Source organism: Rattus rattus, chromosome 11, assembly GCF_011064425.1.
Source record: "Rattus rattus isolate New Zealand chromosome 11, Rrattus_CSIRO_v1, whole genome shotgun sequence".
Lineage (NCBI taxonomy): Eukaryota > Metazoa > Chordata > Mammalia > Rodentia > Muridae > Rattus > Rattus rattus.
In genome coordinates, this window is record NC_046164.1 from 73,233,603 (window position 1) to 73,302,263 (window position 68,661).

The following is a 68,661-nucleotide window of genomic DNA, read 5'->3' on the forward strand; positions in this document are numbered from 1 at the left end:
ACCAAGCACCGTATACACAAAATTAACAATAAGTAAGTGAAAATGTTAAAGTTCCCTAGGACGAGAGGCTCAATGGTCAGAGAAGGGGTTTTAGCAGACACATTTTATGTTCCAATGAGCCCACAATCTGGATGCTCACATCCTAGACACAAAAGGACACACGTGAGGACCTGGGCCTTCCATGGGCCTCTGTGGACTCAACTGTTCCAGCTGTCTTTGTTTTGCTGCTGGGAACAGAACCATGGGCCTTGAGCATGTGGGCAAGGGTCATCCCACAGAGCTACACCTCAGGGTTACTGTGGTTTTGTTCTGTTTGCTGCATATGCGATCTCAGTGTGGAGTTTAGGCTGGCCTTGAACTTACAATCCTCCTAGATGACAGTGTTGTGGCCCCACATCGGCTTTCTCTGATAACAAAAACGAAATCTGTGTGTGCACCACACATAAATGTGGTATTTACCTGAATCAATAGGTCATATATGGACATCAGAGATTGGTGTAAGGATGTTCCCTAATGTTTCTGCTTTTTTTTTTTTTTTTTTTTTTTTTTTTTTAAAAAGGATGTATGGGGCTGGAGAGATAGTTCAGAGGTTAAGAGCACTGACTGCTCTTCCGGAGGTTACTGAGTTCAAATCCCAACAACCACATGGTGGCTCACAACCATCGGTAATGGGATCTGATGCCCTCTTCTGGTGTGTCTGAAGACAGCAACGGTGTACTTGAAGACATAAATTAAATAATAATTCCTTTGAAGATTTATTTATTATATGAAGTACACTGCAGATGTCTTCAGACACACCAGAAGAGGGCATCAGATCTCTTTACAGATGGTTGTGAGCCACCATGTGGTTGCTGGGAATTGAACTCAGGACCTCTGGAAGAGCAGTCGGTGCTCTTAAACGCCGAGCCATCTCTCCAGCCCATAGTAATTCCTTTTTTAAAAAAAGAATAAGGTCTTATTTGTGGGGAGTGGGTGGTAGTGCCACCATTAATCCTAGCACTTAAGAGGCAGAGGCAGGCTGATCTCTGTGAGTTTGAGGTCAGCCTGGTCTACAGAGTGAGTTCCAGGACAGCAAGGCTGCATGATAAAACCTTGTATCCAAAAAAAAAAAAAATAGATTTTTATCTTTATTTTTAAAGTTATGTGTATATGTGCATGGGAGTACGGGTGCCTGCAGAGGCCTCTGGAGTCGGAGTTACAGGCAGTTGTGAGCCACTGACATAAGTGCCAGGAAATGAACTTGAGTGGCTGCCAAAATGTTCCTATTCCTTAGCCGTCTCTCCAGACCCTCCGCCCTCTCATTTCTTTAGATTTATTTATTTTTATGTCTATTGTGCTCTCTCTGTCTGTCTGTCTGAGCAATTGATGCCCTTGGAGGTTGGAAGAGGGTGTTCTACCCTCTGGAATTGGAGCTATGTAAGCCAGCTTGTGGTTACTGAGGCTGAACCTGGATTCTTCACAGGAGCAGCAAATACCTTAACCACTGAGCCATCCCCCCACTGAGCCATCTCCCCACTGAGCCATCTCCCCAGCTCCATCCACTTTCTTTTTCCGGACACTGCAATCTCGTATTGAATCTGACACTCACCATTTGCCTAGGCTGCTTGGCCAACGTGTATCCGAGATCTATCTGTGCCTCCCAGGACTGGGGTCACAGGCTGCTACCATGTAGAGACTCGAACTCAGGGGCTTTTACTTGTGCATCAAGCACTTTACCCACAGAGCCATTTGCTAACTACTGTCCCGGATTGTTGTTTTCTGAGACAAGGCTTCCCTGCGTGGCCCTGGCTGTCCTAGATCTCACTCTGTAGACCAGACTGACCTTGAACACAGAGATTAACCTGCCCCTGCCTCCTGAGTGCTGGAATTAAAAGCCTGTGTCACGTTTGTGAGTCCACTGTCGCTGTCTTCAGACACCAGAAGAGGGCATCAGATCCCATTACAGATGGTTGTGAGCCACCATGTGGTTGCTGGGATTTGAGCTCAGGACCTCTGGAAGAGCAGTCAGTGCTCTTAACCGCTGAGCTGTCTCTCCAACCCTCCACCCCGTTTTAATTTTTAAAATGACTTTGTGAGTACAGATGTTTCACCTGGTAGCATGTCCAGGGCCCCGCGGAGGTGAAAGAGAGAATGGATTCCCGGGCCATGTCTCCGCCCCGCCCCCGCATCCCAACTTTAACCTGATTTATCTTCTCTTCAGTGAGAGGTGAAGGAAGACCTTGCAGGTGAAAGGAATTGACCTCTGCCCTTCTCTTACTTGCCTTCTTAGGCCAAGCCACGGTTTTCTCTCTGCACACTGTGTTGTTGGAGCTCACTTCCCTAAGATGGGATTTCCTGGGGAAATTATAGGCTAGTATGTCCTAGGCAGGTTTGTAAACTGTAAACAGTGCCTCCTTCTCCCCCTCCTTCCCTCCCTCCCCTCATACCTTACCTTCTCCTTTTTTCTTTTCTTTTTTCCTTCCCTCCCTCCCTCCCTCCCTCCCTCCCTCCCTCCTTCCCTCCCTCCCTCTCACCCTTATTGTTTTTTCTTTTCTATCTCTCTCTTCTCTTAGTCTCTGTTCCCAATCGTCTTCCGGTTGTCCACACCAGGCCTGTCAGGGCAGTCCACAGAACCCCTTGCAGCACTAAGAAAAAGGTCACAGTCCACAGTGGATCAAGAGGCCCTCAGCACAAGCAACAAAGCTTGCTTCCTGGAGTGTCCCCAAGGGCAGGGCTTGCCCAGGGAGGGCCGAAGGTCCCACAGCAGGTGGGGCCCTGAAGCCTGGGGCTGATTGCAGATCAGAAGGGCCAGGTAGCTCCCCGGGTTATGAGGTGGGGGCTGGGACAGGGGCAGCTATAGGCCTGAGGCTCTTGGGACAGGGACAGAGGATGGTGGCTGTGCACACAGCCCGTGGCAGGTCTGAGTCAAAACACCTAAGGTCGACCCCAGCTGGTCATGAGGAGAGCTGCCCAGTCATTGCCTTATGCTGGCTTGGGTCACCCAGACAGGCTAGGCGCGGCCCAGTCAGCTGTGACTCAGGCCATAGTGGCTTTGCCACGCAGCCCAGGGGCATCAAGTACAGGGACGCCCCCTCCCCACACCCAACCCTGCTTCTCCTACCAGCAACTCAGCAACACCTTTCCCACCCCGGGGTCGGGCTCCATCTCTGGTGTGGGCTCTCTACCTCTCTGGTCCTCAGCTTGGGGGTGGGGTGGAAGTGGGGGGAGCCTCAGGCCACCAGCTTCAGACGGAAGTCAGGTGGGGGGCAGGGTGAGGAGCCAACGCCAGAGAAGTCTCAGCAGGAGAGGGAAGCAGAGGGGCCCAACAACGATGGTGTTGCCCTGAAGACTGGACAACTGTGCAAGCTGCGAGACCACGGTAGGATTCCCTTGAGGGGTGGTATGGAGGGGCACCGCTGCTCCCCACACTTATCTCCAGGAGGGTAGATGGTCCAGCAATTGCTCCCCTGGGCATTAGGGGCACCTGCTGGCCCACACAACCCTCCAGGATTTGGTCTCCTTATCTGTAATGAATGCGTTGTAAGACAGGGTTGGAAGACTCTCTTGGAGGATGTCCAGGCTAAGCTGGCGAGACCAGCTGTGAAAGTGCCCTGTGGGTTAAAGTTCACAGGATGGGTAAAGGACAGTGGAGAGAGCACATGGGTTCAGACCTTGCATTTTACCATCGTGGTAGGGTCAGCCTGATTCCACAGGTAGTCTTGATTCCTGGATTCCCAAGGGACTTCAGATTCCCTTCTTTATTTTCAGATCAGTGAGTTTTGAGCCTGCAGAGGTCTCTCTCGTTTACCCTCCAATAGATGCAGCGTCTGAGGACGGTCCCTGTCCATGACGGCTGTAGCAGTCTACAGGGGCCTTCATGGGTGTCCTGGGGAACTTGATCAGCCAAGGTCATTACTCGTCTGCCTTTGACCTTGAGCCAGATCAGAGCTTGGCTGGTCTTCGAACCTGGGCATCCGAGCTCCAGGACAGTGACAAAGAGAGAGGAAAACAAAAATCAAGTCTGTGTAGAGCCCTGCATTGGGGGCTTGGCATCCAAAATTAAGAGAGGCTGGCTTTACCTCGAACTTGTCACTGTTTCTCCAAACCCGGTGGGGGCTGCTAAAAAGATGGGAGATTGTTCCCAGGATCCTGTCCATGTCATGCCGTGCCGGGACAGGACGGAGTAAGGGGTGCCTGTGACCAGTCTGTACAACCAGGTGTCCCTGGGCTGAATTTGGTTCATGCTGTGTGAGTTTAGGCAGTTCATCTTCCTTCTCTGGGTCACCATGCCCCCCCTGAAAAATGGATAGCCTGTAAGAAGTGTCGGGGCAAGGTGGGAGCAGGGAGCAGGTAGCTGGACCAGGAAAAGGCCACTACCCGCTACCCCCAGAACCGTGGTAAGGCTGTGCCTCACTGACCACTACATGTGGTTCTGGCACCCCCTTGTGGCCAATCTTTTGAGCTACATCCTGCCGATGTTAAGGCAAAGCTTCTCTGGAAGCCCTCAAGAGGAGCTTTCTTCCCCTGTGTTGGCGGATGGCCTCTGCCCACCCCCATTCTGAACCTCAGGCACCCACTCACTTCCTCAAATCCACCAACACAGCTCCACCCTCCTACTGGTACCGGCTGCGCCGGCGAGCCGGCGAGCCGACTGTACCTGCTACTTCTGGACAGCAGGGGGCGCTGCTGACCAGGGCTTGGAGCTGCTAAGCGTTTACAGGGCAAAGAACCCTAAGCTCGGTTTTCCAGGTTACTGAGGGAGCCCATCCACACCCCCAAAGTCAATGACTGGATCTAGTCAAGGCAATGGGATTTCAAGGAGTAAGTCCCTTCTGAATCCTCACAAGCAAAGTCGTTTTGAACCTTGGCAGCCCAGGACAAGCATCAGGACATATGATTACTGACTTGTTGTGTGGCTTTGGGAAAGTGGCATCCCCTCTCTGGGTCTTACCTTTGAAGCTGTATCGGATAAAGGTGTCCGTAATAAAGGTGTATCTGTGGCTTTGCCAACTTATGATTGACGGCGCTGTTACCACTTTTGCACACATTGTAATTGAGGTTTAAGTGATGAAGCCACCTGCCTCCGGTGGTAGGGCTTGTAAGTGACAGAGCTAAAACCGAATCTGAGGGAGGTCTGACCGACTCCAGGGTCCATGGCCCCTCTGTTCCAGCTAACAGTCACACCCTGCTTGGAAAGATAGACAAGGAGTCTGTGTCTGGTGGGGGTGGGGTGCTAAGGTGAGTGTTAAAGAAAACCATCTTCCCTCTAAGACGGTCTTCACCTATCAGCCTGCAGGTTCAAGTCTTCGCAGGGGAGATGCCACAGCTGAGGGACTCACAGAACCCACTGTGAGAAGTGCCAGGCACAGGTCTCACCTGGAAAGACAGGGAACGGAAGCAGGATGCAGGGGTGCGGTAGGGTGAGGCCAGTTGGGCAGGAGATCAGAGCGGATTTTTGTCATGGAGCCCTGTGGCTGATAAGCGCTGGCCACCTGGCCTACCTAGGCAGAAGGGGGTGCTCCCCTGGGATGACTGGCCCCAGAGCCCCTGACAGATCTTACTGCCCTGAGCATCTCCTAGCTGCCCCAACTACCCATTAGATTTCCTGGGCCTATTTCGGTGAGGGTGGACTGGGGTAGGGACACAGAACTTTGCACCCTTTGTGACCCTGAACAATTCAACTCCCAAGTTCAGTTTCCAAGTGTGTCAAAGGAGAAATGGGAGTGGGGCTGGAGGATGTCTTTTCTGCATGCTCTTTCCGGAGTGGGAGGGGTCCTGAGGCTGGTGGGTATGCCGACTTGTGACCTGGAAGGCCTGCAGAGGCTCCAGGGTATAGGACTGGTGTGAGAGTAGAGCCAAGCTGTGCTTCCTGACAGGGTAGCCAGTCTTGGCTGTGTCCCACTGTCCCAGCAACTCAAACTGCTTCTGTCCCTGAGGAGTCCAAAACTTATTCTTTTCTTCCCAGAAAGTAGACAGTTCGCCCTGAGGAGTCTTTCTCCCAGCCTCATCTCACGATGGGACCCTTCCTCCATTCTCACTCAGGATGGGACCCTTCATTCTTTTCTCTTCTCTCCCTCACATCTCCCCTTCCTAACATCCTTGGCGGGGGAGAGATCTTTTTTCAAGTCTTCCTGGCACCAAGCATTGAGACAGGGCTTGGGCCACCTCCCCAGTGTCACCTCTTGGTCCAGTTAGGTGGCCCTAGTGAGTTTGACTAGAAGAGGGGACAGAGATGAGGCCAGGCCCTACCTCTGCGGCCAACTTCCAGCTTCCTGTGTGTCTGTCCACTGTTGCTTCCTGTTCTGTTTATTGCCTCCAAGTTCAGGAAACCGATGAGTGCCCCCCACCCCCACCCCTTACACACACACCCGTGGTTATTTAATAGCAGCTGTGCTACAGTCAGTCAGTCTCTCTCTCTCTCTCTCTCTCTCTCTCTCTCTCTCTCTCTCTCTCTCTCTCTGTCTCAGAAAATCCAGTGGGGGAAAGGAAGCTGACAGCTCGGCTCTGACATCAGCATTGTCCCTGTGCCAAAAATCCAGGGGTGGCCGGGGGGTGGGAGGGGTAGGGCGGGAAGGAACCAGCTGCCGGTGGCCCCTCATGACACGAGGCTGCCCTATGATTCCCAGGGACAGGGGCCAGACAGTGAGAGGCAGAAACACACATGGGCGCATACATGCACAGGGTCATGTCTGTCTACTACCCAGACCCACACAGGCTCACACAGGCATGGACACATGCGTGCACACTCACATGTGTATGCCGATGCATGCACGAATGGGTACACACACACACACACACACACACACACACACACACACACACACACACGGGGTGGGGGGAGGACTTGGGAAGTTGAGCTCTGTCTTAGTCACACACACACACAAACACCCTAATCAAATACATACACTTGCACAACAGGGCCAGACACTGATGAACACAGACTCAACACTGACACCGTGCATGCACACAAGCTCACGGAGACTCAGACACAGACTCCAGGAAGCTTCTCACTCACAAGGATTCTGTAGAGCGCCCTCTTCTGGAAGCAGCTGGGCCCCTGGGCCTAGGCCACCCTGAAGGAGCCCAGCCACTTCCTCCTCCTGTGGTGTGTTATGAAGGGCTCTTGATGCCTAAGAGGAAAGGCTTGGTAGTTGTGACTGTCCCCAGCCTCACCTAGGTAAGGCAGGGAGCCCTGAGGGTCTGAGGCTGAGGAAAGAAGTGGTTCTGGAAAAGCTGGGCTCTGCAAGGGACTTCATCACAGCTTGGCCTGATGCCAGGCCTCCACCCTCACACCGTGCCTCTGGCCTGTCCATACCTGGGCCTACAATGCACCTCTGGCCCATTCCTGAGCTGGCTTCAGTGGAAGGCACAGTAGAATTCAGGTACCCTGTGCTGCGAGCTGCTGAACAGCCGTCCTAGGGCAAGTCACATAGACCTTGTGGGCCAGGCCTACATTTATGGGGACACCTATGGACAACTGGGAAGAGTGCTTCAGGGAGCATGCTCGCCCTTGCTGTGGCAATGTCAGCGTACTTTGAAAGTACCTTATAACTCATGAGGCGCTAGAGGCCGGTGTGAAAGCGTTGCCACCTCTGCGTCCTGGACATTCAGGGGGAAGAGGGCCAAAGTATAAGTGCTTATTCAACAGGGACACAAAATGCTGGACCAGGGGGAGAGCAGCCTAGCCTACAGATAGAGGATGGGAGGGCAGCGTCAGGGGTGGGACCGGCCACCCACCGTGCCACACCCTGGCCTCCAGCCCTGCTGAGGGTCAGCTCTGTGGGCTGCTATTTCCTTTGCTGTTGCTGTCAGAACTGGGGGGGGGGGGGATGCAGCCACTCTGATTCACCTCCAGAAGTTTGATTCTTGACGCAGAACTAGTCAGGAAGCGTCGAGTGATGCTGGGGCCGTTGGCTGTTGGCCAGACCGCTTCTGGCTTTTCTTTGGCTCTGAGCGGGTGTCACTGGTGCCTGCCAGAGATCTGATGGGGTGAGGGTAAGAAGCAGCAGATTCCAGGACCGAGATAGGAGGGCTTACTGATGCTCTCTCCAAGGCTGACCACACATGTCCACTCCCAAGGACCGAGAGACCCAGAAGCCAGCCCAACCCTAACCAGCAGAGTACGCTGAGTCCTCAGGCCTGGTCCAAGCTCCCTGCTCCCCATTGGCCTGAGTCGACTGAGTATCTATCCTGAATCATCCTTGTTTTCAGAGGGGAAACTGAGGCTCAGAGAGGAGCCATCCCCCAGAGTCACACAGGTGGTGTATGGCTTGTGTGGGATTCAGAGCTCACAGTCTTTCTGGCCGAACAGCTCATCCCATCCTCTCTCTGGGAACACGGTTCACCTGGTTCCAAAAGTAACGTATCAACTTAAGGATATCAGCTCCATAGTGAACCAGAGTCGGGGCTGTAGGTCTAAGGACGCCCTCATTTTTCAACGTGGACAATGGAGGTGCCTCTGCCTTTTGGGACATGTTATTGGCTACCAAGTCCTTGCCAGGAACATTCTCAAGTTTCTCCTATTTCCTTTGACACCTGTCGCCAGACCGGGCCTTGAGAAGCACCCTCCAGCCCCCCCAGCTTCCTCTCAGAATTCACCTCACAATTTCGTGCTCACCTTCCAGGTGAGATCACCAAAGCCCAGCTGAGGCTCTGTGTTTTGAAGAACTGAGATCTTGGAGGATGCAGGGAGAATGGGGCTGGCCTGGCTGTGGGGCAGCTCCGCATCTGGGTCATTGGTCTTGGGGAATTCCCAGTGCCCGGAGAGCTGCTTACTTACCTGCTGAGTAACCACTGCCCACACAGGATGCCTGGCTGACAGTACACCTCCCCAAACCCTGCAAGCAGCCAGGGCTCTGCGGTCCTTTCTCCTGAGACTGAGAGCCCCAGGGCCCAGGAAAGAGACAGCAAGCAGGCAAGGGGCTAGCCCCCACCCCCGCGCGTCGTCCCCCCCCCCCACTCCATCCCCCGGGGACTCTGCAGGGGGCAGCCGGTGATTCAAATTCCTCTGAGTTGAGCTTTTCAGATGGAGTCTGGGGTTGAATCAGCTCCTGGGCTGGTAAGGGCCAGCCAGCAACTGTCTTCAGCTCAAGCCTTGATTGGGGGTGGCTGGGGGGGGATGCGGGGGGGGGATGCCGGAGGGGGGGACAGCAGATTGCAATACCAGTTCTTGATATCCTGTTTAAGGTATTTTTTCTGAGGTACCCCTGAAGCTGGGAGCTGTGGGGTGAGGAATCCCCCCTTTCCTGTCTGTCTTGCCTTTAGCCCTGGAGTGTGCTCATTTCTTCATCTTTAGATAGGACAAAGATCTCTGTTTCACAGAGGAGTCTTTAGAGTCCACACTGACACAGGAGGCTTGCTGGACCCCAGGTCCTCCCAACCAATCCAGTGTGTGTGTGTGTGTGTGTGTGTGTGTGTGTGTGTGTGTGTGTGTGTGTGTGTGTGTGTGTGTGTGTGTGTGTGTGTGTGTGTGTTACCATTCTCACTTAGCAGTGAAGACCCCGAGGGTGAGAGGGTCCACTTCCCAAAAGCCACACAGTTTGTACCTCACGGAGCCAAATCTCCAGCTTGCTTCTAAATGAGGTCAAAGTCCACACACACTTCAAACCACCAGAGTTCCTCCTACCTTTGCCCAGACTGCTTTCAAGGTGTAAAACACTTAACAAAATTAGATAGCATCTGTGCTGAGGGCTCCCTCTTGACCAGCGCTGTCTGGAGCAGACCCCTTCCAAGTCCTCAGAGACTGAGCAATGTGTTTCTACTTAAAAAAAAAAAAAAAAAAAGAATGGGCACCAAGGCCGAGTGAACGGGTCAGGCCTGCAGCAGGTTGAGGGACTCTTCCTGCTGAAAGTCATTTTTGCCTCATAGACGGTCTCTTGCGAGCCAGAGGACAGGGCTCTGCTGTTAACTCTTTGTGCATGTCTTTACCTGCTTAACCCCTTAAGTTTCACACACGAAAAGCAGGTAGCTATGAGATCCTGGGAGAGAGTCGTAACTGTTGAGTGAAAGTCAGTGGGAACATCAAGGATAACTGGCCATATGTGTCACAGTGGATGGGAAAGAGAGCTCTGAGGGGCTTTGGGAAGGCCCAGACTAGCTTAGACTTCCAGGCCAGTCTATAAACTCACTTCCTGGAGAGAAGACACCACCATCTGGACACTGCACCTGGGTCAGACATGGCAGCCCTATCCCTACGGAGGGATTCTCCCTGTGGAAGCTGGCTGTCCCCCTCATCCTGAAGCCTGTCAAACCCGAGCAGGCCCAGAGTGCAGGAGCTGGACAGGCTGCAGATGAAATCACAACTGGAAGGGGCTGGGCTGGGGCTGCCACTCCAGGGTGGGGCCCAGGGTCACAACCCTGGGAACAGGCAGCCAAGAAGGGAGGATGCCTTCGGTGAGGGAGCAGAGGGGAAACACACATACAGCAGCACAGAGAGGGAGGGACGGAGGGACGGATGCAAACTCCAGCTGAAGCCAGCCACGTTGCAGGCAGCTTGAAGACAGAGGCTCGGCTCTGCACGGAGACCTTTCCTGGCGTCTCCTCAGAGGCCTATCACAGGTGGTGCTCAGACATGGACTGGAGCAGGAGGCAGGGCCTGGGGCACCGAGGGGCCCAGAGCACTGGGGGAGCGTGGACTAAGTCAGGTACTGTGAGAAGGGAAACTGAGGCACAAATGAGTCAGCTAGGACACTGAAATTAAAAGATCCCAGTGTCAGTGTCTTCTGGAACCTGTCCCTACTTCCTGTTTCCTGTAGGGTGGAGCTGAGATTAAATGGCTATTGAGTGGGGCCTGTAGGACCCATGTGGGGTCTAGTGATCCAGCAAGCAGGGCAAGGCCCGGAAGTTCTCCGGAGGGGTGCAGAGGAGAGCCAGGCCCAGGAATAGAGCAGTTAGGGCTGAGGTCGCAGTGACTGGAACATTCAGTTAGCCTTGGGGACAGGAGATGGATAAAGAGGACCATGATGGCTTTTTGGGCTGATAGATTTGGGGCCCATGCTAAGGAAGGCAGGCAGAGTCATTTTTGGAAGACATGATAGTGGATGAGGGCTCCTTTAGAGCTTGTGTGCTCTGAGTAGTTCCGGTGGGGTGGCACTGGGATGTGTGGAGTGTGTAGTCGCATGCTAACCTATGTGTACAGGGATGGTAAACCCCGGATGGGGTCACCGGTGAAGAGACAAGGTGTTTGGGGTGCAGGGAGAAAGTAAGGACGCCAGCCTGGTCTCTAAGTTCCCCTCCCTGCCGGGAAGTACCAGCCAGAAGGGGTGGTTTTTAATCACCTCAATATGCAAGGATCTGCCAAAAGACCACAAAGAACAAGAATCTGGAGGAGGCAGGGTGTATGTGTGGTGGGGCGGGGGTGGGGTGAGCCCAACAGCAGGCACAAGGCATCCTGGTAGGAGATCTGGGTAGGTCTTGAATGAGGCGGGAGCTGGGGATGTGGGTGAGCAAAGGGGCTTGAGTGGCCAGGCAATACTTTGGAAAACGGAGGGTCCCACTTGGGTCTGGCGCCAGGTCAGATGGAAAGGTTGGGATAGGGTCCCCAGGGCAATGACATCTCCAGGTCTGGAAGGAGCCGGTGGCTCAGGGGATAACATGGCCCTAGGTGGGTATGTTTGGTTGGTGCTCTCTCACCGCCCGCTTCTCTGTACTACCTCATATTTAGCAGGGAGACCCTGATCTCATTTCAGCCTGTCCTCTTCCCCACTGTCCCTCAAAGAGTCTCTAATCTACTAGCGAGGACCCACCCTGGGGATCCTGCCTTAGACCGCAAAAGCACCTGTTAGCAGTCACCTTCGTACTCCGAGGCCAAGCACTAAGGGGCTTCCAAAGAGTGTCAGCCATTCCGTTTCTCCGGCTGTTACTTAGCACCCCGGGGAAGTGGGAGTCCCATTTTGCCCAGTTTCCCTGGACCATTGCTTTAGGGGTCCGTTGAACGTAGTTAGGCTGCAGTTCCTGTCCAGATAGTTCCCAAAGAGATACAACCTCATACTCTTTCCAGGTTCCAACCCAGGTACCAGTCCATAGAAGGGACGCGCTGATGGCTGTAAGGGGGCGAGGTCCTCCGGCCCGCCGGCAGCAAACCCCTTTGTCATCTCTTTGCCCACTGGCAATGGGCAGACTGAAGAATGGCCACCCCTGAGGTGGCTTCCAGCGTCCTCGTTCTGCTCCACTTTATGACTGTCTAAAGTTCAAAGGGGCCCTAGCCCCACTTCTTGGAAACTGCTTCTCAGTGGAACTCCTCTTGCTGCCCCACAAAGCCCCCCTACCAGGGGGCACAAAGGCAGCCTCTAGTCTGTTGCCACCCTCCCAAACTCAGATAAAACTGGGAAGTCCGAAGGGCACAGGCTGAGGACCCCTCTGAACCCCCCTGAGACCCTTTCCCCACCAGACCCATCTGCAAACAACGCCCAGTGCAAACCACTCAGGAAAACCACAGGGCGTTTTTTTTGTTGAAGACTTCATTATAATTTTATCAATCAAATTCTTAGAAGAAGGAAAAAGTCTGCCCTCCCCACCCTCCCCCCCTCACTCTTCCCCCCTCCCCCTTCACTCTCACTTTCTTCCATTCATAATTTCCTATGATGCACCTCAAACAACTTCCTGGACCGGGGATCCCGGCTAAATATAGCTGTTTCTCTGTCTTACAACACAGGCTCCAGTATATAAATCAGGCAAATTCCCCATTTGAGCATGAACTTCTGAAAACGGCCTGCATCTAAGGTCTCCTCCAAGGCCCTCTGGAGTCCAGCCCATAATGAAGGTCTTGGCCACAGGTAAATCCATGCGCCGGGCGCCGATTACGAGTCCCCGCTGCGGGTGCGCTGGCAGCCTGGGGCGCTGGGCGAGCACTCGCGGGACACCCGCCCGCCGCGCCACTCGGACACTTGGGGCGCCCGCGCAGTCCGGGCCCGCCGGAGGCGCTGGGTGGCGACCGGGAGCGAGCGCCGCACATGGTCCGGTCACCGCGCACCCAGCCCGCCGGGGCCAGCAGGTTGGCGGTGAGGGACCCAGCCGGCACAGTCTCGCTCCACCGCCTCCTTTCCTCGCCCCACTGCTCTCCCGCGCTGCTCTTACTTCTCCGCTGTCGCCTAGATTCACCCTCCCTCTTTCTTTTTCTTTCTTTCCGCTTTCTCTTTTCCAACTGCGTCCCGGGCTGCTCCCTGGGAGGGGCGCAGGCGGCTGAGCAGCTTGCAAACTCCGGCCAGGACCGGCGCAGGTGCGGCTTCCGTCTGCTAGTGCCTGGAAAGCTGTGATTGGCGCGATGTGAGATGCAGGTATGGGTACCCCCGCAGCCATCCCGGGGCCCTAGTAGTGTTTGGGGGTGCCGAGATCAATAGAGGACTCCAGGGGAATGAACTTAAGGCTCTAGGGTCTTTGAGACCCAGTATGGGGAGTTCAGGTGGGAGGTCTCCAGCCTCCCTTAAGAGTCGAGTTCAGCCTCATATCACTTTCTGGTGTCTTTAGCCCGGTGTTGGAAAGGCTGGGCTCGGGTGAAGGGGCCGGTGTAGCTGAAAGTGAAGGAGGAGCAGGCGCCCCGGGGGAGGGGTGATCCTGGACAGGCCCGGACAGCTCCCGGCTCTCCTGACACCTTTCGCTTTCCTCTTTCGTGTCCGCCTGCGACCTTTTCCCTCGGTCTTTTTCCTGGTTGCACCATTTCCTCTCATTCCAATGTATGTGGACTTGGGGGGGGAACTGTGGCGAGCAGGGTGGGGGTGGGGGTGGTGAAAGATGATTTGGTTGGGGAGTGGGCACCTGCAGAACAAACAGGTGGAAAGTTCTCCACAGGGGACTAGCCTCATTGAGGGAGATGGGATAAGAGGCAATTGTCTTAGGAAGCCAGAGTCTAGTGGCAGTTTTAAGAGAGGGTCAAAAGAAACCCCAGCTCCCGGCCTGTACGGTCTGCAAGCTCAGAGTTCTAGGCTGCCCTGGGCCAATGAACACTGAGTTAAGAATCTGGTCCATCCTGGGAGGGGGAAGACAGGGTTAACTTCCGTTCTCCTCTGCTGGACCTAATACCATCCGCCTAGGGTACCAGGGCTAGATGGTTGAGTGGCTCCCTGGGCCTAGCTTTCGGATGGTTCAAATAGCTCCTATCTTGATACCTTGCTTCTCTACTCAATCCAGTGGCATAGATGGGGAAACGGGCCAACGACAGGGAAAGAGAAAGCAGGGAGAACTGGGCCAAGAGACCTGGAGCCCGAGAGCCAGGGAACCTCAGTAGAGAGGGAGACTAAAGGCAGATGGATGGTGAGCGGGGGTGGGGTGGGCCTCGCTGAGGTGCACCTCCCCCACCTGCCATGCAGTGTCCCTTGAGCCTCAGCCAGGCTTACAGCCTTTCCAACTCATCCTTCGCGTCTCTTCCTAGGGATTGTGCCCCTACTGCTCGTTCTGCACTGGAAACACGGGGCAGGGAGCCCCCTTCCCATCACCCCTGTAAATGCCACCTGCGCCATACGCCACCCGTGTCACGGCAACCTCATGAACCAGATCAAGAACCAACTGGTTCAACTCAACGGCAGTGCCAATGCCCTCTTCATTTCCTATGTAAGTTACTTCCCTGAGGTACTGAGGAAGGGGGGAGCTTCCCGGTCTGGAGGAGAGCCCTGCAGAGCTGGAAGAGCTCTGTGGAAACCCATGGTTTCCTGCCCACACCCTAGCCTAGGCTCAGAGACTGGCGGGTACTCTTCCAAGGTCACCAGCGAGTTGGGGGGAAGAGCTGGGGTGAGAGGTAAGGACTGTCTGGTCGCCTGGTTCAGGGTGCCTGAGAAGAGGCTATACAGTGAATTGGCAAGGAGATGTCATTGAAAACAGTGGGGGGGCCCAGGAAGAGGCTGGGGTGACTGAAAGTGCAAGTGAATGTGGTGTTCTGGCTGAGGTGACACCTGTGACATGCCACATTTCCTCTATCCACTTATGTCACAGTGACCTTGGTGAGGGAGTTCACATTTCTGATCGTTGCTGACTAATGATTCTAGTTGCCTACGGGGCAATAAGTCGAGTCCCCGTGTCACAGGTGGGGAAACAGAAGTGCAGCTTGCCCGGAGGGTTGGTGGCAGGCTGGAACACTCACCCTGACTCCCACATCACCTCTCCTCTGTTCTGCAGTACACAGCTCAAGGGGAGCCGTTTCCCAACAATGTGGATAAGCTATGTGCGCCCAACATGACGGATTTCCCACCTTTCCATGCCAATGGGACAGAGAAGACCAAGTTGGTCGAGCTGTATCGGATGGTCGCGTACCTGGGAGCCTCCCTGACCAACATCACCTGGGATCAGAAAAACCTCAACCCCACTGCCGTGAGCCTCCAGATCAAGCTCAATGCGACTACAGACGTCATGAGGGGGCTCCTTAGCAACGTGCTTTGCCGTCTGTGCAACAAGTACCATGTGGGCCATGTGGATGTGCCGTGTGTCCCTGACAACTCTAGCAAAGAAGCCTTCCAAAGGAAGAAGTTGGGCTGCCAGCTCCTGGGGACATACAAGCAAGTCATTAGTGCGGTGGTCCAGGCCTTCTAGATAGGAGGTCTTGAGTATACTGTGGACTGAGGGGTCTCAGGGGCAGGATCCAGTTGCGGGGAGGGGGGCTCAAAATGTGCTGGGGGTTTACAATGCAAAGGGGGCTGCTGGCAGACCCCAGGGATTTCCAGCTACTCACTGCACTCTGGGCTGGGCCGTGATGGAGTCTGTCGAAGTTGAAACTTCATTCGGCAGAGCCTCCATCCAGCCCAGCACCAGCTAGCGATGGCAATGAGGGTGTCGGACTGAGAGATTTCCGTCCCACTCACTCACTCAGCCCCTTGTTCACTGGCTGGGTGAACAAGCTGCACAAGGTGTCTACAGCAGACAGCAAAGGGCTGGGAGGTCATTTGCTGTCCCTCAGAAAGACTTTGGAAGGTTTGGTTGAGATGTGGTAGGGCCAAGGGGACTGGGATCCAGAAGGACTCCTTTAATTTTGAAGTTTTGTGGATGGAAGATAGAGGGTACCCTGGGATGGAATGTGTCTTCTCTTGAGTTGGATGAGAGAGTTCAGGCTTTAGGGGTTGTCAGATGGAAGATTCTAGAAGGCCACTAGTGTTCAGGCTCTTATGGAAGCATAGAGGCCCTCTTGGGGTCACCAAAGCCTGATAGACCCAATTATCTTCTTTGCCGTTTCCCCCACAGCCTGGCATGACTGGGGTCTGCCAGCTGGACCTAGAGGTGGCGTGGGTGCAGGTGGGAAGAGGCAGGTTGCAAAGGCAGGTCCCCAGAGTCCTCCCAGGAAGGATCTCTTAACTGTCCAGGAGCCAGAGAGGGAGCAAGGCGGCCATTGTTGGGGCAGTAGCAGATTGCAGATTTCATCTGCTTCTCAACCCCTGAGAACAGGTGATCTCGAGCAGACAGACAGGTAGCATAAAGTGGAATGTCATGTCTGAGACCCTGGAGGTCACAAAGGTACTTGAAGGGGACCAGAGGGCTGTCTAGGGTCCCTGGAGCATGGAGAAGCAGAACTTGAGGTCAGGGTCTCAGGGAAGATGAGACCCAGAGCGCTGTGTCTGACCCAGCGCGGTTTTCTATTTATTACTATGTCCTATTTATGTTAACTTATTGGTGCTTTAAATGGCAAAGTTAATTCCCCGAAATAGTAAGAGGCTCCACACTCCGGAGCTGGGGCCACGTCTCACCATCTAGTGGGGCCTGGTCTGGAAGCAGATGATTGTTACAGGTACAGCTCATGGGTCAAATCAGAGAGCTGGCTAGCTCCCCTGTCTCCCACTGTGACTCACTTTTAGGAGTCAGGGTCCCCCAGAAAGAGCTGAGCCACTTTGTCTGTCTCTGTCTCTTTTTCTCCTCTCTCTCTCTCTCTCCCCCCCTCCCTCTGGTCTCCAAGGGGGCGGAGCAGTTTCTTGTTGTTTTGTCCCACTGAGCTCTCTGGCACCCCCTGGATTCCTGCTCTGCGGTGCGCCATTCATAATGGAGTGAATGGCTCTGGAACCTTGGGCAAAGCTGATTCCTTCTTCCTCAAATTGCAGCTGAGGAGTGCTGAGAGATCCTGACCCGGCACCCAGCGTGCTTCCATCCAGCATGGGAGCTCCTCGGGTGGCCTGAACACCCACAGAGGGTGAATACAGGCGGTTGGAGCAGTGCAGGCCCTGAATTGGGGCTGAACGGCTGCCCAGTGCTCCAGAGAAGGGGAGATCAAGGCCCGAGACGCCTGGGACGCGGACCAGGAAGCTGTGGTCCTTGCTTCATCGCTGCCTTCCCACTCCCGCCCATGTCTGGGCTCCCAGGCAGGGAATCCGATCTGATCTCTCCTTTGTGCTGGGGCCAGGCAAGCAGAGGAACGCCCTCGATCTGGGAGCAGGGTAGGGAGGAAGGCAGCCAAGCTGGGGCAGTGGCTGTCTACAGAGCCTCTGAATAGGGCGGTCCTTAGCAGTTAGGCTGCGGGATTCTGCTTCATGCAATTTTGCACCTTTTTCTGTCATTCTCTAAGCACTTTACCTGGACGGCAGGTGGACAGGCCCTGGAGCTCTGGGTTAGGAAAGGCCCGGAACCCTAGACTATGGTGGTGGTGGTGGGGGGGCACACGTGTCAGCGACAAAGTTGCTCCACCATTCTCCTGCTGCTGCTGCATCAGGCTCAGCTCAGGACCGGGCTGCCCTTCTCCAAGCTGAGAGGTAACTTGTCTAGAAGCCAAAATGATGCCACAGCCTGGGGCCTGCTGGGTTTTGTCGTCACTTCACATCCATATGGACATGGACTCTCTGGGCTCCGCCCACCTGGCAGCTTTGAAGGCTCAGGGACCGATGGACTCTCTCTGTGCACAGCCCCTCCCCCAACCCCTCCCACCCTGGCTACCCGGGGCAACCACCTGCCTGCATCTTCCTCCAACAGTTCAGAGCCACGTTGCACAGCATTCCAGAACCATTGAGCCTTTTGGGGCAGGCAGTTGTTCACCTTGATGTCTTTCACCTGTCAGCATTGACTCCCACCAAGCATGATGGGTAGTGTGTCTGGACCAGAGAAGAAGGGCTGGGGCATTCTGCAGTTTAAACAGAGAGAAGAATAGGGGCCTTTATTTATTATTCAAAACCCCGAACCTGGAAGCACTGTTAGTTTGCTGGTCCGTCTCCTCTCCGCTCTTGTCTGTGTCTGTGTTCTCGATCCTGACTCAAGCAATCCCGCTCTGTTTTGCTGACTCCGGAGCAGACATAGCTTGTGGGCCAGGACCCCGGAGCCTTGGGTGGCAGTGGCTTCAGAAGTGAAATGATCTGGCTGTCTGCATTCGAATGACTCCCCACCTAGCCTAGCCTCCTTTTGCACTGCTGGTTCAGCCCACTGGGCCTCTGTCCTTTCCTCTGGAAGGGACTTGGCCTTGGGTGACAAATTCCTCTTTGATGAATGTACCCTGTGGGAATGTTTCATACTGACAGATTATTTTTATTTATTCAATGTCGTATTTAAGATATTTATTTTTTATACTGAAGGAGCACCCTTTTTTAAGAGAAATAAATGAAATAATAAAGAACCCATTCTTGTCGACCCTTCTGGAGTGCGTTGATGTGGAGAGGGCCTGTTGGGACTGTTGGGAGGTGGGAAGATGAGGTTTCCTCCATTGGTCCAGTAGGGGTGGGAGGGCAGGATTTGGGCCCAGGAATAGCAGAGGGAGTGGCGTTCGGGATATGAGGTGCCACTAAGCGAGGAGACAGATGACTTCCATGAGCACCGGTGTGTCATTTCACTAAACACAACAGCCCAACCAATCTGTTCCCGTTTGGCTGAGGAGGGAACTGAAGCGCATCCAGAATCATCAGAAATGTTGAGGTCACCCCTCCCAATGAGAGGTGCAGCTAGTCCCCAGCCCAATGGGCGTGAGCCTTCTCAGCTCCAAGCCCTCATGTTCTCTTTGCGTGGGGCTTCAGGGATTTGGAAATGCCAGCCCTCTGGGGCTCTGTCACCCAGGATGGGTCTATCGGAACATAGCCAGCATTGGTCCAAAGGACAAGGTAAAGGGGACAGCTCCTATCAGAATCACACGAGACACTGTGCCCTAAATGGACTGACTAATCAGCCAGGGCAGCATTTCTGCAAGACTTTTGGGGGTACAAAAGCTCCCAGTGAGCACTTCCTCCCATAAAGAGATGCTGGTCTCCACAGCCACCTTTCTCCTCTACTCCTTGGGGGACAGTGAGGGTCCAACTGGTAGACACGGATGTGTCTGGTAGGTCCTCTAAATATCTCCTGGGGTTTGAGTCTTGGGCTCCCCTGGGAGATTCATTATGAAAGCAGGGCAGGGTTTCTGCATTACGAATTGGTGCGCATATGTGCATCTTGGTTGTTGCCTGGAGACAATGGCTAACCCTTCTGAGAAGATGTCACTGATGGACAAGCTTCACCGGGATCAGGGAGTCCAGGGCAGGAGGTTACAAACTTCCAGAGCCATCGGGCGTCTTCAGCCAGCACCCCATCTCCTCGGCGCCAGGATAGGACTGACTGACTGCCTCCCACTCCCCCAGTACTGCTTCCCATGTCCTTCACTGGGAGCTGATTAGGAATGTGGACTCTCAGTGTCTTGCCTCGGTGATGAGAGGCTGCAGCTTCAGAAACAAGCCAGACTCCCTGGGCATCTTTGGGCACGTGAAGTGAGAGGAAGGTCACCCTGACTGGCCCTTTCTGACATCACCCACCAACCCAGCAAGGTGGCCTAGGCCTGGCAGCCAACAGCAAGGAAGGTTCTGGATCATCCCCTTGCTGGAAGCCCAGGTGTCCTTTCCTCCTGAAGGCAGATGTGCAGTGCCGCACCCAAACGGGCTGTTATCCATCCTTAATCCTTATCTACATTGACGAGGTTTAGAAGCACACTCAGGAGCTGCAGGGGTGTGGACCTGCGGCAGCCTCTGGGGTTGCTTTCTCACCCAGGGCTTTGGTTCTTGGGTGGAATCCACCACCTGCCTGCCCTCTGGGAGAGGCCCTGACCCAGCCTGGTAGAACAATGGACTATTAAGGGCTATTGGGTCACTCTGAGAGTACTGTGACAAACGCCTTGTGATAGGAAGAAGCAGTGCTGGGAAAGGCCGGCTGGGGTCCCTGCCTCTCTCTATGACCCTCTATCTCTGTGAGAACCTGTGAGAGCAATCAGAGATGAGAGCTGCCCTCTCTACCTAAAGTGCTGCCTGAGGGAGCAGAGGGACAGAAGGACAGAGCTGTCATGTGAATTGCCTATCTCTCCGGACCTAGCCTGTTTAGCCAAAGATGGCAGGGACAGGAAGCAGGGTGAACGTCACAGCCCAGCTGCCTGCTTGGCGGTGAGAGTCTCACGGCTCCCTGATGGATGTAGAAGGAAAAGTTCTGCTAGCTCTGAGTGCAAAGCCAGAGCCAGGCTGCTGGGGACAATCTGGAGAGGGCCAACCAACCTCCCAACAATTGCTCCCCTGATGATAATTGAGACCCAGGTCCATAGGACCCAGATCATAAAGACTTCAGGCCCTTAGGTATATGGCAGAGCTGTGGAACCAGGAATTGTGCCTATGGGATCCCCAGGAATTCAAGAGGACAAGACCCTTGATCTGAAAGGGCAGTTGTTTGCTAATGGACATTCCATTGGATCCACAAATCCACGGGCTTAGCTGTTTACAAAGAGCTCATCATTTGTTACTTTGTTGCCATCTGGCCGTCCTCTGCACCTGGTCACAGCAAACGTGATCAGAACTGATAAGGGCCTCTTTGTACCAGGCTTTTTACCTAAGGGGCTCAAGTGTTAACGTAGAAGAAAGAGAATTTCCTGAGCTAAAACCCCAGTTTTGATGAGAATGCGTCAGGAGAATTCATTTACTGTAGCAATCTACCCTGTTTTCATCAATACCCGTGAATGGCATAATGGAGCCGAGTGTGTTTATCTCCTGATTATAGTCTTCATTGTTCTCAAAGCCGGGACCAGCAATTCACAATGGAAAGTACATAAAAAACAAAAAATACCGATAACACAGAATCAATGACAGAGAAGATACAAACTGAGTAAGAAGACTAAGACCAAGGGGTTGGGGGAGGACTTTCCAGGGTGCGAGGGACCACACAATGACCATGGCTGGACTTCAAAGATTCCTGGCAGCAAAAGGAAAAGGTTTTTTTTTTTTTTTTTTTTTTTTTTTTTTCTTTTCTGGAGCTGGGGACCAAACCCAGGGCCTTGTGCTTGCTAGGCAAGCGCTCTACCACTGAGCTAAATCCCCAACCAGGAAAAGGGGAAATGTGATCTCATTACGCGATTCTCACAACCAGAAAGGAGGGTGCTTGAGGTAGTGAGCATTGCCCGGGCGTGGGGCTGGGTTCTGAAGGGACCTTTCCCCTAGAAACCCCTGGCAGGTGGCAGTGAGTAAGCAGTGGTACCTAGGGCCCTGTTGTCAGCAACACCTAAATCCCTAGGAGGGATGTGTTTACTGGAGTCCACACAAACCAGCGGGGACTCTACAAGGAAGACAAACACATAGTAGGGCTTTATCCTTCCCCTAAGGAGAGACTTTTGAGTCTTGGTTCTGAATATGTCTCAGAAACCTCCATCTGCCCTCAGGGTTTCAAGGCTCTTTAAAGGAGGGAGGGAGGAGGCAGGGTCTCATTATGTGCCCCTGGCTACTCTTAAACTCAGGACCCTCCTGCCTCAGCCTCCTGAGATCGCAGGCAGTCACCACCTTATCTGCTTTCTCTCTCTCTCTCTCTCTCTCTCTCTCTCTCTCTCTCTCTGTGTGTGTGTGTGTGTGTGTGTGTGTGTGTGTGTGTGTGTGTGTGTGTGTGTGTGTGTGTGTGTGTTTGGAGATAGAGTTCTCTGTGTAGTCCTGGCTGTTCTGGAACTTGCTCTGTAGACCAGGCCGATGGTGAACTCAGAGATCTCTCCTGCCTCTGCCTCCCGAGTACTGGGACTAAGGTGTGCACCACCACTGCCGGGCTCACCTCACTTTCGAAGCCCTTTTTGTTCACTGTGTGTGAGAGTTCTGTGGTGCGTGTACGTGCGTGTGTTTGCATGTGCCCCAAGCCAGAGTATCACAGCAAAGGCTTCCCTTCCTTGTTCTTCTTCATGTTATTTGTTTTGAGACAGGGTCTCTCACTGAAACCGAGGCTCAAAATTGGGCTGGACTGGCTGGTCAGCAAGGCCCTGGAATCCCTCCTTCTGCCTCCCAGCACTAGGGTCAGAGATGTGTGTGGCTGTGTCCTGCTTTTCCCATGGGTTTGGAGATCCAAACTCTGGTCCCTGCGCTTGTACAGAAAGCACTTCACGACCTTTATTTTACCATCTCCTCAAACCTTCAAGACCCCTTTCCTGTTCTCTAACAAACTCAGAACAGGCAGCAGGGCCTTCTCCAGGAAGGTTCTGTGATGGGCAGAGTCCTGCAGCCAGGGTGTTCTGAAGGAGGCTGAGGGAGAGGCAAGAAAGAAGACTGGGTCAGGGAGCTAGGTCTTGTGGCCTTGAGTGTCTGCCCTCACCGTATTCCAAGGCTACTTGAGTCCTCTGGGACCCTGACGGAAAGTCCTTAACCACTGACTTTGGCATCCTGGCAGTTTCCGGGGCTTCCTGTAGTCACAGAGGCCCAGCTTGAATCTGTCCCTTTGACTTGGGGAAGTCTGGCTTCACCCCAAGCGCCAAATATTTCAATTATGAGGACGTGGTCCAGCCCTGCCCACTCCATCCAGCCTCGTGGACCGGGGGTGGTGTGTGTGAAGAAGAGAGGGAGAGCCGCAGACGGACCACAGATGGGGACCAGGCTGGGGTTCAGCAGGCAGAGCAGACAGGCTCTCTCCACTGTACTGACACTAAGTGAAACCGCCGGCTGAGGGGAAAATATGCGCGAGGCATTTTTCTCATTCTTAGCAGCCTGGCCAGCTCCTGCCCAGACGGTCAATGAATCAAAGCCCAGAAGGGCTCTACCTGTCAGCAGCCTGTCCTGGCTCCTCCAAGGCCCCATGCCTCTCTGGGCCTAGCAGGCCAGCTGGAACCTTTCCAGGTCCAGAAAGGAAGATCTTCAATCTTTACAGGCAAGGGCCACATGTGGATAGCCCACAGGTTCAGAACCCTGAATCCCCTCCCCATCCTAGCCCCTATCAGGGGTGTCAGAATTCTGCCCTAGCCTGCTCACAAAGGTAGGGCTGGTACTAATGCCCTAGAGCCTGTGACCTCAACTTTGGGAAACATAGCTTTACAGATGTATGTATTAGGGATCTCAGTGGGAGATATCTTGGGTTATCCATTCAGCCTGAATTCTAAGGGACTCTTAGACTCTAAGGAGAGTCTAAGGGACTCTTCCTAAGAGATACTCAAAAGCAAGGCAGGAGACATGGCCACGGAAGGCAGACTAGGTGACACTGTGGGGCCAGGGAGGGCTTTCTGGAAGCATGGTCTTGCCAATATTCCACGTTTACACTTACGGTTCTTAGAGAGTAGGGAAAGGGAGTTTTGTTGACTGAGGGAAGCCTCCTAGCTTGTGTTGGTGTGTAAGAACAAGCCCGGGACACAGTTATGGGTGTCTTGGGTAAGTGTTCTCTGAAGGCTTGATTGCCAGGTTGTGGCGACACCTTCAAGAAGGGTATAGGGAGCTGGAGAGATGGGTCAACAGTTAAAAGCCCTTGTTCTCGCAGAGGACCCAGGTTTGACTCTTAGCACCCACACAGCAGCTCACAGCCATCTATAACTCCAGTCCCAGGTGATGAGACATCCTCTTCTGGCCTCTGAGGGCACTGGGCACCCTCAGCGTCGAAAGCACTCATGCACAGAAAATAAGATAAACTTAAACTGAGCCTATTGGTCTAGGGTTTGTGGGAGCGTGCCGTGAGGGACTGCGGGATCTCAGCCTTTACCGGCCTCCTGCTCCACCACACAGTGCTACCCCATCACAGAGAGCAGGCCATGGACTGCAGACTCAGACTTCCAAGCCTGTAAATCAAAGGACAGCTCTCTTCGCGTGGTCTCAGGCATTTTGTTACAGCAACAGAAAAGTGGATTAACCCGGCCCCAACACACCCACATCTTTGCCACAGCATCTCTTCTACCTGCATCAAAGCTGTTTGTTCATCAGATTCCGTATGGCCCGAGGCTGTCCCCTCTCATGTGTCCCTGTTGATCCCCCCACCTTGTGTTGTGGCAACGGCCTTCAACAGCCTTCATCTCCTTGCCTCGAGGCCTTCAGTCTGATCAAGCCATCTCACTTCAAAAGTTTTAAGGTTTCTGCACAAGATGCCAACAGGATAAGGTCCATTTCTTGTCAGTCACAATCTAATCCCCACCTCAAGGCCGACTTCGTGTGTGTGGACAGGGTCCTCAGGCACAAGGGCCCTGAGCCTGTTGTAGCTGCCTGGTGTTTCCAGTCCCCAGCTTCTCTCCTCAGCCACAGCAGGGGCTTAGATGTCTGCTCAGTCACACGTCCTTCATAGCTTGACTTTGGCCTATGTTTGTTTGCCTCTTCTCTTTGTCTACTACGTCGGCTCTCTCGCTGTGTGCGAGATTCTGGTTCTTCAAGGCTATTCTCCCAGAGGTTACTAATTCACCAACTCTTGTGAAGGGTTCTGTGGCTCCATAAGGTTGGTTCTTCTGGGACAACGTTAGCTTCTTGGTGTGTTTTTCCAGGGCTGTGCAATCTATCCAGCTTCCCCTTGACAGGATCATATTTCCCAAGAGCCTGTTGCTCATTGAGCACCTACAGCATACAGAACATGTGCTTAGATTCTTCCCCTGGGTCATAGCAGCCACACTCTCACTATCTGAGGCCTGGGCTAAGTATCGACTCTCCGAGGGTAAAAGGGGAACAGCAGACAGCGCTGTGCATCCTCTGGAGAGCTTAGACATGTAGGATCTTGCTGGACCTGTGGGCATGAACCCGCAGTGACACCTCTACAGGCGGTTGAGGCGGGAGGATCGCCAAATGCAAGACTTGTCTGGACTACAGAGTGAATTCAAGGCCAACTCGAGAACTTAGAGAGCTCCTGTCTCAAGATAAAAAGCAAAAAGAGGGCTATAGCTCGATGGTAGAGAAGTTTCCTAGCACTCTGGGTTCAATCCTTAGTAACAACCCTCCTTAAAACCAATCAAACAAACAACAGCCAGAGTCTCGGGTCTTGGTCTATCTCAAAACAGAAAGGCGGGGAAAACTGGGGGTGAGGCAGAGATAGGGAGAGCTGTGAGCCGCTCCCCAGTCAGACATCTGGTTGAAGCTGAGGAGATTCATTCCAGCACAGTTAACAACTGCTTAAGGCCGCTCTTCTCCAGCTATAAACATGTTTTCTAGAACTCTTACTAGAAGCCCCATTTACAGAGATAGGACCCTGCCACAGGCATTGACTGCTATCTCCCTCAAGAGATCCGTACCTACACTTGGCCAGGGTTTCCCTGTGGAGCCCTGGCTGTCCCGGAACTCCCTCTGTAGACCAGGCTGGCTTCAAAACCAGAGATCCACCTGCTTCTGCCTCCTAAGTATTAGGATTAAAGGCGTGGGCCACCCCGCTCTCCTCTCTCTTAATGTTCGCGCTTACACTTACATTAAAATCTTTAGTAAGACCTCCAACTTGTTCATAAAATTACTGAAATTACTTTCAGAGTGGAAGTCGCAGACTTAGGGTGGCTGATTCAAGGTCCCTAAAAGATGAGGGGGAATTCCTCAGGCTGTCAAAGGTGGCAGCTAGGGAGCCCCTCACAGCCGGCAGAAAGAGCCCTGTTAGAATCTTCACTTTGAGCGGAATGGCAGGGGTTCTGTTCATTCCAGATGACAGGAGCTGAGGAATGGTAAGGCACAGGCTCTATGGCTTCTGCTAAGCAGCCCCGTCTTAAGTCTCGGGACAAGTAGGTGTGACAAGGCTCCCAATATAGCCAGGTAGCACCCGCAAGTCAGTGCCCTATCTGCCTCAGGGGTCAGTAATTTTGGGAATCGCCACACGCACACTGCCATAGAAACTGTCAGAAGGCAAAGCCCAGCTCTCCTATAGGAGAGGAGAGGAGAATTGCTGAACGTCTCCCGGTGTCTCCCGGTCCAGGTCCAGCGGAGAATCTCCCGGTCCAGCGGAGAAAGCTCTGCTGACTCCCTGCCCCAGTGCAGGGAGGTCTGGCTTCCTGGAAGCAGAGAAGGCCAGGCTGAGGGAGACAGACGCTGATGGAGGGGGCTGGGCATGAGGTCAGGCCCACGTCAGCCCTTCTCTCTTTCTCTTAACGTGGCTGGGAAGAGGCTGCTGAGCGGGTGCCAGCCACAGAGGAGGTCTGTCCCCTGCTTTGGGGCCAGACCACAGGCAGCCATGCTGGGCCTCGGCCAGGCCCGGGGGAGGGGCATTCTCAGCCCCCAGCTCCTCTCTGTCTGGGCTTTGGGACCCCTCCCCATCCCAGATCTCAGCAGCGGTCCAGGGCTCTTCCAAGCAGGTGAGGTCATTGTCTCCACCAGACCAGCCTGACGCAAAGAAGTCAGCCACCCACACGGCAGGATGCATACACCCGAGTGCCCCTTTCCCCGTAGCAGCCCCGGGCCTCTGACTCTCTCCAAGGGACCTGCAGGAACCCACTCCAACACCTGCTGGGGGTAGAGGTGGGTGGGCTGGGAAAAAAAGAGAAGATAGACTGTAGGACCTTCAGAGCCGGCCCGTGTCCTGCCGAACAAGGCCGAGTGAACCTGGAGTTGATTTGAAGCAGACAGGCTCTGGCACTTTACCCATCGTTTTATATACATGCCCACGGGACTCTATTCTGCTCATGGCTTGGCAGTGTCAAACCCTTAATTCCGTGTTTGGGGTTTCCCAATAGTGTTTGGTTGGATTCTGAATACTCGATGATTCTCGGGGAATGACTGAGGAGATCTGAGGCCTTTGGGGCGGGGAAGGTAGCCCTCAAGCCCAGAACAGGCGAAATCAGGAATTCTCATCCCTCACCAGGATTCTTGGCGCTCAGGAGATATTTTTGCCTGGCACACACCACGGCTGGGGGATCCTGGCTTCCAATGGTCAAGGAAGGCCAATGCTGGGATGCTGCCTAAACATACAGCATGCTCTACATGGTCTTCACCTGTCAAGAACCGCCCCTCTGGTTGGGGATTTGGCTCAGTGGTAGAGCGCTTGCCTAGCAAAACTCAAGGCCCTGGGTTCGGTCCCCAGCTCCTAAAAAAAGAAAAAAAAAAAAGAACCGCCCCTCTGCTACTGCAGGGAGAAGAATATATAATAATATAAATAAATCTATAACCACAATATACATAAATCATAAAAGAATATGATAAAATATATTAATATAAATCTATGACATAATATAAATAAATAATAATAAACTAATATAATAAAAATATAGGAATAGAAAGAAATCTATAACATGATATAAATAAATAATAATAAACTGATATAATAAAAATATAGGGGGGTTGGGGATTTAGCTCAGTGGTAGAGCGCTTGCCTAGGAAGCGCAAGGCCCTGGGTTCGGTCCCCAGCTCCGAAAAAAAAGAACCAAAAAAAAAAAAATAGGAATAGAAAGTAACTTGATATAAATAAATAATAATAAACTGATATAATAAAAATATAGGAATAGAAAGAAATCTATAACATGATATAAATAAATAATAAACTAATATAATAAAAAATATAGGAATATAAAGAAATATATAACATAAATAAACCATGCCATTGAATATAACACATGATATAACGAATATGTAGTAATATAAATAAATCTATAACATAATACAAATAAATCTGTAAATCTATCCACCAACCAGCCACCTCTCATCATCTCTCTGCCCTGCCCCCTAGCTCCATCACAGACCTCCTCCAGTCCCACTGTCGCAATTTGATTCTTTGGCTGTGGATCTGTTTGTGCACATAATGCTCTCCTGCATATACACACATGCGTATGCATGGTAGTTAAAGAAGTCACCTTGGTCACCTTTGTGCATAGAACTGGGGTGGCTCTGGGCCCTGTGTGAGCAGGGCAGGCAGTTTTATCCTATTTGGAGCGGGCTTCCTTGTTGCTAGATTCTAGAAGCCCAGCAATTCACTCTCTGGGCTTTGGCCGTCAGACCCTGGAGTGAGTGAGGCTGGTGTGAGCTGGCACAGGTTTTGGGGCCCCGACCTTCCTGGCTTAGTCTCTGCCCCTGACTAACTCTGAGGGCTGGGACTCCTCATATTCCTTCTGAGTTCCCATTTCCTTGTGTGTAAAATAGTAGACCCTGCTCAACTCCCAGGCTGCGGTTAAGACAATGAGGCGTTACGCAGTAATGTCACCTACACGGTAGCATTCCATGACAATGGCTGTTCTTTTCCTCAGTCTACACACGGTCTGTCAGCTCCAGATGTCCCACCAGGCTAGGGTTGCATAGAAAGTACATTTCCTAGTAGCCGAGCATCCTGAATTTTGATGAGCTCAATTCAGCTGCCTGCCTGGTATGCATGGGAAGCAGAGGACACTATCACCGGGAGACACAGACTGGAAGAAGTTGGGGAAAGCCCTGACCTGGGGTGGGAGGTGGGGAGGGTAGCCTGGGTTCTAGACTTGGATCATCACTGACTTCGGAAATGACCTTCACAACTTCTATTTTCATCCTCCATTAGTTTAATATGGGCCGATGACATTTGCATCATGACCACGGTGCTGGCTGCACACAGGTCCCTACTTTTAGGAGCATCCATTGCAGCAGGGTGAGGAATGAGGAGCAGGTTCACAAGCAGACAAGATGGGGGCAAGTGCTAACGGGATGCCCTGGAGTCTGAGAAGGGACGGAATGGCTTAGCTGAGTAAGAGTTCACCTAAGAGAAGCCTCAGTTTCCCCATCTACTGCCCCTTGGCACTGCCAGGGATGCTTAGGCCTAGAGTAGCTACCCTGGCTTACGCCTCCTAAGCCAGGGCGAGAGCTGAGGGAGCAGGTGGCCCAGCTGCTTCCTCTCTCTGTTCCCAGGGAAGCATCCTATGCTGCCCTGACTCCGGTGGGAAGGCTTGTCTCGCGGGTTTCCTGTACAGTTCAGCCTCTCTGGGCAGAGCCCATTTCTAGCCCTTCTCTCTGCTTGGTTAGCCTCTCTAAACCTCCAATCCCAGCATCCTTTGAGGTCGCTAATGGAACATAACAGAGGGTGGTAGCTTTATAGTGGGTAGGCTCCTGGCACCCTACGGCCTCATTTCACACCCCACACTCCCTCTGGTTCCAATCCTTGCATATAGATCAGTTTCTGACCGGATTAATCTGGTGAGTGAGTCACCCATGAGGATGACTGATGGGGATGGGAGGCTGGGTCAGGAAGCTTGCAGCTCAGAAGAGTCACTGGAGGCCACACATTCACATTTCTACTGGGGCCTTCGATGCTCTGAGGCAAGCGGGTGACTAACAGTCAAGTTTTAGGCCCAGGGCCAGTTGGTAGGTGTGGAGTGGGTGTGGGGTGGGGATGTCAGACCCTTTGATATATAACGTGTGCAAAATTTTGCTCTTTTCGGGCAAGCAGGGCTTTCAAGTTTTCTACTTTGAGCTCACCTCATAAGCACTCCTGGATTTAATTCCACGTTGTCTCTGTGGGAGAGGCAGACCTCATCCTCCAGGTATTCACTTCACAGCAGGTACCAGAATCCTGCTGGGGAGCACAGGGCCCTCTCACACGAGGCCCTGTCCTCATCACTGCAACGGGCAAGACACCAGTCGAGTGGGTGCAGGGAGAGAGACCCAGAGACTGGGTGGGTGTTCATGCCTCTCAGCGCTCTCTCTCTCTCTCTCTCTCTCTCTCTCTCTCTCTCTCTCTCTCTCTCTCTCTCTGGTCTGGTGCTCTTTCCTCCATAGCAGCATTGACCCAAGACAGCTCTGCTGTCCTCCTCTAACAAGGACATTCGTCAGTATTCAAAGAAAACCAAGATTTTTGCATTCAAAAAAGTTTGGGCAAAAGTGGATTAAACAAAACAAGACAAGACAAAACAAAACAGGAAGTCTTTATTGTGGGGTTTCTCAGAGCTTTCAGGACAGCTGGGTGGGAAAGGCGTGTATGGCATGCCTTCTCCAGCAGCCCTTCCAGGTCCGCATTCCACGGACACCATCTGGGAAACGTTGACCTAACCACCTCCTCTTAGGTCCCATCCCCAACTCTGCCCTCCCCAAGGCCCCGCCCTCCCCAAGGCCCCGCCCTCCCCTCAGGCCCCGCCCTTCCCACAGACCCTGCCTACAAGAAAGCTCCTCTTACATTGGATTGGTCAGAGAAGCTTCTCTGTTCTTCACCAGAGCTTTAAGCCGTGGCCTAAGGGTTTTATCATCACTCGAGCAGGACACAGCTCTTCCTGTCCCAAACCACTTGCTTCAACCTACATATGTCACGAGAGAGGAGAGAGAGAGATTGAGAGAGAGCTGAACGCCTTCACTCCTGGGTCCCCATAGAGACACTGTGACTTCACCAGGATCTCACTCACAGCTTGGGCTAGCATAACTTCTAAAATACAAACTAGAACCAGTGAGATGGGTCAGCAGGTGCCTGCTGTCAGGTCTGAGGATTTGAGTTTGATCCTAGGACCTGACTGTGGTCTATTGACCTCCACATATACTCGAATAGATAGATAGATATAGATAGATAGATAGATAGATAGATAGATAGATAGATAGATAGATAGATAGATAGATAAGAAACAAGCCCCCCAAAAACCCCAAAAAACCCAACAACAACAACAAAGAAACTGAGGTACTCTCTGCTCAAACCCTTGGCAGCGCCCCTCACCCCAGTAGCCTGAAAATCAAGTCAAAAGTCTACCTCTCAGTTTCATTCCCCAACAATTCCTGTCATGTGATCCATAACACAGCTGTCACAGGGACTGGATGTGCCCTGTTCATTCCTGCTCTGTGCATCCAGCCCATACCCTGAGTACCCCTCCTTGGTCATGTTCTCTGGATGGTGTGAATCTTCCTTGGAGTGGTCCTGCTCAGGCCTCCTCCCTGTGAGAACCCTTCACACTCCCAGCGACAGCCCCAGTTTATGCAATGGCCGTGAATGTACCTTTCTGTCTTGCTAGACTCCAGACTTCTTTTCTGCCCCCAGAATCTAGTCCCCACCCGCTGCACTGACCCGTTTATGCCCAAATTGTTCCGGATACCAGATAATATAGGGACCTCAAGGGGACAGTAGAGCCATAGGTGGGCTGCACAGTCCAGATTCTTTCTGCGTCACAGGGTTCATCTGAGTCACCAGACACATAACACAGAACAAGGTCTAGCCTGTACTAACTGATATGCACACAGATCCTGCCGCATCGAGAGGTCCCAGTTTCACTGAATGGCATACACCCCAGTATCATAAACAAACATCGAGGCAATGGGATGGCCAACTCCAGCTATGGGTGGAACGGTGATCTTCCCAAAAGACAGAACACGAGATTGTGACCACATTTGCCAAAAACATGGTCACTGTGGATGTAACCGAGTCAAGGGTCCCTAGAAGTCATCGTCCTGGATTGTGAGGGGCCCCCTCAATCTGACGTCAGGTTCTCCTAAGAGAAATGTGGAAAGTACCTCTGATACAACCTGCAGGAAGCAAGGTGGGACCCTCCCAGGACCTCTGATGCTATGTCCCTGGGATACCTGCTACTGAAGCCTGGATTCCGGAACTGCAGGCAGGGAGGTACAATGCCTGCTGGTTTGTTTTTTTTTTTCCGGAGCTGGGGACCGAACCCAAGGCCTTGCGCTTGCTAAGCAAGCGCTCTACCACTGAGCCAAATCCCCAAACCCAATGCCTGCTGTTTTAAGTCACAATTTTCTGTGATTTGCCACGGCAGCCACGGGGAAAAATTCCCTCTCTTGGGGCCTCTCCCAGATCCAATAGGATAGTTTTAGTATCTCTCTGGAAATGTGTGTGCATGCGCGCATGTGTGTGTGTGTGCATGCATGCGTGTGTGTGCATGTGTGTGTGCATGCGTGTGTGTGCGTGTCTGTGTGTGCATGTGTGTGTGTGCATGTGTGTGTGCATGCGTGTGTGTGTGCATGTGTGGGTGTGTGCATGCGTGTGTGTGTGTGCGTGTCTGTGTGTGTGTGTGTGTGTGCGCGCGCGTTGGTTGTTTTTGATCTGAGTTCATGGATACTTTTGGATACCTTGTCTTCCTTTCACATCACTCCTTAATGACTTTCTAGAACCCATGGAAGTTACAGATGGAGGACCCCCTCAAGATGTCTCAAACCAGGAGCACGGCTTGTTCCCTCAGAGGCCAACACCTCCTTTGTCGCTGGCCCGCACAGTCCAAGAATAGCTTAGTTATTCTATTCCCGGTGAAATTCTCTACCTGCTCCCCCAGTCCCTACCTTGACCATCAGAGTAGACCTTGACCCTTTGACCTAAGGGTCATGTCTTCATTGATTTCTCAGTGGTCAGTGGTTAACTCAACCCTGACCCCAGAGCACTCACTCGACTCCTGCTTGCTCCTGGTCCTCATGTAGCAGACTCATGTCAAATGCCCTGGTTTCCAACTGAGGCCTGGTTCAGATTTGCCCCAGCCTTGGTGGGTGGGTGTGGGAGGTCTCTGAGCCCGAAGCTGAGGCTCCATTATGGGCGAATGATACCATCTCTCTGACTGTCAGTTTTCTCAACAGATGAAAATCAAAACAACCCCAAAAACCTGCATGGCAAAACTCCAAGGACAGACTGGATGCTTGCCTCCATTTTCAGAGCTCCGGCCTGAGACAGCTATCCTCTTGGCCACAGCTGCCAGTCTAAGTGCAAAGTTGGGGTGTCTCTACTCTGGGCTTTGTCATACAAAATCAGCAAAGCCTGCCTGGGTCTGCTGAGCTCTTGGTGTGTAACCCTTTCTTGGACAGCGAGTCTTTGCCAGGTTCCGTGAATTCCTGTTTATACTGAGACCCACTGATGTAAACAGATCCTCAGCTGACCAGAATTTTCCATTCTGAGATGTTCAGAGAAATCCCTGCCTCTGAATCTCCCAGGATCCACTCTGTGATGTGGAGGGCATGTCCCCATTAGGTGGGGGGCAGTTGTAGCTCAGAGATATTCAGTCTCAGTTGGGGCTGTAGGGAGACCCATGGTACTGGGGGTGACCCAGTGCCTCTCTCTTTGCATGAGCTTTTCCTTAAGAAGTAGGGCTTCTTTAACTACAGACAAAATCAAGATACCCGCAAAAGCTTGGAAACCACCAATTAGGTTGAATCTTCTGTGCTTTACAAAAGGAACCCAGGAAGGCGCCCTCACAGGCTGTGGCTTCCATGTGGCCCGTCATATGGGTGTGGCTTCCATGTGGCCCCTCACAGGGCTGTGGCTTCCAAGTAACCCCTCTTACAAAGCTGTGGCCTCCCTGAGGTCTGGGCTGTGGCTTCCATTTAGCCCAAATGTTCAGTTAACTGGGCCTTCCACCTCCTGGTGCTCTGATTATTCCGAAGCGCCCTCCTTCTAGCCTGGGAGAAAGGTACTACTTGAGTGCCTGAGGTTTGGTGGACAAGTCTGGTGTACCCACACTTTGTAAGTCATTTCTCCTCCAGAGGGGGAGTCTGGCTATACCCCGTATCACCTTTCTTGTGCAGTGGGCTGTCTGCTGGGTCAGAAACCTGTGCATAGGACTCAGGTAGAACCTATTACCAGCAGGCCACCTCCTGAGAATGCACGGGGGGCCATGAATGCAGAGCTGGACTGCCCAGGATGGGTCCATGTACATTTCTTCTCACACACTACAGCTTCCAGAGTGATGGACATGAGGGGACCTTGCTGTGTGCAGACTCAGAATTGAGCCACACCCAGGTGACTCTCCAGAGGTCTGTTTCCCAGGGGGACCCACACAGAGAAGCACACAAACCCTATGTCTTTAGAGAGTCACTAACCAGTAATACCTGCGTCTAGGGAACTTCCTCTAGAGTGTAAGTCAGAGTTGGAGAAAGCCAGGCTGAGGACTGGGGAGTGTGGCCTGAGAGCAGAGAGTTACTAAAACAGAGTCGACATTAAATGGGATGGTTCATTCAAGGCTTAGCATCACGGAGGCCACGGCGGCTCAAAACCTGGGCAATTCTTGTGGCTCCTTGTATACGACAAAGACATCCTAGGGTCTCTGGAATGTTCAAGGTCATCTAAGCCATTTGCTCTTAATTGGGAATGATTTTACCCTAGGTACACATGCACTGTCTGGGGACAATTTTAGTTCTTGCAGTTCTGGGAGAGCTCTAGGACAGGTGAAGGGCAGGGTTGCTGCCAGTACCAAGGACAAGCCCACCTTGCAGGATGTCATTGTGAAGCCAGTCTCTAGGCTTCTTTACTCCCCATATTCCCTCTCTTCACTGGTCCTCACAGAGGTGCTCCAGTGTTCTTGGTGATGGGGAGCTCACTACCTGTTTGTTCTGCTTTTGTCCATGGTTCTTGTCCTCTAACCCTGGTGAGCCTTCCACAGCGTCCCTGGTCCATACCCTGGAGGAAGGCTACGGAGACTAAGATCTGACGATTCTGTCCTTAGCACTCTTGCATACATGATGAAGTCTTCCTAAACCCAGAAAGACTCGGCTCAAGAAGTTTCTGGACAAAGGGAGGTTCCTTCGGGGAAGTGTCAGAGCGATGGAAGCCCTTTCTCCCCTGGAGGTTCATTCCTCTCCATCTGCAGCCTTGTGATAATCCTGTGTGCTGCGGTGGTTCCCCAAGTTCTGTGAGAGGCTCAAACAAACCAGTGGAAGGCAGGCAGGGAGTGTGGGAACCTGCTTTATGGTTGGCCCATTAGCAGGAAAACTGCTGGCCCCCGCTAGAAGCATCCCCTACAGGTGAGCAAGGGGCTGTGAGCCTGTCAGAACTGCGTGGGTTCAAGGACACCCAGCTGTGTCACTCACTTCAGGGTTACTTGCTGCTGTGGTCACAGAATTGTTCAGAAGGAGAAACTGAGTCAGAGGTGAATTGGCTTCTTCCTTATGTAGCCTCAGACGCCTACCCCAGGCAGCCCGTTCTGTCACAGTCCTTGGTCTAGGTTCCTGTTACTCTGCTCTGAGAGCTGACAGGGACCAGCTTCACCCAGCCTTTGGCTATGAAGCCTCTGCACATCGGAAGACATCTGTGTGAGTCTTCTCTGTCATACTGAACAGCCTCCCTGAGACCCAGGACATTGCGTGTGTGTGTGTGTGTGTGTGTGTGTGTGTGTGTGTGTGTGTGTGTGTGTCTGTGTGTATGTGTCTGTGTGTGTGTCTGTGTGTGTGTGTGTGTGTGTGTGTCTGTGTGTGTGTGTGTGTGTGTGTGTGTGTGTGTGTGTGTGTGTGTGTGTGTGTGTGTGTGTGTGTGTGTGTGTGTGTGTGTGTGTGTGTGTGTGTGTGTGGCTGTGTGTGTGTGTGTGTGTGTGTGTGTGTGTGTGTGTGTGTGGGTGTGTGGGTGTGTGTGTGTGTGTGTGTGTGTGTGTGTGTGTGTCTGTGTGTGTGTGTGTGAGTGTCTGTGTGTGTGGCTTTGTGTATTGTGTGTGTGAGTGTATGGTGTACATGGCTGTGTGTATGTGTATAAGTGTGAGTGTATGACTCTGTGTATGTGTATGTGTGTACCCGGGGTCTTGCCCATTCTAGGCAAGGCTCTCTCTGCTCATGCAGAAGCACAGCCTTCTGTCACCTGTCATATCAGCTTAGAGACAACAGGGCTGAAGGAGAACGTTGGAGCCCCAGGAACCCCAACACCTTGGCTGCCTCCGTGAACCTCAGCTTATCCCCCACTGAACAGATAGGACTCCTGCAGGCCTTGTTTGTGCTGTGACCACAGAGGGAGCAGAAGCAAGGTGAAGTCACAGTCCAAGAAAGCACGAGAGTTGTTATTAGGCCATACTAAGCCCTGTCCTAGAACCTGGCCAGGGGTTTGAATTCTGACTCCGGAGACAGAACTATAAGGGTGACACGGGTCTCACAAAACAACGATGGTCATCAGTCTACAGTGCGGGAGCGCTGGTCAGAGAGTCTCACTCACAAGGTGGGAGGACGAGAAAACAACTGCAGAGGACAACACAGTCAACACAGCGGCATCCTCTGCCTCCAGATTCAGGACCCGCAAATGCCTGGGCAACAGGGATTCAGGGCCATGGCAGTAAGGAAGGGATCGTAGGGCTTCAGAGACTGGAGCAATGGGGGGATGGGGAAGGCCCTGTGGGCTCTGTGTCAGTAGAGTGTGGCCTGCCTGGCCTACACCCAGGCCACCTGCCTCTCTCTCACACCCACCTCCTCTTTCACTTTCTCTCGTGGCTTGTGTTTCCTTCCTCCCTTCAAAGCTCACGAGCTAACACCTCAGGAGCTTCTCTCAGTCTTTTCTTGGAATTTGCCCAGGAGGTGACACCTGCATTTCTGTTTCGATTTCTCCTCAGGCACCAATGTTTCCCCGGGGAGGCCCAGGAGCAGGGGGTTCAGGGCAAGGACAACAGGCCATTCCTCTGGGTTGCCTGCCCCATGTCCCTCATGTGCTCGCTGGAGTCCTATTCACAAATCTGACCTCCCTGATGGATGAGTTCTGTCAAATCTGAACCTTAAACTTCTTGTCCCCCCAAGACAGGGTCCACTGTGGAGCCCAGGCTAGCCTCAGCTGGACTCTCTTGGCTCTGCTGCTGAAGTGCTGGGACTACGGTGTGTGCCCCCAGGCTTACCTCTAACTTTTTCTTTTTAAAATAGAATATGATTTCTTCCTAAATGTATACGATTTTAGAACATTTCGTAGCAGTGAAGACAGTCATGGCTTGGCTCAGATTTCTGGAGCTAGCACTTATGACGTTCAGGCTCACATAGCCTGGGCTACTGTCTTAATAAACAAAACAACTTCAAACACATGCAGTCATCCCTGAGGCCTGGGGGATCAATGTCTATCATTTAAGCTAGTGTTTTCAAAGATGGCCCTGCTGGGGCAAAACTTCTTTCTTTTTCTTTCTTTTTTGTTTTTAGAAACGAGGTTTCTCTGTGTAGCCCTGGCTGTCCTGGAACTCAGTCTGTAGACCAGGCTGGCCTTGAACTCAGAGATCTGCCTGCCTCTGCTTCCTGAGCGCTGGGACTAAAGGTGTGTGCCTCGGTGGCCGCCGCCACTGCCCCGTTGGCTTCCTTCTAGATCACATTCCATTGTAGGGACAGAACACAGTCTCTTTCTCTGGCTAGGTAGGCAATCTCTACTTTTTCTTCTTTTTGAGATAATCTCATGGACTTGAACTCACGGTATAGCCACCAACAGCCTTGATTTCTCCTTCTTCCACTTTCTGAATGCTGAGATTATAGGCCCATGCCGCCATGTCCAGTTCATGGTGTACTGGGAATTAAAGCCAGGGCTCCATGCATGCCAGGTGAGCACTCTCCCTCCTCAGCCTACGGGCGATTTTGGCCTCCCTGAAGAAGGCTGCTGCAACCCGGTGAACACATATTAGCATGGACCTAGTTTTCATGTCTCGTCACCATATCCTTAGCAAGCACGTCATCTCCACTTTCAGTGGTTGGAGGGACAACAGTCAGTGTCCCACAGCACCTGCGCAGAGCCACGCCCCCCAGGAACAGAGTACATGGGTCTTGGTGTACCCCCCACTTCAGGGCTCGTCAAGTTCCAATCTGACTTTGGGATTCTAGTCATCTTGGTAGGTGTGAGCCCATCAACCCTAAACCTTGTTTGCTGAGCGATGAGACCTGGTAGTGGAGACTAGAAGTGGTCCTGAGCTGCGGGCTCGTGAAATTGCCAGCACCGCTGTGAGGTGGAGGATACAATGTAGATACAGTGTGGATACAATGTAAAGCACCTAGTGTAGCTGCTGGCTCAGGAAACATCCGCAGCACTGACTGTTTTTCAGGCTCCTCCCAAAGGCTTGTCCAATGGTTCTTAGTAGCAAGAAGAGCTGACCAGCATTCTATGAGGAGGCCAAGGTTGTTATTTCAGAATCTTATTTAGAAACCTGCTTTCTTCTGCAGTGGTCAAAGACTCAGCCGGAGGACGCCTCCCCCGATGGTTTGAATTAGAAAGCAGTGATGCTTTGGAGAAAACATTATTTTTGGAGGCCGGTCCTCTCACTGGCAGAGCAAACTGGCTTGGCCTGGCATTCCAGAGCACAAAAGCTCAAGCTGGCAAAATTGGAGCCTCCCTGAGGTCAGAACTCTCCTCCCTCCCTCCCATCTGGTCCAAGGGGCCTGGGAACCACTGGCTGCCAGGTAGGAGTTGGAGGAGATTCCTTTGGCTATGTGGGCTCCTGCGCCCAGCAGCCACTCAGTAGACCGAGCTCTGACTCAACTCCTGGCCTGGCAAGGCCCTGGGTGTCTGGCAGCGTAGGGAGGCTCTCTGCCAGAGAAAGAGAACACTGGGAAGGGAGAGGAAGGGACAAGATGGCAACAGGCTGACTGGACACAGTTCCGGATGGGAAGGCTGGTGTTATTTTATGGTTGTGGAAACTGAGGCTCAGAGAGGTGATGTCATCTCACATGGTCAGTGAGCTTTGGCCTGAGCCCTGGGCCCAGGATGGGACTGATGCCCTGCCCAAGGCACTGCATGAATGCCAGGGCTTTAAGCATCCACGTGGCTACTCTCCTGGACATGTTCCTTCCTCAGATCCATAGTGGGTCCCAGGGAGGCCTCTTTTGCAAACTGGCCATTGTCCTTGTGGTGGCTTCACCTTGGTCAGCAACAGTCAGAGCCTCGTGACCACGGCCGCTTTATCTCTGGTTTGTGACATTGGTGGCTGGCCTGTGTGATCGTCGGATTCTGCACAGTGCTGATAATGTCCTACATGATAATGTCCTACACAGGATTCAGCAGGCGGAGGGTTCCTCGTGCCCCTCCTTGGCCCTGCTCCAAGTCGCAGCTTCTCCTTCCTCAGGGGGGCCGGACTACTGAACTAATGAGCCCCACCTCCAAGAACTGGTCCCCACTTAAGGCACCCCCACCTGCTTTACTTGGGCAGGAGTTGGCCCTAGGTCTAAACAGCCTCATTACAACCAGTAGGTACAGGCACCTCAGATCTCCATCCCGGGGCAGAGGTGACTCTGATCTCCACCCACGAGTTGCTGAGATAACACGTGTTACACACGATAGCCGCTGGCTTGTGGCAGGGACGCCACAGGAGATCACACTGACTTCCCAGCCCTTTGGCTCCATGGGTTGCTCCCCTGGTCAGGAATTCCTTTTCTCTGTGGCCTTTTCAAACTCTTCCCCTCTTTGAAGGCCAAGTCCAAATTCCACTATCTCCACAGGGTCATCCTGGACCTCCCTGGTCCCTGAGCAACCCCCCCCCCCCCACCCCCATTTCCCCTTTTTATAGCACTCGGACTAAGCCTTATCAGAGGACGAATAAGAAGATCTTTGGAAGGGTGAGCTATCAAGCGATTTCGGTTTCGCTGCCTGTTGAACCAGGGCGGGGTGTGCGCATGCGCAAATGAGAGTTCTGCCTTTCCCAAATTGTGCACAATTACTTTTAAAGGCTCGGCATATCGAGCGCACTGGCGCACGCCTGAGGTTCCAGTCCTCTAGGCGGCTAAGACTAGTAGAACTCCGTTGGTGGCCAGTCTGGACAACTTAGGGAGACCTTGCCTCAAAAATCTCACTTTTGTAATTGGGAGTGGTCCCACAGACATGCTGTTGGAAGGGTTTGTCCTCTGGGGCATATGATGTGCCCTGCTTTAGTTTTCACCCTCACGGATGTGTAGCCTGTGGGTCTCTAGCCCTTGGACATAGAGCCACACTTCAGCCTTTGGAATATGACAATAATCAACTTGCCAGCCATGGCTCCATTGGCTCCATCCTTGAGGTACACCAGAAACAGACCTTCTGAGGAGTCCCCCAGTCGCAGTTCAGCATCTGAAATGGCTTTCTGAAGGCCATTCCAGACCTTCTCCTGTGGACTTGCCTCCTGGTGCCTCCTGAGCCCTGGTTCTCTTCTGTTTCTTTGGCTGCGACAGTGACTGAGGGGTGGCTCCCCTTGCTAGATGGCACTTCTTTAAGAGTGGGAGCTGTGCCCTTGCCTTCTGGTCCAGTGCTTGCCCCGTGCTGGGTGAGGGAGCCTAGAGAAGGAGTCCCGCCTGAGTCCTGATTACTGACCTTGAGCCTCTCCTTGTCCATCCCTTTAGTTGGATTCTGTCCTACAACACTCCCGGGCAATCTGGAGACCCGGGCGGGGCTGCTAGGTGCATCTCCCTGAGGAGAAGGGGAGACTGTGGAAGGAGACTTCCTTCCCTTAGCTGTGCTGGTCCAAGGCTCAGTGCCAGCGGAGTTGACTGGGATCACTCGTATAGACTCATTGGCCTGGTGGAGTCAGTGCGCTCTGGCAACCCTAAGAAGGTGTAGAATCTAGGAAGGATGGGGACTTGGGATGTAGCCTGTTTAGGGACAATGAGAGTAAATGTCACTGTGGTCTTCCTAGTTCTATATGGGAGGGCTGGGCACTGCCCACATCCCCACTCGTTTCTCCATCAACTGCCTGGCACCATTCTCGATCGCTCGAGCAAGTCAGCAGTCCATCCATCCCAGTCAAAAGCCAGCTCCTGTGCTAGCTGCACCCCGTCTTGAGAGGTTCTTCATTTCTGCTCCAATTCCCACCTACTCTCGGGTGTCCAGGAGACACCAGCCGCTCGGTGGGCTTTCCTCTGCCCCCACCAGTCAGCACTAGAGACTGGCAACAAAGTTTGCTCTAACAAAACAATCCCACAGTGACACTTGTCTGGTCTGGCTCTATAGTTACTCTAGAGGTCCCCCAGCCACAGGAAGGCCAATTTCCATCCTGCTGTGTATTAAGGCTATGCACCAGACCACACAGGTAGGTGTCAGGGAGATGGGAGGAGGGACTAATAGTGGGACTCTTCACTTCCAGCAACTCCTTCCCTCATCAAAACACAGCTCGGCTGACAGCTATTTGGGTCTCCTAGAGGATGCAACAGGGTCCTGAGATTTTTCTGCCGCCGATGAGTCACAATCTGGAATCTGACAAAACTCAAATCTCTGGGAAGGTTCAGAGCTGTGCAACACTGGGGAAGTTACGCAACCTCTCTGAGGACTGGCCCATTAGAGACGACAACTGCTAAGGATGTGGGATTACACGAATTAAAGATCACAATGACTACGGGTGTAATTATTATGGCTGGTAATGAGTCAAAGGGCTCCTCTTTCCAATTAGTGTTTGTCCTGTCGCAGCAGAGCCAAGGTCTTGGTGATAGACTTGGAAAGGACTGGGAGGTGAGCCAGAGGCTGATACCACAGCTCAGAGGACACTGGGATTGTGGGACCTGGAGGAAGACCCTCCATCCCAACAGCGAAGCAGATGGCCCACTGCAGCAGCAATCATGTTTCCTAATTTGCTACCTGCCAGGGCTGTGGGGGAGATCAGAGAAATCGAGGGGGGTGCTGTTCCTTCACAGATATTTGCTGAGTACCTACGGGGCTCTTGGGCTTTGAGGGGACCAAATCAAGTAAGAGCATGGTGGTGTAAGGTCTCTTCAAGGACCATTGACAGGGAAGCCAGCACCGGAGGGATCCGTGGAGGGTTACAGTGGAAAGGCCGACACCCCAGCCCTTCCCCCATACCCTTCATCTGTAGGAGGCTAGCATGTCGGACCAGGCACCGCAGTAACTCAGCAGTGAGACCTAACTGTTCACTTCTGTTCTCCCTCCTCCGTCCCACGTGACCTGGGGAGCTCCTTTGAGCTCAGTGCCTGAGTCTCTTTGAGATGGACTTTGAAGTGGACATAAAAATGCACCTTCCTCCCGGCTCTGGGGGGAGGATTAAGTGGGTTCATTCACTCAGTACCTTACTCGATGAGTAAAGGGCTCAGTGCTAAGCCAGACATGTCTTAGGATCACTGAAGGCTTTGGTAGTTAATGGCTTGCCGTGACCCTGCGCTGACCTTGCTGCTTGGCACCTGATGATGCAGGAATGACTCTGTCCCTCACAGAGTCGGAGCCCAGGAGCACAGTTTGCAACAGAGTTGTCGTCGTCCTGTCTCTGGGCTATTTGTACCCTAGAATCATTAGAAGATTGGACAGGAAGTCTTTCAAACCGTTAATAGTGAAGTAGTTGGTTTGTTTTTTGTTTGTGTTTTTTTTTTTAATATATTGGGTATCAAATCCAGGGTCTTGTGCATACTAAATGCATCCTGGATTTACACTTCCAACCCCATAAACTGGGGCTTTGGGCATGTCCGCCTTTGTCTCGTTTACATGCTATTTGAACAATCGCTTTGTATTTGGTTTTGCTGTAAAACATATCTACAATTGTCCATTATATTCTGTGTGTGTGTGTGTGTGTGTATGTGTGTGTCTGTGTGTGTGTGCATCTGTGTGTGTATCTGTATGCGTATGTGTGTGTGTCTGTATGTGTGTGTATCTGTATGTGTGTGTGTGTGTGTGTATCTGTATGTGTGTGTGTGTGTGTATGTGTATCTGTATGTGTGTGTGTCTGTATGTGTGTGTATCTGTATGTGTGTATCTGTGTGTGTATGTATGTATATGTGTGTATGTGTGTATGTGTGTATGTGTGTGTATGTGTGTGTGTATCTGTATGTGTGTGTGTCTATGGGTGTGTGTGGGTGTGTGTATGTGTGTATGTGTATGTGTGTGTATGTGTGTGTATGTATATCTGTATGTGTGTGTCTGTATGCGTGTATCTGTATGTGTGTGTGTGTGTGTGTGTGTGTGTGTGTGTGTGTGTGTGTGTGTGTCTGTATGTGTGTGTGTATGTATGTGTGTGTGTGTGTGTCTGTATGTGTGTGTATGTGTGTGTGTGTGTGTATGTGTGTGTGTATGTGTGAGTGTGTATGTGTGTGTCTGTGTGTGTGTGTGTGTGTGTGTGTGTGTGTGTGTATGTGTGTCTGTATGTGTGTGTCTGTATGTGTGTATCTGTGTGTGTGTGTGTGTGTGTGTGCACACATATGGAATGCAGCTGGAGGTTGATGCTAGTATGTCCCTCAGTCACTCTCCACATTTTAAAAGACGTGTTATTGTATGTACACCTGTGTGCCTGCACTCCTTTCTACATACTCCCTGGCCAGAGGGCATTGTGCCCCCCTGGAGCTGGAGTTATAGGCAATTGTGAGCCGGCTGATCTGGGTGCTTGGCATTAAACCTGGGTCCTCTACCAAGCCTCCTAACTGCTGAGCCATCCCTCCATCCCTCCTTAATTTCCAGACAGGGATTCTCACTGAACCTGGAGCTTGCTGATTCAGCCACTGGCCGGCAAACCCAGCGATCCACCTGTCTCTGCGCTCCAACACTGGGATTACACAGGAGCCCCATTGTGCCAAGCTTTTATGGGTACCTATGCTGGTGAGGCCAGCACTCTACCCACTGAGCTGCCCTCCATACAGGCTGCAGTCATTTTTAAATGTACAGTTGGGAGGCAGGAATACATCCACGTTCTTCTGTAGCCACTGCTGCCCACTCTCGCCAGGACTGTCACACTTCAACAACTGACACCAAATACTGCCTCCTCCTCTCCGGGTCCCCGGGAGCATTCATCTTTCTGCCCTTGTTGTTTGGACTACTAGGTCCCTCGTGTAAACAGGACCATACAGTTTGTGTTCTTTAAGACCTGGTTACTTAGCTTGGTGCTCTCACATTCATACATGTAACCTGTGTGAGAATTTATTCTTTTTAAAGTCTGAATAACATTCAGTGCATTGGCCATGCAAAGGATGATGGGAGAGTAAGCAGTCCACTGCACGACTCCACATATCTGCACAAGGGACGGGTGGGAGGAGGCAGGGGACTCCCTAGAGTGGCTATGATTTGTGGTTTGCTGATGACAGCCACAGTCGAGCAGCTGAGACTGGGGCAGGTGCCTGTAAACCAGCCCGAGGTCTCGTCAGATTTCCCACATGGCCTCCCTGTGCCATGACCTGTGGACAAAGGGGAAACTCAGCTGAGGCCTGTGACTCACAGGCCGCTGAAGCCAGGCAGGGCCCCCGCACTTGGTCCTCGTGGCCCTTGTCATTTAACCTGGGTAGTGAGCAGTTGTCTTGGAGTCCCTGCTCCCTTCTCCAGCCTGGCTCCCCAGGCTCTAGGGATGACCCAGTTGGCCCAGTGAGTAAGGGCCCCTGACAATTCTTCCTTTCACAGCCTTGGTGCTGACTAATACCTCTCTCAGTTGGGCTCACACTGGGCCCTTCCACTTCAAAACCAGTCCGTGCCCTGCAGCCGACCCCTTGAAGTCCATCCCCCTTCCTCCTCCTGAGTTCCTCTTTCTGACCTTGACCTCTATGAAGCCCTCCCTCTCTGGGCTTTGCTGCCAAGCTTCCCCACTGAGGGGCTACCTGAGCCCCTCCTTCCACTCCAAGTTGTTCATCCTTAGGGCACGATGGCCATCTACTCACATCGGACTCCTGGGAGCTCCCAGGAATCACTCCATTGAGGGGACCAAGACACTTAGGCTAACAGGGGAATTTTTTCTGAGCCTCAGTTCCTTCAAGGTGCTTGTCTTCCTTTTGGAAAGGCATGGCCTCTGGAAGAAGAGCTATGTTTGAATTCTACATGTTAGGAAAAAAAATAGGATAATGTGGGGGTAATTCCTGTCTACCAGAGTGGACATGAAGCACCTCCTGGAGAGCAGGTCATTCTGACCCTGAGCGGGGCTGACAGTCCAGCGGAGGAGCTCAGAAGTGACCCGAGGAAGTCAGGAGCACTGGATCTCTGGGTCCAGGCACTGTGTTTCTGAAGCTAAGAATGGACTGTCACTCCCATGGAAGGAAGACTAGTGGCCATTCTGAATGCCAGTGACTGACCTCTTGGAGTTCAGACAGTGTAAGATATCAGATGGCTGCGATGTTGCTTGGTCTGGAATAGGCTCCCTCTAGTCTTTTTGGCAGAGAGGGGAGGGTAAGACTCCAGTGACCCCCATGGCCTGCTCCTCTCACTACTGGGTCACCATGGAAATAACTTGGCTCAATCTGAGAGGTAGCGGGGGTGGGGGAGGATGGGGGGGGGACTGAAAAGCTCCATCTGGGGAGGCAGAGGCTGTGATCTGGTCCCAGCTGGCTCTTCCACGGGATGTGTGACCACGGCTGAGTCACAGTCTCTGACTGACACGTCCCTTATCTACAAAGACTGGAAGTAAGATGAGAGGCCTTCCGAGGGAGGTCCTTCCCAGCTCCGAGACTCTGTAACTGCAGCCATCTTTAAGGATGGATGGAAAGCAGAGGTGGTGAGCTCAGACAGATTTGGCCGGTGAAAAAGGTAGACGATTGATCGGGTCACATGTTTTGCTCTCCAGTGTCCTTGGGTGAATTCTGCATTTATTCAATTTAGTGGGTGGTCAACACAACCTCTGCTAGCTGGCCCTTCCAGCACACACGCAGCCTGATCACAGCTCCTATTTGGAGCTCTAGCTCCTTCCTGAGCAGCCTGTGTAACGCGGACCTTCAAACGCACAGGTTCCCTGGATGGTTCTTAAGCATTCTCTCAGATCCCTCCCACATCACCACCTCCCACATTCTCCCCGAGGGCTGGGGGATGCCCATGCCCTGAATGTGTCTCCCCAGGGGCTGACACTGAAATAAGCTTTAGGAAACTTGTGTCCTGGCAGCGAGGTGACATCCGCTGAGATGGTCAGGCAGAGACAGATGAGGTGGGTGGGTAAAAGGGTGACAACTTCAGGTAGCAGGCAGCTCTGCAGGTTCAATCTATTCTAGAGAGCGCCCCCTCCCCCTCCCCCCGCCCTGCTCTCCTTCACAGCCCTGGTTTGTTTTCACGGTGCTGGTCCCCTGTCCTTGGAAGCTCACTGATGTACCCTAGCACCTCTCTCTGGAGGGAGAGCTCCACTGGACCGAGTCCTGCGTGCCCTGAGATGGGTCTCAGGTGGGGCACATAAATGCTCGCCCAGAGACAGCACCAGGTTATGCTTCAGACAGAGTTGCAAGGCTAAGTCCCAGTCACACAAGGCTACCAGTTCCTGGGACTTGTCTTTAAACTGCGGCTCTCCAAATCAGTGGCCGTTTGCCCTTCGCTGGCGCCTGGAGCTCTGAGCATTGGACCTGGAACACGGATGTGTGTGGGTGGGATGGGGAGCTGTGCCTGTAGACAAGAATCAGTCTTTGTCTCCATCTTCACGTGCACCTGTCATCCTCAAACCCTTGAAAAACCTTGTGACTTTTACCTTCCAAACCTCTCTGAGCCTGGGGGGATGGGGGTGCCGGCCGGAACCCACAGAGCTACATTCCGGTCATTCCAACCGCCTCACAGCTCCTGGTACTGTAGCTGCTGAGCCTTCGATGTCCAAAAATTCCAGCTGACTCATCCGTGGGTGAACAAGGCCAATTCGAGGGGCGGGTGGAACCTCGTGGGGGGCTATCTCTGTGGAGGTCCCCAATTCGAAAGGTCAGCAGGGCATAGCGTGGTAGCCTAGATGTGGTTTCCGTTTGAATGACATTCAGGTGTCATTCGAGATGTTGTACAAGGTGAGGCATAGGCCTTGGCTGGGACCTCAGATCCCAGTTGAACCAGGCTCCCCCATTACCTCTCTGGGGGTCTCAGACGTCGTGTGAAGACTCTTGGGAGTAGTGGTTCCCAAGCAGGAGAGGGGGATGAGGCAAGACCATGCAAATGAGCACTTTCCTTGACCAACTGGAGTTGCTTAGCAATGATGACCCAGATTGGGATGTCACCCCTTTGATGCAATGACGTGAGACCTGCTTCCGGGTGGGCAGGCGGGTGTGTCATCATAGCTCACTTGGTCCCACGGGACGGAAAGGCTGCCAAGTTGCATGGTGGTGGGAAGTCCCTGCTTGTTTTGGGATTCAGAGCGGCATTTCTCTCTAAATTTCCCCATCAGCCTCCGGTGCACAGAGCACTGTGACCACAGACAGGGAACAGGACTAAGGGACTAAAGGGTAGTGGCTTCTTTTCAAAGGGTTCACAACTCCAGATGGCTTGTCTACTGTTTCTCCAGACGGCTGCTAACAAGATCCATGCCAAGTTCCTCCTGCCTCTCCTCAGACTTGTCTGATGCCAAAGCGTTTCTCAAAAGGGGGAAATACAGGCCTTCAGCCATTGTGTCCTCACGGGTTCACAAAACCCGCAGCTTAGCCCTGCCTCCCAGTTGTCTTCCCAGGGACCGTGGCGGGAACCTGAGGTGTGAAAACAGGATAGGAATGGAAGGTGACCCAGTTCTCTCTTTCCTTGCCTGCAAAAGGGAGACACTCAAGAAGCAGACACACAGAGCTGGGAGACTCACACCTGTCCCTCCTCAGCAGGCATAGCTCACCCTACCTTCAGATGTGGGCCTCGCCCTCTCACTCTCTCATGTAAAGTGACTGTGACAACTGCCCTCTCTGGAATTGTCCTAAGCTCTGAAATGGTGAGTGTGCCGAACGGTGTCTCACATTCACGAAACCACACTTTTATTTTCCCCTCCCAGATGATGGCTTTATTTAACTTCGCTGAACCTCCCATCTTCCAGGCGAGAAACTGAGGCCCAGAGGCAGTTGGTGGGAGGAGAACTCAGATGCCGTTTCCACATCTCAGCGTCTGTACCCGGCTAACTCCAGAAGGAAACCTTGATAACTCTGGGAAGACGTCCCGGCGTCTGCTTCAGCCCAGTCCACAGCTCTCCGGGCTCCTGCCAAGAGCTGGTTTGGCGTCTGCTCTTCCCCTCCGTGCCCATCAGTGGGGATTCAGATGCTCCAGGGAGCAGCCCTGGGAGCTCTGTCAGGTTTTGAGTCTCCTTCCCCACAACCTCTCTTTTCCTTTGTTTTCCCCCAGCTGGCCTCTGTAGCTTTGAACATGAAAACCTACAGTTCCGGCGACACTAGAAATCGATCAATTTTTTCCTCAGATCTCCGGAAATGTCTCTGTTAGCCAGGGAGAGGGCTGGGGTGGCTGGATAGCTTGTAACGTGTGCCTTGGAACAGCTGCAACACAAATTGCCCTTGGTGTTTTCTACTTAGATATCATTGGCTCCCAAGCCCAACACAGCCTGTAAACTGGGAGCCTGGGAAATCCTGGTGACCTCAGACTGTAAAACAGAACCAGCTCTCTCCTGAACACGTCCCACGTGTGGTGCTTCCTCCACTGGTCCAGACGCCGTGAGGCAGGTGCCCTCGCCTCAATCACCTTTTTCTGATTGAGAATCTGAGACTCAGAGGTCACGTGACCCAGCTGTGGCCTGCGCTTTCCCCACAACGGGTGGCTGGAGAGCTGTTTTGTGGCCAGTGCCTGCTGACCTGTACACAGTCCGTGTGAGCTAGACTGTCAGCTTTAAACAGAACTTAGTCCTGGGCAAAGTCCTGGGCTCTGTTGTCATCAAAGGATGGGTCACATTGTTCGGTTGCACATAGCCTCATAAGGATCTTGGAGAGAAGAGCCAACAGGGGGATGTGTGAAGACCCGGGGACAGCTTGGCACGCTGCACACCTGGCAGTGCACATGGGACAGACCTAGGAACTGTTTCAACTCTTCACAGACCCAGTGCAAAACATCTGTGTTAGGAAGGAGGGATGTGCGTGTGCGAGAGTGTGTACTTTCACAAGTGTAAATATTCATGTGTTGGAGAGCGCGTGCGCGAGCGCGAGCGTGTGTGTGTGTGTGTGTGTGTGTGTGTGTGTGTGTACACGTGCCTAAGAATATGAGGGTGAATGTGTGTGCACTAACGTGTGTAGGTGTGCACACATGGACACTGTGTGCATCTGGGTCACACAGTACACATCTGCACTGAGTGAGGAGGAGGCAGGGAGATGAGGGATGAGATGGCTGCTTGGGGCAGAGGCACCGTCCTCTCAGGAGCCTCCCTCGTCCACTGACTTTTGAGACTTTGTATGAGGCACTGGGTGTTTCTCAGCACCAGCTGTGGGCGTTGACGTTGTCGATGTGTTTTGCTCTCTGGACAGGATCTTGTGTAGCCTAGGCTACTCTTGGCTTTGAATTTTCTTTGTAGCCAGGGACGACCTTGAACCTCTGACCCTCTGCTTCCACCCCTGGGGTTATAGGCAAGAGCCGCCATGCCCAGTTTACGTTAGGCTGGAACTCTAAGTCTAAGGCTTCGTGTATACAGTGCGCTCCCACGGAAGCTGCACCTCCAGACCCAATTTTTGTTTTGTTTTGTCTTTACTGTGTAGCCATGGCTGTCCTGAAACTACGTAGATCAGGATAGCCTTGAAACTCACAGAGATCCACCTGTCTCTGCCTCCCCAGTGCAGGGATGAAAGGTGTGTGCACCACACCCTGCCCCCATAAATCTTTTAAGACACACTTATCTTTACATACAATCAATCAAGAGGCAGCAAGCCGGCCCACAGTTCCAGTCCTCAGTGACTAACCACTCCCTCTTGGGCCCCGTGGCCTCATCAGGCCCGGCTTCCTAGGCCTGGGTGCTTTGGGCTGTACCTCAGGGAGTGGCCCTGCTCTATCCAGGGCAGATTAACTTCCCTGGGACCGGCTTTGTCTTGGCTCAAGAAGTAACAGCAGAGGCTGAGAGCTGAGAGCCGAGGCCTCTCCCTCCCACCCTGGGGCCTGGTTCTGCTGAAAACATTTGATTTCGGCTTCTCAATTTGCTTTCGCTGGCTGGGTGTCCTGGGCAGAGGGGAAACACCTAGGGCCTCAGCTATTTTGTCTGCTGCAGTTTGGGAGAGAGATTGGATATCCGCACGGAGGAGGTTCCAGCCACAGCAGCGGCTGGGTCTAGGCTGTTTGTTTGTTGAGTACAGGGTGGGTGGGGTAAGGCTAGGAACACTGTAATTGGAAGCAGGAGAGTAGAAGCCGACACTTCTGCAGATAAAAATTCTCCGCTGAGGGTCCGACTTGTGTGATAGTACGAGTGGGCCTGCCACTGAGTTCTGCCAAGGCAAGGCTGCATCCGCTTAAATCTCATGTTTAAAGCACCCTCCCTCTCTTCACCTCCGACCCTCCCTTCATTTATACACTGCTCCTTAGGAATCTAGAGACCTTGTCTGTTAACTCTGAAACCCCGGAGCACCGAGCACTGTGCCTAGCCTGCTTTGACAGAGACCTTTTCGGGGGCCCACCAGCAGGCTTCCTAAGACCAGGCCACAGCTCTCAGGTGTCTGTCCTTGTCTCAGTCCCTGCCCCGGGTCTGTCACTGGCACATAATAGACCTTGTACATATTTGTCAGATGAGTGAAGGGTGAGGTCACTCACTACTGCTCTGGGTACATGGCCACATTTCAAAGATCTTTTGAATCTTTGAGCCAAAAGTGTTTGGAGCCAATCTTGACTTCCCTCTGAATGCCATCCCCGGAACGATACTGATGAGGTGTACCAGGAAAACCCTGTGATTGTGTGAAGGTGGGTATCATGTGCCTCCACAGGCCTGCAGCCAAGCTCAAAACAGTTCTCCTGACTATGTCTCAACCCAGGGGAAGAAGACCCTTCATGACCTGGTCGCTTTCATCAGAACGTAGGCTGAGTTTTCAATGCTTACTGAAACGTGGTCCCCACATTAGAGGTAGTCTGGTGAGAGATAAGAACTTTGGAAACTGAAGCCACGTGCACCCCTGCCCATACATGGATGTCCTGACCAATGTACCAAGGGTACCCCGGGTACCAAGAAGGACAGAGAAAATTATGGAGACGTGGGAAGAGGAAGGAGTCCCTCACCCAGGCTTAAACTCCTTACCAACTAAGGATCAAGAATTCCAGCACAATTAGCAACATTTGCTGAAGGCCATTCCCCCTCCCGGCTATAAACCTACAATTTTCTAGGAATCTCACCAGAAGCCTCATTTACAGTAAAAGACGCGTCCTAAATCTGTTATGCAACTCCAGTGGCTTCTGGTTTTTACCTTATCAGATTATAATCCCACCCTATAATCCATTTACCAAAAAGAGAGAAAAGGTTTCTTAGCATCCTTTGAGATGTACTGAGAACCACCAAAAGGGTCTACACGGCAAATGCTGGCACTTGGTTTGACCTTCTCTTAAGCCCACACCACACTCTTGAGTGTGCCTTATTCTTTCCTTGAATAAAGCCTCCCTCAACCCAACCGCACCTCCTGAGAGAATGAAAGGACTCCTCAGGTGAGGAAGTGTCAGTGTGGGGCTGTGCCTCTGTCCCAGCAACCTCTGACAGTATCTGAGATTATGACCTTGTTTGTTAGGGTTTTGGAAGATGTAGGCAAGCCAAGATGAGGCCATAAAAGTCAAGGCCTGACAGTCTTATGAGAGAGAGATCTGGAGATAGACACATGGGAAAAAAGCCACGTGAAGAGAGAGGCAGAAATTGGAGCAGTGCATCCGCAAGAGACTAGCATGATTGCCAAGGATTTCTGGCAGCTCCTGGAAGCCCAGAGGGAGCCATGGGGTAGACCTGTGCACAGAGCTTTCAGGAGGAATTAAGCGCTGACATGTTGATTTCTGGCTTCCGAGCAGAGAGAGAATAGACATTGGATTTGCATTTCTTGTTTTTTGAGAAGGCTCATGCTATGTGCCCCATACTGAGCTTGAATGGACAATCCTGCTTCAGCCTGGTGAGTGCTGGGGTTACATCTGTGACCACACATGTACACATGCTACTTGTGTTTCTTTAGACTACCTTGCTTGTGTATTTCGTCACAGTAGTCCTGAGACATTAATACTTTGAACGGCTACCTGCCTTGACTTTTATATCAACATATCATTCTTTGCAATCACATGGTTGCCTTTGAAACCCAAAGGCTACAAAGCTAGTAAAAGGCTTGTTATTGGATGTCAGATAAACAACAGATAAATAAGCCAAGGCATTCAACTGTCCCCACGGGCTACTGCAACTCAACATTCAGATAACAGCAGCGTTCGAGGCCCTGACACCTAGCACGCACCTGTGTGGGATCTGATGAAGAATGATGGACAGACGGAGGGAGGGGAACTATACTCTAGGACATACTATGCAAGGGGGAAAGTCTATTTCCAATAGAAGGAGATCTTAAGAGAGATTTCAATAAAACGGGTATAGTTCAATAGGAAAATTAACTTTCCTTCAGCTCTAAATTTCAACAAAAGCCACCACGAAATTCAGTGATTAAAAAAAAAAAATCTGGGGGTTGGGGATTTGGCTCAGTGGTAGAGCGCTTGCCTAGCAAGCGCAAGGCCCTGGGTTCGGTCCCCAGCTCCGAAAAAAAGAAAAAAAAAATCTGTATCTAATGATCAGGAGAAAATGACGGGGGCAACTCTGAAGAGGAGAGGTCAACCCTACAAGTCATCAGAACACACTAACCAAAAAAAAAAAATATATATATATATATATATATACATACATACACACACATACACACTAAGAATGCAAAATGGCACCATGGGGCGACAAACGCTGAGTCAGCCTCCACCGGCCCCGCTCCGAACCAGACCTGAGTGGGATGGAGTGTATTGAGAATGGGGCCAGGTGAGTGTTTATGCTGGTTAAAGACCCCTGTTCCCCAGGCATGCTTAACAGACTGCACCTCAGAATGCCGTCGCCACAGAAGGGCTCTGTGCTCATAACTGGACCAACTACACGGTTTTCTGGGTAGAAAGGCGGCTTCTGTGCCCTACATTGCAATGGCATGAAATGTTGTTCCTGGGGGTGAAGGAAGGGAGAGGCAGGAGGGACAGACAGTGGCTGATGCATATCTGCTGACCACTCCTGCATGTCTAGGACTGACTCTGCCACTTGCTGTACTCTCTGAACAATGTTTCATAACTAAATCACCAGGACAAGTTTTTCTCAGCTCAGTCATTTACATTTCCGGAACCATACGAATCTAGAGAAGTATCCGGAGCTCACAGACCTTATATTCTCGGTTTTATTAGAAGTTTGCTGAACATCTAGAATGCACAAAGCTCTATGCTGGACTTCAGATGTTCCTGAAGATTAGTGACCCACAATTGTTTCTCCAAGATGGATTTGCACCTGATATTCAAGAAGCCAGCTCACAGAGTAACAGAGGAAGCGTCCAGCTAAGCGGTCATGAGCCACTGAACCAACTCGGTTTTTGCCGCCTCATTTTGTGGGTATGATTTGATGCAAATGCGATAAACTTTATTGAGAACGAGAAGCAACCAAAACGCGGGTATCTGAAAGCATTTTATGGAGCATGGTTTTTGCCACAATATGAGCACAGAGGCCACACCCCAGATGCTGGTCTAGAGTGAAACCAGGGTCAGGTCATCTGAAACACTTCTGCTTACAACTCTGGGAAGGGCCGGAGAGCTGGCTTGGCAGTCAAGAGTACTGGCTGCTCTCACAGGGAATCCATGTTGGATAATTTCCAGCATCCACGTGGTGGCTCAGAACTGCCCGTAACACTAGTCCCAGGGGATGTGATGTTCTCTTCTGGCCTCCTCAGGCAGCATGATAACAGACATGCATGCAGGCAAAGCACCCTACACTAAAACAAACAAACAACAAACAAACAATTGTGGAAAGAGCGGTCCCCTGTGGCTTGATTCTGTGGGTCGACAGAGGTAGTTACATGGTAGTATGGGCCTAACTCCGAGGGTATGGACAGGAACCTAGACACAGATTATAACCACTTGGAGGGCTTTTGGGGTGCGATGGGGATGGGGCAGAATCTTAGAGGAGGGACTTGAACACTCAGGCGTTTGTCAATGTGACTATAACACAGCTAGTGTAAATGAAGGCTGGGGAGCAGCTCTCTGGCCTCTTCTTCTTTGTACCTGGGCTACACAGATATAAAGCACACACCTATGCACACGTGTACACACATGCACACATCTGTAAAATCTTGTTCACTTGCAATGATCTCATTATTGCACTTCAAGAGTCTCCCGTTGGCCAGGCTGACTTCAAACTTACCACTTGTTGAAGATGACTTTCAACTCCTGACCTCCAAGTCCCAGCCACCCCTCCTTGCTGGAATTACGGGAGTATAGCATACGCAGCATATGAGGTCCCAAGGTTCAAACCCAGGGTTTCATGGATGCTAAGAACTACACCCTTAGCCTGCAATATTGTGATTTTAAAGAAGTGAACTCTGTGTGTGTGTGTGTGTGTGTGTGTGTGTGTGTTTTAGGGTGTCATAGGGGCTCTTGGGAATGTGTAGAAGGCAATATTCAAGACTTAAATCAGGGGTTGGGGATTTAGCTCAGTGGTAGAGCGCTTGCCTAGCAAGGCCCCTGGGTTCGGTCCCCAGCTCCGAAAAAAAAAAAAAAGAAGAAAAAAAAAAAAAAAAGAAAAAAAAAAGACTTAAACCAGACATTAGATCTTATGCACAGTCCCTGGCAGTTTAAACAAAACAAACAAAAACCCAAACCACTACCCGCCTTTTTCTGGATGTCTTGGGAAAAGGGTTTTAAAACTTTTTATGTATATGTGTCTGCGTGTCATATACATGCAGTGGCCAAGGAGGTCGGAGGAGGGTGTTGGATCCCCTGGAACTGGAGTAACAGAAGGTTGACAGCCTCCACATGGGTGCTGGGAACCGGAACCTGGTCCTCTTGAAGAACAGTAAGTGTTCTTTACAGCGGGGCCATCTCTCCAGCCCCATGATAAACAATTTTGAACTTTTTTCTTGTTGAGGGCCTCTCTCAGCCAGTTTTTTGGCAGGGGGTCATTATACAGGAGCCCTTTCAGGTGTCTGTCTGCAGGCCTTTCATTTCTAGAAACTTCTATTCTTCTCAAACATTTCCTCTGATGGTAGTGTTGGAGTAGACTTTATCTGCTGTTTGTTTTCCACAGCTCTGTACATCAGAGCTCTTAGCTGCTGGCTGTTATTCAGAAATTTCCATGGAATGGGAGGAGGGCATCTCTAGGTTTGGGGATGGGGTGTGTGTGTGTGTGTGTGTGTGTGTGTGTGTGTGTGTGTGTGTGTGTGAACGTCTTCACGTCTTCATTTTAACACACACACACACACACACACACACACACACACACACACACACACACACACTCCTTTTTTGAGACAGGGATTCACTATGTAGCCCTGGCCAAATTAGAACTCACTTGCCCCTGTCTCCCCGGTGCTGGGCTAACGGGTGTGTGCATGGCAACAGTGAGAAAGTCCAGTTCTTGTCAGACATAACCTCTGTCCTGTCACTGCGTGGCTCCCAAACACTGGGGAAGCGTGCCTAAGGGCTTTGATGCTAACTCAGAGAGAAACCCAGTGCAGCGTTTCCCCTGGAAGAAGCTAGACTGGAGATAACCAGACAGGCCTCTGCTGTGGGGGTGGGGTGTCAGGGGGAGGGGGAGACTCCTCATTTACATAGAAAACAAACTTCCTGTCCCATTAAACAATGAGGCATTCAGAATCCGCCTGAGTAAAAGTCCCCTGATGCAATGAGGGGGTGAGCAATTTCATGTCAGGCTGTTGTTATGGGATTTAAACATGTCCTAGCTAGGACTTGAGGGGAAAGTCGGAGCCAAAGACAATAGCCCTAAACCCCACATGCGCAGAAACCTCATTCCAGCGCAGCTTCCCTAAGAGAGCCGGGCAGACTTTTCACAAACAAAGTGACTTCAAAGGTGGGCCCGCATCACATGCCTCCCTCCTTGACTTCAGCCCAGACCACCACGGCCCCTCTGTCTCTCCGTTTAGTTTATAAGAAGATTCTCACACACATTACAACGCAATTATCTGAGCTCCTGGACCAACAGGAAAGCCCTCATCACAGAGTACTTCCTTTGTCAAGCACGGATCCTGGTCACCGTAAGCTGATAGGCGGTGCCAGGCAACTGGGCATCCAGGGACACGGTGCCCTCCCACCCCAACACACCCAAGGCTCTTCGGTTGAATTCCCCAGGGAGGAGGCGTCCAGGGGATAGGGAACGGGGAAATTTTCTTACATCACTTGACGTGCTTGCTTTCACTCACAAAATCCTGAGTCATGACTGTAGCCGTGCAGCCTCCGGGCGCTGGCTGAAATCAGAGGCTATAGATTTGGAAACCTGACTCCACGGGCTGACTCTCACCCAGTTCATCGGAAATGTGTGTTAGTTCAGCGGCCCCTCTTCAGGCTGAAGTGCCTTCTAATTGAGGGGATTACGTGAGGAAAGTAGCTGTGTCGTGGCTTAGTAAGCCGATGCCATGCTAGTGAACAATATTTGACATTCGGTGAGTTTACAAAAAGGGCAGGCTCTCTGTTTGTTTGAACCGAGATTAAGTGAAAGGAAAAGTTTTTCTTTCCCATCCCAAGACAAATGGGAAACACATGTTTCCCCCTTTTGACTTGGTGAGTACAAGGCTCCACACATTTCTCCCCGCCCCCTTCAGCTGCGAGGTTTCAAGGACTGCAGAATGTTCCCTCTCTTCGGTGGCCAAAGCTCACAGTGTGAGCCTTCACATTTCCAGACAGCGGGGCTCATGGAGGGGCCTGATTCCAGGTCACCACGCGGGGTGTTCCTGAACCTACAATTTTGTGGGCAGATAAGGTGGTAAAACCTGGTGCCAGGAGCCCCAGGAGCTGGGCTAACATGGACAGGGCTTTGGCTACATGACTCCATCAGATGCCACTTTCTTTGTCTGTAAAATCACCCTGAAATAAAATCGAATACATTAAAATAAAAATTGCTTGCATTAATTTCCAATTCTGTAAAGGACGTTCATATTCAGGTTGGGTTTTTTTGTTGTTGTTGTTGTTGTTGTTGTTGTTTTTTTGTTTTTTTTTTTTTTTTTTTTTTTTTTTTTTTTTTTTTTTTTTTTTTTTTTTTTTTTTTTTTTTTTTTTTTTTTTTTTTTTTTTGGTTTTTTTTTTTTTTTTTTTGTTTGTTTGTTTGTTTTGTTTTTTGTTTTTTAGTTTTGGTTTTTTGAGTTATGTAGTCCTGGCTGGCTTGGAACCCGCTATGTAGACCAAGCTGGCCTCGAACTCACAGAGATTCACTCACCTCTGTGTACCCTACCCCTAGGAGTGGGATCAAAGGCAAGGACCACAGGTCCAGCCGAAGGTTTTTTCTGGTGGGGAAGGGGGAGTTGTATCTGGATGAGGGCGCCCTGCATATGGGCTCGGGACAGTCCGCAGGCCTGAGGGGAGGACGCCTCACAAGGACCTGCTCTGTTCTTGACTCATTGTGACCTTGGAGGACTTCCCCTCTCTGTGAGCCCGGCTTATCTGTGAGATGGGACTGGACAGTTCTGCCCCTGATGTAGCAGTTCAGATATGTGACAAGCCTCACTGTGGCTAGGGTGTACAGGACTTTGAGTTCTCTGGACTGAAAGGATCATTCATCTTAGAAGATAAGCTTTTCTTTTTTCTTTCTTTTTCTTTTTCTTTTTTTTTTTTTAGAAAAGGGATAGCTCATAAATACTTTTTGGATTATCAAAGGAATACAGAAAAATCAATTTTAAAAATTTGCTCTCATTCAGTTGCCACTTGTTCAGAGTGAGTGCAAAGTGCCGAACACAGAATGTGAGGAACCACATCTCCACCGGGCAGGGTGGATTGCTCAGCTCCCTTCACCAAGAGAGATTCCTCCTGCCTCAGGATTTCACACAGACTGGCCCGACTTCGACTTGCTTTACTCCACTTAATTCAACCTCAGAATCCACTGGGACCTCCACAAGAATGCTGGGGTCACCCTCATGGTTCACTGATGTGCGTGCGTTGGGTGGGGGGTCTGGAGGGTCAGGTGAGGTATCAGAGGAAGCTTCTGAGTACGTGTGTTGGCCTCCGTGCATATTTGTGCACTGTTTGCATGCCTGGTGTCCACAGAAGCCAGAAGAGGGTGTCGGGTTCCATGGAACTGCAGTTACAGTCACGTGTGAGCCTCCCTGTGGGTGCTAGAAATGGAATGTGGGTTCTCTCTAAGAGCAACAAGTGCTCTTAACTGCTGAGCCATCCCTCTGGCCCCCAGACTTAATTTTCATTACATATTTATTTACTGTGTGTGTGTATGTGTGCGCACGCACACACACATCGCGCTCACATGCATACTCACATGCATGCGCTTGCCATGGTGCTCTTATGGAGGTCAGAGGATAGCATGTAGGAATTGGTGCTTTCCCCCACTAAGGGGGTCCCAGGGATTGAACTCAGGTCCTCAGGTTATGCAGCAAGCACCTTTTACCGCTGAGCCATCTCAACCGGTCTAGCTTTAGGCTTTTTAAAGCCAGTCCTCACAACAGAAACCTCTACACTGAGTAGAATCCATCGTAAATCCCAACTGTCCACAGGTCTGACCTACCTGAATGCAGCTTTGGTCATCTTCCTGTCTGAGACAGTAGCGGGGCTGCCCTTAAGAAATTTCCTTTTCGGTCTGAATGACCGTCTTTTAAGAGCTTTTAACAGACTCAGTGTTCAGATTCCTAAATCCCATTGTTATCTTTCCCTAGACAGACTTCAAATTCAATGTTCGATGTCTCACAACGACAAATGGGTTTTGGACTAAACACAATGTTTTAAATGTGAAATGTTCCTATTATTACTACTTTTAAAGCAGTCAGATTAGGTAAGAGATAAGACAGTTACTCTGTTTTAAAGAACGTAGAAAGCCTTTTCTCCATCAAGTAACCCTTCCTGGTGAGTGACTGAGGTTAGCAGGGGGCCCCATTCTTTGGTGTCATTAAGTGAACCGGGGCCTTCTAATTGGGGCTCTGATTTCCCATGGGGTTCTCTAGTCCAAGCTAGGTTGATGCCAAGGTCCCAGATGAGACTAGCACAGAAAAAGGGAAGGTGTTTTCTTGTTAGCATTTGACTCAAGACATCTTGGGCCTATCCCATGACTGCCCTCAAACGCAAGGGAGTTGCAAAGCTTAGCTTTGAACAGCTGTGTGAGAACTCCATCGCTAACAAGCTGCTAGCATTATTGTCTTGTCTCAGCTACCTGAACTTCCTTCAGCTCCGTCCGGCACAGTCGCAGGGCTGCCCTTAAGAATTTTCCTTCTGGGGGCTGGAGAGATGGCTCAACAGTTAAGAGCACCGACTGCTCTTCCAGAGGTCCTGAGTTCAATTCCCAGCAACCACATGATGGCTCACAACCATCTGTAATGGGGTCTGGTGTGTCTGAAGACAGCTACAGTGTACTCGTATTCACTAAATAAATAAATATTAAAAAAAAAATTTTCCTTCTGGACTGAAGAGACTGCACGAAGCTTCAAGACAAAGGCCTGCGTACTCCCTGTCCTGCTCCTCATGGCCCCTTCCACATCTGGCCTTTCTCATCTGGCCTCAGCAGGATGCCACCTCCTCAGAGAGGCCTGCCTGTGAGAGGGAGCAACCCGTGCCTGCAACGCTTTCTTTCTGTCTCTCTACGTCTTTCTGGACCCTGGACAAGGTTTCATAGGTTTTTTTTTTTTTTTTAAAGATTTATTTATTTATTATATTATATTAGTACACTGTAGCTGTCTTCAGACATACCAGAAGAGGGCATCAGGTCTCATCACAGATGGTTGTGAGCCACCATATGGTTGCTGGGATTTGAACTCAGGACCTCTGGAAGAGCAGACAGTGCTCTTAACCACTGAGCCATCTCTCCAGCCCGGTTTCATAGTTTTTAAATGTTTCTCCTCTTTAACATTTTCAAATGTGTGTGTGTGTGTGTGTGTGTGTGTGTGTGCGTGTGTGAACGCAGGTACCCTTGGATATCAGAAGAGGGCATCACATTCCTCAGAGCTGCAGCTCTAAGTGGTTGTGAGCAACAGGACATCGGTGCTGGGAACCCAATTCAGGTCCTCCTGCAAGTGCATGCTTTTGACTGCTGAGCTGTCTCTCTGGGCCTCTTGACTTTTCCCTTGTGGTTGTCTCTCACTAAACAAGCTGTGTGAGGGCAGGAACTCTGTCTCATGCCTACCGCAGTGCCTGACACATGCTGTGGACTAAATAAGGACTTGTTCAACGACAGAATACAGAGAATAGAATGGATGTGGTGGTACTTAATCCCAGCACTCGGGAGGCAGGTGATCTCTGAGCTGGAGGGCCAGCCTGGTCTACATAGTGAGTTCTAGGCCGCCTAGGGCTGTGTAGAAAGACCCTGTCTCAAAACAAACACAGAAGCAGAACAAGGCGAGGACATGACTTGTCTACTAAAAAGCCTTATTGCCAAATACCTCAGACTGCTGGGGCAGACGGTGGTCAGCCAATACCCTCCATCCTTGTTCGAATCAGCTGTTGGAAAGATGAAGCTCTTCTGCTATTTGAACAGGCTGGCATCTCAGTGGATCCATAGATCCTCCCCTCAGGGGTCTTTCTTTGTCTTTTCACTCTCTGGCATGTGCTTGGGAAGCAGTCATGGCTTCTGGGTGCTTGAAAAGCTCAGTATGCACGTCAGTCCTCATGACAAAAACTCTGCCTTGTTTAAAACGCCAGCGGCGTGCCAGGTAACAGTCTGGGCCTCCAGTTTGCCATGGTGACATTTCTGGGGGGGCTCCTTTTGCACCATTCCTTTGATCTGCAAAGTCACCTTTCTTAGATTCGTGTGTGTGTGTGTGTGTGTGTGTGTGTGTGTCTCTGTGTGTGTCTGTGTTTCTGTGTGTGCGTATCTCTGTGTGTCTGTGTGTGTATGTGTGTGTGTCTCTCTGTGTGTGTGTCTGTGTGTGTATGTGTATGTGTGTGTCTCTCTCTGTGTGTGTATGTGTGTGTATGTATGTGCGTGTGTGTCTGTGTGTCTCTCTGTGTATGTATGTGTGTCTCTCAGTGTGTGTGTCTGTGAGTGTGTCTGTGTCTGTGTATGTATGTGTGTCTCTGTGTGTGTATGTGTGTCTCTGTGAGTGTGTCTGTGTGTGTGTATGTGAGTGTGTGTGTGTATGTGTGTGTGTATGGCAAAACCTGTGAACTAGACCACTCCGTGGGTAGAAAGTTTATTGGGGATCAGACTGCAAAAGTTGTCCCAGGGGAGGGTGCGGAGAGAAGGAAAATGGCAGAAAGGCAGGATGATTTTATACAACAGCCAGCAGGGTGAGAGTCTGAGTTGGCCCAGGCTGTTGGGGGTTGGAGGCAGCATGGGGGGTTCCTGGTAAACAGAAATCCACCTTTAGGCTTCTATTTACCCAATAACAACCCTGTTTACCTGCCAAAGTCCTTCTACTTAGGACACTGTCATCAGCACTGTCATTTTGGGGGTCGCTTTGGTGATCTGGGGATGATAGTACTTCAGCTACTTCCTGCTGATGGGGGCTTGAGAAGAGGTGGGGCTAGAATGCTGCTCCAAAGTTGGGGCTCGAGCTGGTTGGCAGGCGACCGTAGGAGACCTGGGGAAATTCTGTCAGAAGCTATGGTTTGCTGACTGTGCGGTTATTCTAAGGGCAATCATTATTACGGAAAGGACGTTTGGCCAGAGGCCTGAGGAGATGGAGGAGCTAGGGCCTCAAGGTAGCCAAAAGCCTTCACAAGAGATGGCCCCTGGGGGCTGAAGTTCCTGAGCAGGTAGCTGTGGAAACCTTTGATCCTCTCTCTCACTTGGCCATGTTGGTTCACACAGAGGGAACAGTCTTCATTTAGGACAAGTTGGTCATCAGCAAGTTGAGGGCTCAGTGGTTTTGAGGACTATGGGGGTGAGGAGGGAGGCCATTTTTTGAGCAATTGATTCCTGGATAGTGTCTGAGAGCAGAATGGAAATCTGGGACAGATAGAGACGAGGGACAGAAGGTAAAGCCAAGGAGCTTAGTGAGATCTTTATCTTGGGCTAATGCTCGAACTTTCCAGATACTCACCCAATTCCCTAAACCTTACAAGGGTTTGTTTTTAAGTTGACCAAAAGAGACACAGTTTTAGATGTACCAGCAGCACCACTCTGTAACCTGCACGACTCCTCACCATGGAGAAAGTAGTGATCAAGCCACAGTCAACAGTGCAGGCAGCCAACAGCCCGAGTAGACACACACCCTTGAGCTATAGCAAAAGGAAACCTGAAAACTTACCTATACATCAGGAACAGGTTTAAATCGATGAAAGGAAATTAAATGTTTCTGAGCCTGTGATATGATAATTTTAATTGTTCTTAAAGTTTTAGTAGGCAGCATCTATAACTTACCAAAGGAGTGTCAGTCGCTCACAGCAACTGTGTGTGTGTGTGTGTGTGTGTGTGTGTGTCTGAGTACACTGTCACTCTTTTCAGACACACCAGAAGAGGGCACCAGATCCCATTACAGATGGTTGTGAGCCACCATGTGGTTGCTGGGAATTGAACTCAGGACCTCTGGAAGAGCAGTCAGTGCTCTTAACCACTGAGCCATCTCTCCAGCCCCACAGCAACTCTTGATAAAAAAGGTTTACCACTGGTGTGTTAAATTTTGAACTTTGAAAATGTAATACCATATTATCATTTTTAAGCCTAGTTTTTCATATACCTTAACTCACTTCCTCAGACCCTTACAACTTGCTTAAATATCGTTTTTTTTTTTCTCCCATCCTGGAAATATCTAATCATTTGTCATGAGACACCATGCTTGATTTTTGAGAATAGTCACTGAAAAGGCAAATTGAGTCTTTTAAAATTCATCATTTCAAAACACACACACACACACACACACACACACACACACACACACACACAATTTTTAAGCCAGTGACAACCACATGCTTCATTGAAACCTGTTTGTGAGTTTCCCTTTCTCAGTAGGAAGTCCATTAGCACCAGGGAAAGGCAAGGCCTCGTTTTTTCATTTGAAACTAATTTAGGCTGTCAGGTAACAGAGCCTCAGTTCCAAAGCTGTCTCATTAAGAGACTTGGGTAATTTAAACTTTCTTTTAAAGCTCTCAAATTTGTATCATCAGCAGTAACAGATATATCTTTCGCACTCAATGTTAGTGTAAAGCCGGAGTGTCTTTAAGGGGAAAGCACTTACTAGCTAATGAATGGACTAATCAGGCAGGCAGCTACAGTTCTGTAGACGCTGGCCAAGCCTGCTTGCTGCTGGCTGCTGTAGCAGCTGGTGGCAGGGCTACTGCCTTGTCTGGGATAGATAGGGCCTGTCACTGGGAGGGAATAGGTAGTAGTCAAGCCCGAGGAACCAAGAGGAGATGAGGAAGGAAGGTGGGGGTGTTGTCTGACCACTTCAGCAGTCCTGTCAGTGAAAGCATTTCCCAGAGCTGTATACACTAATAGTGTCTGGTGGTTAAAGGGCAGACTCTATGACCTGGTCAGAGGAGACTACGGTAGAGCTCACTTGTGGGAGCCAGCGCAGCTGAGAGATGAGCTTCCTTCTATGAACTGAGTTCAGTCAGGATGTTACAGAGGAGAGAGAGAAAGTTGTGCATTTTGTAGGTAAGGGTCTCATGCAGGTTGAGAGGAGGGCAGGAATTAAATGAAATTTGAGGGTTTTCTAGGAGGGTGATATGAGAAAGTTGAAGCTTAGAAGGGAACAAAGTGGAGAGGCTGTCCTGTGATAGGAGATCCTTGAGCCAGTGTGGTGAGAGGACACAGAGAAGGTGACTGAGTGTGAGCGTAGAGACCTCCTGTGCCCTGCTGCTATGGCCTGCTGCCTGTAGGTAAGGTTTCCATCCCTTAACTGCTAGACCAGGCTGTTTGAAAAGATAGGCAACAGGGCAGAGGTAGGTAGGTCCTGTCAGTTGTTCCAACCCCCCCCAGGCCAGTCGCTATGTTTCAGTCATACACAGGATAAAGGGCTGGTCAAGCTCTGGAGGCAGCCAGAACGGGATCTGCAGAGTGCTTCTCAGAGGTGAGAGAAAACAGGCTTGGTAGGGCCTAGAGGCTCAGATAGGGGAGCCTTAGCTGCTGCTTCACAGAGGGGGTGAGCAAGAAGAACCAACTTGGGAACGCAGGTTCTTTGGTTCCCTGGCAGACCAAGGGAGGACAGAGTCACAGGTACTGTGTGTGATTTGCAGTGAGCTCATGGTAGTTAGGGAACAGCAGAAGGCCTGGACACGCGAACCGAAGGACAGAAAGCTGAGCCTTGGGAGACTCTGTATCCTTTGTTTCTTAGAAAGTTGAGCAGTGTGGAGTTGCGGTGGGGGCTGGGGGGTGGGTTGGGGGTGGGTCATGGGGGGGCTGCATAGTAGGAGATTATCTACATATTGGATTAGGTGGAGAGATAGTGGTGCTGAGGGGAGGGAGTGGGCTTGAGAATGCCTTTATTAAGAAGGCACGATAGAAAAAAAAAGGCCTATTTTTTTTTTTTTTTAAAAAAAAGGCATGATAGGTTTTAGGCTTTTCCTATATTTTAGAGAGATAGGGTATTGAGAGCAAGAGGCGTAGGAAGGGTTCCAGAGCAGGACCTCAATGGGGGATGATAGGGGACCACAGAAGGATGGGGTGTCCTGTACCTTTGGGTCAGCAAGGAAGTCTGGTAAAGCATTAGTGTCAGTCGGTGGACAAGGAGGCACTTCAGAGCCGGACAGAGAGGGAAATTCCAGAAGGAGTTGGAAGAAAACAGAAGTATAATTTAGCCACGATATCCCTGCTCAATATGGAGTTGGACATCTAGGGACAACGAGGAAGGGGTGAGCAATAGGTGGCCCCAGGGGAACAGAGTGGAGGACCTGCAGCCTTAGGCCATTAACACCGACCACAGAGATCTGAGGAGGCCATGTGTTACCAGAGTGAGCAGGAAGTACACCCCCAGAATCTATTAGAACAAACAGGCTTTACCCCAGTCTCCTCTGTGGTTGTTGGGGCTGAAGTCCCAGTCTCCAACTGCTAAGCCAGGGCATTTGGTTGCCAGGGCTAGAAGATCAGAAAGGTTTTCCTAGAGGACTATTTTGGCAGGGCGAAGAGAGACAGTTGGTCTTCCCGTGTCCTACGTGTCCACAGTTTGGGCATGGCCCTGGCGCTGGGTGAGGGAGTGTGGTTCTTTGTCCAGTGACCAGCGGTGCTGAGTTTGAGGAAAGCTCCAGGTGGGATGTGTTGGCGCTCCATCACCTCCTGAGGTGGCTGCAGGGGACCTGAGAGAGGCTGGTACTTCTGTCTACCACAGGAAGCCTCCTTTTTCTTTCTTTCCTGCTTCCAGCTCCTTAAACACCTTAAATATCATACTCAACAGATCTCCCTGAGGGTTTTGAGGGCAGTCTCTCTCTCTCTCTCTCTCTCTCTCTCTCTCTCTCTCTCTCTCTCTCTCTCTCTCTCTCTTCTGGGTCTCTCTACTGTCCTAGAACTCATTATGTATGCAAGACTGGCCTCGAACTCACAGAGATCTGCCTGCCTCTGTCTCCTTTGTTTATATTAAAAAAGCTTTTACGTTTACTTTAAATTTAATTTTAGTTCTTACCAGAGGCTTGACCTTGACAACATGTATGGAAGACGGTTGTGGATTTGGTCTGATGCTGCTTATGTTAATTGCATGGGAGTCTGCACCTCTGCATGTAAGATGCACAGATTCGTCTGCACATAAGATGCTGAGGGTCCCTGCCCCCGTTGGTTTTCATTGGTAAATAAAGTTGCCCGTGACCAATGGCTGGGCAGGGAAACAGAGGCAGAACTTTTAGGATTCCTGGGCTAGGAGCAGAGAAGGAAGGAAAGGACATACTGTGCCAGGAAAGAAGTAAGGTCCAGGCCTGAGAGGTGCAGAAAAGAGAGCACACCAATCACGTAAGAGCCGGGGAGGAGCAGCCCCAGGGCCCCTGTGACTGGGTCTAGGGCAACAAAGATAGAGTATGGATTTTAGTAAGAAATAACTCAGGAATAGCGGAGGGGAGGCATCAGCCACGTGGAGGTTTGGGAGTGAGCCAGCCACTGAGCTGTGTAAGGCATATTAAAATGGAAGGCTCTCTCTCTCTCTCTCTCTCTCTCTCTCTCTCTCTCTCTCTCTCTCTCTCTCTCTCTCTCTGGTGCGTGTGTGTGTGTGTGTGTGTGTGTGTGTGTGTGTGTGTGTGTGTGTGTGTGTGTGTGTGTGTCTTTCATTTGGGAACCCAGAACTTTGGAGCAGGTAGTGAGGATTGATCCCTACGCCACCAGGTCGATTTGAGCAGGTTAATTGGTGACTGTAACGGAAGACTACACGATAGGAGATATAAATTGGTCTCTTCCTCAAAAGCTTGTTCCTGTAAATGAATTACATTTGTACTTAGCACACCTAGAAACACTCTGAGCGCATTAAGAATTTTGAATTAAGGTGACTGCCCATTAACTTGCATGTCTTAATTATCATCAATAGTTTACATCAAACCAGTAAGATCAGAATTTTGTCATTTTAACCCTGTTACACTTGAGCCCTAAAATTTGTAATTTTGAATTGAAGATCTTTTAGCATCAAAACAAGCTTTAAAACACAAATGCAGACTGCGGAGAGACTGGGAACTGCATTTTCGTAATTCTTCTATAGCACATTTTTACAAAGTATCAGCTTCTTCTATGACTCAGCTTCCTCCAATAGCTAAAGCGTAACAAAGTTAGCATAGTGGTTAGTTACACATCTTTAGGTCAGTTTCTGTTAGCCTGGGCAGACCATTATAACCTAAGGAGTTTATAAACCTTGATCATCAAGCATTTGTTGTTTGTTAAGTTTTCTATAATCCTCAGTCATGATTTTGTTCTCTTCTGTTGTTTTTGCTCTTAGGACAAAAATCGTCATACAGAATCCATCCTTGTCCAAAATTTGGAGGCCTGCTGTTGTCTTCCTTAATCTGGAAGACAGAATAAAACATACTGTCCTAGATTTTTAAAACAAGAGTTGAATCCAATTTACATATGTGACACGCTGTAGGCAAATTAAGATTACTTATGCATAGATTTTTATCTATCAACCAATTTCTGTAACAAGCTTTAAGCTAACTTTTTACTCTGCTTGGGGTTTTACAGATTTTTTTTTTAACACCACACCCCAAGGATCTTACCAATCCTGAGATAAAAGGAAGCTTTTCGGCAAAAGCTTCAAAGAGAGTAAACAGAACCAAGGAAAGAGGGGTGGGTGGTTAGGCCATTATCTGTGATCACACTCAGCCATTAGTTCCCTCTGTTGGAAGCAGCTCTCCTCTTAGTTGTTCTCAAGTACATAGTGTCCTTTTTCTGAGCTGCTCTGTTTTGTCTGTCCATCTGTCTATGTCCTGTTCCCTCTTCCCCTGTCCCCCTTCCCAGATCTCTCCTGCCTCAACAGAGACAGATGGACAGCCTGACCCCCAGGACAGAAACTTTCAAGGAAACCTTTAAAGAGGCCAAATTTCATCTCCAGAGCATGTGACAATATTCCAATACTTAAAAGATACTTGACCATCTATAAGCCCGAGTCAGTGATCAAAAAGAGGGATGACAGCAAGCAGAGAGCAAGACAGCTTAGAAATAAGATATTTTTTTTTCAAGAGCAAAGAGCAGAGAAAACAGAGATAAGGGGATTTTTGATTGCTGTGTGGTGACAGAAGTTGTCACAATCTGAGACTTTGGACACGAGTCTGTCAATTTCCGGCCATTGAGACGGATCTCGTTTGCACCGAGGTCGAGCTGCTTGCAGTGAGACGGCATGACTTCACAGAATCTCTGAGGAGGAAAATCTGAGGAGGAAAAGAGATTAGAGAAGGCGGGTGAGAAGAGTCCACAAGTCTAATGAGAGCCCATGTCTAGTTCAGACTCCTGGAGGCCTGAGGAAAAGAGAGGAAGCTCCAGGAGTGGACAAGGCACAGAGCAGGCAGGAAAGAGATGTCCTTGAATGGGTGGCAAAAAAGGAGTCATAAATGGAGACCTGCCAGGGGGAGCGTCCAACAGCACAGCACGGTAAAGGACTAGGCGCCACGGGGCAGAGTCTCGATTTGAGGGCATCCCCAAGCTGCCTAGGAAATCTGCCTGATGCTCCAACCCAACTTTTCTAGCAAATTCCAGAGATACAGAGGGACGCTCCAGCAAGCCAACAAAAAACCGAGACAGAGCAGGCAACTAAAAGGACACTTACCTGAGTAGCCAAGAAGAGATAAGTTGGGTAGAAGGGTAGGTAGCTACCCCATGAGTGGAAGAGAAACGGCTAAAGAGAGACTAAGATTTGGAGTTGAACGTGGTGCGAGGCAGAAGCCAGCATGGAGCTGGATAATCCACACTCGGGAAGGTCAAACCGGCACTTTGCTTTAGTTAGGAGGGGCAGGACTCTGAAAAGGGGATCCAGGTTTAGATTCCAAATTAGGAAAGAGTGCAGCAAAACAACTGACTGGATCACTCCACGGGTAGAGAGATTTGTTGGGGATCAAACTCTCAAGCTGTCTTGGGTGTTAGAAGGCAAATAAAATGGCATAAGAGGCGTGTCTATGGTGGCAGTGCAGGGGCTTTGAGGCGAGACAGGCTATGCTGAGTGACTGGGAACTAGATGCTCTTGCCTGAGGTAGCTGACATTTGGGGGGGCGGATTAAGGGAGGTTTCTGGTAAAAAGAAACCCATCTTTAGGCTTGTGGTTCACCCAATAAGTTCTTTGCCCAGCCAGCGTCCTTCTGTTTAGGACACTGTCACCAGCACTGACTGCCATTTTGGAGGGCTGTTTTGGACCTAACAATATGTAGTCATGGGAGCAACCCTATATTTTCTGGTTGGCCTAAAGTACACACATACCCACAGACAACCACACACCTTCTTTCTGGATGGCTGGGGAAAAAATGTCCCCATCTGCATGCTCTTACTTCACTCCCTTGTGAGCCTTTTGGCTAGTTACTGGAGGGCGGTAGTTCAAACTGAGAGGAAAGCAAGTCTTCTTTTGATATGTCAACAAACGTATCCATCTATCCCTACTTGTTTCCTGTAGACTGGAACTCTGAGGTGTGTGTGCATGCTGTGTGTGATTCCGTATGTCAGTGGCAAACAGCAGTGGGTATGGAGAGAAGAAGCAGGTCAAGCAGAGTTCCGTTATCAATCCATGTTATCTGTCCCACCGATGTCCCCCCGCCGTCAGTCTGTTATCCGTTCTTCAGGGATGGATGTTCATTTGTACCAGGAACACGGCTGCCTAAGTCAGATGCCCTGCTGTAATAAGAGGCACACCAGAACTCAAACTGACCTACTTCTCTCTGCACAAAATTACAGAAACTTTATGCAGAAAGACCAGGACCAGCAAGGTGGTTTAGCTCGCAAAGCTATCCCCAAGACCTGAAGCTTACTGAAGCT

The 68,661-nt window shown here is 51.1% G+C and overlaps 1 protein-coding gene across 2 annotated transcripts; it reads left to right on the forward strand.

The window, feature by feature from the left end:
• The first annotated feature begins 9,138 nt into the window (after positions 1 to 9,138).
• Lif (LIF interleukin 6 family cytokine) lies at positions 9,139 to 18,498 on the forward strand. 2 transcript variants are annotated; one of them, XR_004389471.1, is made up of 3 exons: positions 9,139 to 9,165; positions 12,632 to 12,752; positions 14,345 to 14,682. XR_004389471.1 is itself a non-coding variant. In XM_032916713.1 (3 exons), exons 1-3 carry the CDS (start codon positions 12,734 to 12,736, stop codon positions 15,493 to 15,495), a joined length of 609 nt encoding a protein of 202 aa, XP_032772604.1. In that variant the 5' UTR covers positions 12,535 to 12,733; the 3' UTR covers positions 15,496 to 18,498. The 2 variants fall into 2 exon arrangements, 1 of the variants encoding a protein (XP_032772604.1); XM_032916713.1 differs by lacking the exon at positions 9,139 to 9,165 and adding an exon at positions 15,085 to 18,498 and having other exon boundaries at positions 12,535 to 12,752; positions 14,345 to 14,523.
• Positions 18,499 to 68,661: the final 50,163 nt, after the last annotated feature.

What these genes read in the sequence shown, in the direction of transcription:
- Lif (XM_032916713.1), top strand. An exon ending in ATGCCCTCTTCATTTCCTAT is followed by an intron (nt 14,524 to 15,084) that starts GTAAGTTACTTC and finishes TCTGTTCTGCAG; the next exon opens with TACACAGCTCAAGGGGAGCC.